The 61,306-nt window shown below is 47.6% G+C and overlaps 2 protein-coding genes, 3 long non-coding RNA genes and 1 pseudogene across 14 annotated transcripts in view; 3 read left to right on the top strand and 3 right to left on the bottom strand.

The window, feature by feature from the left end:
* Positions 1 to 639: 639 nt before the first annotated feature.
* LOC127925925 (uncharacterized) lies at positions 640 to 2,398 on the top strand. 3 transcript variants are annotated; one of them, XR_008122919.1, is made up of 3 exons: positions 640 to 738; positions 1,040 to 1,079; positions 2,353 to 2,398. It is a non-coding gene; the product is annotated as an uncharacterized LOC127925925 (long non-coding RNA). The 3 variants fall into 3 exon arrangements; XR_008122920.1 differs by lacking the exon at positions 2,353 to 2,398 and adding an exon at positions 2,157 to 2,202; XR_008122921.1 differs by lacking the exon at positions 2,353 to 2,398 and adding an exon at positions 1,928 to 1,973.
* Positions 2,399 to 6,575: 4,177 nt separating this feature from the next.
* Positions 6,576 to 23,673, bottom strand: LOC127925912 (actin-related protein 2/3 complex subunit 1B-like; annotated as a pseudogene). Its single transcript, XR_008122818.1, has 10 exons — positions 23,505 to 23,673; positions 21,398 to 21,524; positions 18,761 to 18,866; positions 17,250 to 17,472; positions 16,704 to 16,811; positions 11,430 to 11,474; positions 10,151 to 10,226; positions 9,557 to 9,756; positions 8,691 to 8,781; positions 6,576 to 7,813 (listed from the first exon to the last, which is right to left on the bottom strand). The product of XR_008122818.1 is annotated as an actin-related protein 2/3 complex subunit 1B-like (transcript).
* A 1,938-nt stretch (positions 23,674 to 25,611) lies between these two features.
* Positions 25,612 to 43,179, bottom strand: LOC127925915 (actin-related protein 2/3 complex subunit 1A-like). Its single transcript, XM_052511208.1, is given in 13 exon segments — positions 25,612 to 26,156; positions 26,517 to 27,093; positions 28,637 to 28,685; positions 28,688 to 28,727; positions 33,247 to 33,440; positions 33,984 to 34,059; positions 34,552 to 34,658; positions 34,661 to 34,763; positions 40,434 to 40,541; positions 40,830 to 41,052; positions 41,399 to 41,503; positions 42,043 to 42,145; positions 42,964 to 43,179. Coding segments are annotated over 11 exon segments (1,110 nt in total). The 5' UTR covers positions 42,107 to 42,145; positions 42,964 to 43,179; the 3' UTR covers positions 25,612 to 26,156; positions 26,517 to 27,052.
* On the top strand, positions 30,910 to 33,239 carry LOC127925916 (uncharacterized). Of its 4 annotated transcripts, XR_008122844.1 has the most exons (4): positions 30,910 to 31,227; positions 31,432 to 31,697; positions 32,122 to 32,181; positions 32,370 to 33,239. It is a non-coding gene; the product is annotated as an uncharacterized LOC127925916 (long non-coding RNA). The 4 variants fall into 4 exon arrangements; XR_008122845.1 differs by lacking the exon at positions 32,122 to 32,181 and having other exon boundaries at positions 30,910 to 31,069; positions 31,380 to 31,861; positions 32,474 to 33,239; XR_008122843.1 differs by lacking the exon at positions 32,122 to 32,181 and having other exon boundaries at positions 30,910 to 31,329; positions 31,590 to 31,861; positions 32,474 to 33,239.
* LOC127925917 (uncharacterized) lies at positions 34,965 to 36,031 on the bottom strand. 3 transcript variants are annotated; one of them, XR_008122848.1, is made up of 4 exons: positions 35,896 to 36,031; positions 35,464 to 35,835; positions 35,340 to 35,432; positions 34,965 to 35,215 (listed from the first exon to the last, which is right to left on the bottom strand). It is a non-coding gene; the product is annotated as an uncharacterized LOC127925917 (long non-coding RNA). The 3 variants fall into 3 exon arrangements; XR_008122846.1 differs by lacking the exon at positions 35,340 to 35,432; XR_008122847.1 differs by lacking the exon at positions 35,340 to 35,432 and having other exon boundaries at positions 35,927 to 36,031.
* An 11,325-nt stretch (positions 43,180 to 54,504) lies between the features above and the next one.
* The window catches only part of LOC127925924 (lipopolysaccharide-induced tumor necrosis factor-alpha factor homolog), an 11,747-nt gene continuing 4,945 nt past the window's right edge, over positions 54,505 to 61,306 (top strand). The window contains exons 1-3 of one of the 2 annotated variants that reach the window (XM_052511212.1): positions 54,505 to 54,574; positions 54,679 to 54,755; positions 55,119 to 55,214. In XM_052511212.1, the coding sequence (XP_052367172.1) occupies positions 54,695 to 54,755; positions 55,119 to 55,214 (157 nt within the window). In that variant the 5' untranslated portion in view covers positions 54,505 to 54,574; positions 54,679 to 54,694. Of the gene's footprint in view, positions 54,575 to 54,597; positions 54,756 to 55,118; positions 55,215 to 61,306 lie in introns of those variants that run through there. The other variant, XM_052511211.1, reaches the window with a different exon arrangement.

Raw genomic sequence — 61,306 nt, 5'->3', positions numbered from 1 at the left:
TTGAGGTTGTCCCTCTCTAGTCTCTAAACACTATACAGTAGGTTGAGGTTGTCCCTCTCTAAACACTATAAAGTAGGTTGAGGTTGTCTCTCTCTAAACACTATAAAGTAGGTTGAGGTTGTCCCTCTCTAAACACTATACAGTAGGTTGAGGTTGTCCCTCTCTAGTCTCTAAACACTATACAGTAGGTTGAGGTTGTCCCTCTCTAGTCTCTAAACACTATACAGTAGGTTGAGGTTGTCCCTCTCTAGTCTCTAAACACTATACAGTAGGTTGAGGTTGTCCCTCTCTAAACACTATACAGTAGGTTGAGGTTGTCCCTCTAGTCTCTAAACACTATACAGTAGGTTGAGGTTGTCCCTCTCTAGTCTCTAAACACTATACAGTAGGTTGAGGTTGTCCCTCTCTAGTCTCTAAACACTATACAGTAGGTTGAGGTTGTCCCTCTCTAAACACTATACAGTAGGTTGAGGTTGTCTCTCTCTAAACACTATACAGTAGGTTGAGGTTGTCCCTCTCTAGTCTCTAAACACTATACAGTAGGTTGAGGTTGTCCCTCTCTAAACACTATACAGTAGGTTGAGGTTGTCCCTCTCTAGTCTCTAAACACTATACAGTAGGTTGAGGTTGTCTCTCTCTAAACACTATACAGTAGGTTGAGGTTGTCCCTCTCTAGTCTCTAAACACTATACAGTAGGTTGAGGTTGTCCCTCTCTAAACACTATAAAGTAGGTTGAGGTTGTCTCTCTCTAAACACTATACAGTAGGTTGAGGTTGTCCCTCTCTAAACACTATACAGTAGGTTGAGGTTGTCCCTCTCTAAACACTATACAGTAGGTTGAGGTTGTCCCTCTCTAAACACTATACAGTAGGTTGAGGTTGTCCCTCTCTAGTCTCTAAACACTATACAGTAGGTTGAGGTTGTCCCTCTCTAGTCTCTAAACACTATACAGTAGGTTGAGGTTGTCCCTCTCTAGTCTCTAAACACTATACAGTAGGTTGAGGTTGTCCCTCTCTAAACACTATACAGTAGGTTGAGGTTGTCCCTCTAGTCTCTAAACACTATACAGTAGGTTGAGGTTGTCCCTCTCTAAACACTATACAGTAGGTTGAGGTTGTCCCTCTAGTCTCTAAACACTATACAGTAGGTTGAGGTTGTCCCTCTCTAGTCTCTAAACACTATACAGTAGGTTGAGGTTGTCCCTCTCTAAACACTATACAGTAGGTTGAGGTTGTCCCTCTCTAAACACTATACAGTAGGTTGAGGTTGTCTCTCTCTAGTCTCTAAACACTATACAGTAGGTTGAGGTTGTCTCTCTCTAAACACTATACAGTAGGTTGAGGTTGTCCCTCTCTAGTCTCTAAACACTATACAGTAGGTTGAGGTTGTCCCTCTAGTCTCTAAACACTATACAGTAGGTTGAGGTTGTCCCTCTCTAGTCTCTAAACACTATACAGTAGGTTGAGGTTGTCCCTCTCTAGTCTCTAAACACTATACAGTAGGTTGAGGTTGTCCCTCTCTAGTCTCTAAACACTATACAGTAGGTTGAGGTTGTCTCTCTCTAGTCTCTAAACACTATACAGTAGGTTGAGGTTGTCTCTCTCTAAACACTATACAGTAGGCTGAGGTTGTCTCTCTCTAAACACTATACAGTAGGTTGAGGTTGTCTCTCTCTAGTCTCTAAACACTATACAGTAGGTTGAGGTTGTCTCTCTCTAGTCTCTAAACACTATAAAGTAGGTTGAGGTTGTCTCTCTCTAAACACTATACAGTAGGTTGAGGTTGTCCCTCTAGTCTCTAAACACTATACAGTAGGTTGAGGTTGTCTCTCTCTAAACACTATACAGTAGGTTGAGGTTGTCTCTCTCTAAACACTATACAGTAGGTTGAGGTTGTCCCTCTCTAAACACTATACAGTAGGTTGAGGTTGTCCCTCTCTAGTCTCTAAACACTATACAGTAGGTTGAGGTTGTCTCTCTCTAAACACTATACAGTAGGTTGAGGTTGTCTCTCTAGTCTCTAAACACTATACAGTAGGTTGAGGTTGTCCCTCTCTAGTCTCTAAACACTATACAGTAGGTTGAGGTTGTCCCTCTCTAAACACTATACAGTAGCTTGAGGTTGTCTCTCTCTAAACACTATACAGTAGGTTGAGGTTGTCCCTCTCTAGTCTCTAAACACTATACAGTAGGTTGAGGTTGTCTCTCTCTAGTCTCTAAACACTATACAGTAGGTTGAGGTTGTCTCTCTCTAAACACTATACAGTAGGTTGAGGTTGTCCCTCTCTAGTCTCTAAACACTATACAGTAGGTTGAGGTTGTCCCTCTCTAAACACTATACAGTAGGTTGAGGTTGTCCCTCTCTAGTCTCTAAACACTATACAGTAGGTTGAGGTTGTCTCTCTCTAAACACTATACAGTAGGTTGAGGTTGTCTCTCTAGTCTCTAAACACTATACAGTAGGTTGAGGTTGTCCCTCTCTAGTCTCTAAACACTATACAGTAGGTTGAGGTTGTCTCTCTCTAGTCTCTAAACACTATACAGTAGGTTGAGGTTGTCTCTCTCTAGTCTCTAAACACTATAAAGTAGGTTGAGGTTGTCTCTCTCTAAACACTATACAGTAGGTTGAGGTTGTCCCTCTCTAAACACTATACAGTAGGTTGAGGTTGTCTCTCTAGTCTCTAAACACTATACAGTAGGTTGAGGTTGTCCCTCTCTAGTCTCTAAACACTATACAGTAGGTTGAGGTTGTCCCTCTCTAAACACTATACAGTAGGTTGAGGTTGTCTCTCTCTAAACACTATACAGTAGGTTGAGGTTGTCCCTCTCTAAACACTATACAGTAGGTTGAGGTTGTCTCTCTCTAGTCTCTAAACACTATAAAGTAGGTTGAGGTTGTCTCTCTCTAAACACTATACAGTAGGTTGAGGTTGTCCTCTCTAGTCTCTAAACACTATACAGTAGGTTGAGGTTGTCCCTCTCTAAACACTATACAGTAGGTTGAGGTTGTCTCTCTCTAGTCTCTAAACACACAGCAACTGGCCTGAATACAGGGACGTCCTCCTTCTCCTCTCTTTCCACCCCTCTTTCCATCTCTACCCTCTCTCCCCACCTCTCTCTCTTTCCATCTCTCTCTCCATCTCTACCCTCTCTCTCTTTCTCTCCATCTCTACCCTCTCTCTCTTTCCACCTCTTTCTCTCCATCTCTACCCTCTCTCTCTTTCCACGTCTCTCGCTCTTTCCACCTCCCTCTTTCTCTCCACCTCTCTTTCTCTCCACCTCTCTTTCTCTGCATCTCTACCCTCTCTCTCTCTTTCCACCTCTCTACCCTCTCTTTTCATCTCGCTCTACCCCCTCTTTCCATCCCTCCCTCCCCTCCATCAATCCCCCCTCCCCTCCATCAATACCTCCCTCCCCTACCATCCCTCCCCCCTCCTCCTCCATCCCTCCCTCCATATACAGACAGCTGGCAGTTCTGTTAATTAGGTTATCAAGCTGTCTGTTAATGACCTGAGCCCCAGGCCACACACACATGGCCAGGCCAGACAAACAGATCACAGAGCCAAAGCCCAGCAGGGCTACCCCTAGTCCAGACTCTGTGTGTGACACTCTCTCTTTCTGACTGCAGTGTCCTGTCTGCCTGTCTGTGGTCAGTGTGTCCAGACCTGTCTGTCTGTAGTCAGTGTGTCCAGACCTGTCTGTCTGTCTGTAGTCAGTGTGTCCAGACCTGTCTGTCTGTCTGTAGTCAGTGTGTCCAGACCTGTCTGTCTGTCTGTAGTCAGTGTGTCCAGACCTGTCTGTCTGTAGTCAGTGTGTCCAGACCTGTCTGTCTGTAGTCAGTGTGTCCAGACCTGTCTGTCTGTAGTCAGTGTGTCCAGACCTGTCTGTCTGTAGTCAATGTGTCCAGACCTGTCTGTCTGTCTGTAGTCAGTGTGTCCAGACCTGTCTGTCTGTCGTCAGTGTGTCCAGACCTGTCTGTCTGTCTGTAGTCAGTGTGTCCAGACCTGTCTGTCTGTCTGTAGTCAGTGTGTCTCAGACCTGTCAGACCTGTCTGTCTGTCTGTAGTCAGTGTGTCCAGACCTGTCTGTCTGTCTGTAGTCAGTGTGTCCAGACCTGTCTGTCTGTCTGTAGTCAGTGTGTCCAGACCTGTCTATCTGTCTGTAGTCAGTGTGTCCAGACCTGTCTGTCTGTAGTCAGTGTGTCCAGACCTGTCTGTCTGTAGTCAGTGTGTCCAGACCTGTCTACCTGTCTGTCTGTAGTCAGTGTGTCCAGACCTGTCTATCTTCTTCAAGACAAAGTGTTGTTGTCGTACAGCAGGACAGTAACAATACAACTACCTATCTGTCATCTCCTGTCACCGATTACACCCCCCAGTAAAGGTCTACTGGTGTAAATGCTTACTGACAACCCCCCTAGTAAAGGTCTACTGGTGTAAATGCTTACTGACAACCCCCTCCCCCTAGTAAAGGTCTACTGGTGTAGATGCTAACTGACAACCCCCCTAGTAAAAGTCTACTGGTGTAAATGCTTACTGACAACCCCCCCCTAGTAAAGGTCTACTGGTGTAAATGCTTACTGACAACCCCCCTAGTAAAGGTCTACTGGTGGAAATGCTTACTGACAACCCCCCTAGTAAAGGTCTACTGGTGTAAATGCTTACTGACAACCCCCCTAGTAAAGGTCTACTGGTGTAAATGCTTACTGACAACCCCCCTAGTAAAAGTCTACTGGTGTAAATGCTTACTGACAACCCCCCTAGTAAAGGTCTACTGGTGGAAATGCTTACTGACAACCCCCCTAGTAAAGGTCTACTGGTGTAAATGCTTACTGACAACCCCCTCCCCCTAGTAAAGGTCTACTGGGGGAAATGCTTACTGACAACCCCCCTAGTAAAGGTCTACTGGTGTAAATGCTTACTGACACCCCCCCTAGTAAAGGTCTACTGGTGGAAATGCATCAGTCTTTAAATCAGAAACCCATGGAAACAGGGGTCCGGTATTAGTCATGGTAGTGCAGCCTATACAAGGAAACTGGTATAAAATAAGAGTAGTAGAAGTCACACGTCCCTGCGCGGTCCTGTCGGTTTCCCGCGGTCCAGTAGAGGGGGTCCGGTATTATCGATAAGGACCATAATCGGTATTCATTATTCTACTGTAAAACAGATGAGCTCCTGAGCGACGTCGACATAACTCAGACATTCAACCACTCCAACGGTGTATTAGCATTGTATTATTATAATATATCATATTGTAATGAAACGGCGGGGAGCAGGACTCGAACCCTCGACCTTCTAGCCCGAAGTCCAGCAGGCACAGTCGATATCGGCGCTTATAAACCCAGGGTCGTTACACTATTGTACCTAAATAATAGCGTTACATAAAACCCAACTAATATAGGACAGCAGTCACAGGGAGTCACAAATAGGTTAGAAACATCACAGCTGGGTTATTGGAGCGATATCGGTCTGTTCGGTTTATCAAACCAACACATTCAAAACGTTGGTACAACGTCTACTAACTGGGAGTCGCGATGTTTTACACATTTAAGGTGCAATTTATTTTAAAAAAATTAAAAAATAATAAACCACATACCTTACAAGATTCATTTAAAATGTGAAGGGGGGGGGGGTGAAAAAAAATCAACAGTAGAGAGACGTGGGTGTAACGATAGAAAATATGTCTTCAGAGTTGTGTGTTTCACAGCAGCGGCTTTTATTCTCGACCGTCCCGTCTTGATTGCTACTAGATCTCTAAAAGACATCTAAACCCGGTGCTGCTGGTGGGTATCCGGGATGCCGACGGTGCTGCTGGTGGGTATCCGGGATGCCGACGGTGCTGCTGGTGGGTATCCGGGATGCCGACGGTGCTGCTGGTGGGTATCCGGGATGCCGACGGTGCTGCTGGTGGGTATCCGGGATGCCGACGGTGCTGCTGGTGGGTATCCGGGATGCCGACGGTGCTGCTGGTGGGTATCCGGGATGCCGAAGGTGCTGCTGCAGCGGCGATAAAATGCGCGTGAGTCAGAGCAGGCAACACCCGGAAGTGCGAACGATGTAAACGGTTTCTAGGGAAACAGTCTTCCTGCGTCGCGGAAGAAAAAAATAAAAATATATTTTTTTTAACTTTTTTTTTTTTTCTTTCATCATTATTATTATTATTTTCATTATTATTATTATTATTAATATGTTTTTTTTTTTACCGGATTCGGTAACGGTTCAATCTGGACCCAAGTCATGTTGTTTTTAAGCTGCCAGAGATACCGGGTTGGAGAACAGTTGAATCTTTCTCTTTATTTTCTAGAACAAAACGGCTTCAGCAGCAAGTCGGAATTTCTGTCAACATCATCATGTGTCGTAATATTTAACATAAAAAAAACCCACACGTCCAGCACAGCTTGAACCCAACATCTTTAACCAAGACTTTTGTTCGTTTTAATCTACGTGAATAATAATAATATAATAATAATATAAAAACTGCGGTCTGAAACTCGGCGTGTCTCGACCACATTTTCATAAGTTACTAGTTGACGTCAGATCAGTCTTATCAAAACACTTGGACAGACACACACACACCGTCTATGATAGTAAATCATTTATTAAAATGCAATATTATGACCAGCATAAGCATTTTAACAGGTACCGCTGCTTGGCTTTTCTTCATGATTATATATACCTGCTGTAGCCTTCCACTCCTACTATAATAAGTCCTTTGGCGAACAGTTGCGCTCTAATATATCGACAACTTGATAACGGAGTTCATCGGAGCAGAATGTCCTGTTTCCACTTTTCAAAACTGGTTTGAATGGCTTTTTGTTTTGTTTTTTTAACCCTGTAGGCACCTGCAACTTACCACAGATATAATACATCACACAGTAAACTAAATCACCTGCCTCCAACCAAATTAAATTACAATTCGGAATCATTTCCGTTATGAAAATTAATTATGCGGTCAGCGTGCAGTTTAACTGCAGTTATTCTGAAATTACTACGTCCAAAATACCACAGTCGACTGACTGCACTTACTGCAGTATCAAAAACTGTCATCTTTTTATTAGTCCATTCGATTTTATTTTTTAAAAATTTGATGTGAAAAATCTCAAGTTTAGATATTATTTTCTTCTTGGTCCTGTGCTGTAAATCCAACAAATTCATGTGTGAACATCAAAACTTAAAATCCAAGTAAACTAATTCCAGTAGCCAAAGTGAATCGTGCCGTATATATTAAGAACACAGCTGTATGTCCAGGTACAACTATCAGTATAGAACACCTGACAGAACAGAACAAAGCATTTCCTGGATTCTAAAACAAAGAAGATAAGAAGATTGAGACACATCTTGGTTTTTGTTCTAATGGTGTCCTATGGGTCCTGGTCTACCAATATAAAATAACTATCAGTATAGAACACCTGACAGAACAGAACAACATCGCTCACAAAGCATTTCCTGGATTCTGGATTCTAAAACAAAGATGATAAGAAGATCTGCTAAATGACTTAAATGTAAATGTAAATGTAAGATAGAACAAAACAAACAAGATGTGTCTCACATGGTGTCCTATGGGTCCTGGTCTACTATATAAAAGAACAGGGTGCCATGTGGAACGCAGACGTCGTTGTCATGGCTGCCGTGCTTCGAGCAGATGCTCAACAGAGACAGACAGAAAGGAGATGTCTCCAGCAGCAGCTGAGACAGACAGACGCAGAGAAGCAGAAAGGCAAAAGAGGTGAGATTTCTTCATATCCCGGCTGGTCGGCTGGTCGGCTGAGGGTCATGGTATCAGACTATCTTGAGATCCTTCAGGGCAGACTCCAGACTCTGGGAACAGAAGAAGAGGGTCATGGTATCAGACTCTGGGAACAGAAGAAGAGGGTCATGGTATCAGACTCTGGGAACAGAAGAAGAGGGTCATGGTATCAGACTCCAGACTCTGGGAACAGAAGAAGAGGGTCATGGTATCAGACTCCAGACTCTGGGAACAGAAGAAGAGGGTCATGGTATCAGACTCCAGACTCTGGGAACAGAAGAAGAGGGTCATGGTATCAGACTCCAGACTCTGGGAACAGAAGAAGAGGGTCATGGTATCAGACTCCAGACTCTGGGAACAGAAGAAGAGGGTCATGGTATCAGACTCCAGACTCTGGGAACAGAAGAAGAGGGTCATGGTATCAGACTCCAGACTCTGGGAACAGAAGAAGAGGGTCATGGTATCAGACTCCAGACTCTGGGAACAGAAGAAGAGGGTCATGGTATCAGACTCCAGACTCTGGGAACAGAAGAAGAGGGTCATGGTATCAGAGTCTGGGAACAGAAGAAGAGGGTCATGGTATCAGACTAGTGTGTGTGTGTGTAGTGTGTGTGTAGTGTAGTGTGTAGTGTGTGTGTGTGTAGTGTAGTGTGTAGTGTGTGTAGTGTAGTGTGTGTATAGTGTAGTGTGTGTGTGTAGTGTGTGTGTAGTGTGTGTAGTGTGTAGTGTAGTGTGTAGTGTAGTGTGTAGTGTAGTGTAGTGTGTGTGTAGTGTGTGTGTGTGTAGTGTAGTGTGTAGTGTAGTGTGTAGTGTAGTGTGTAGTGTAGTGTGTAGTGTAGTGTGTAGTGTAGTGTAGTGTGTAGTGTAGTGTAGTGTGTAGTGTGTGTAGTGTGTGTGTAGTGTAGTGTGTAGTGTATAGTGTGTAGTGTAGTGTAGTGTAGTGTGTACCTTGACGTCCCAGGTGACCATACCTCCGTCCATCCCAGTTGTACAGAACGTGGAACATTTACTCTTCCCTCCTTCCAGCACAGAGATCTGACTGAAATACAAAGAGACAGTTAGCACACACACACTACGACCCCAGACACACACACACACTACGACCCCAGACACACACACACACTACGACCCCAGACACACACACACTCGACCCCAGACACACACACACACACACACACACACACACACTACGACTCCAGACACACACACACACTACGACCCCAGACACACACACACACTACGACCCCAGACACACACACTACGATCCCAGACACACACACACACACACACTACGATCCCAGACACACACACACACACACACACTACGACCCCAGACACACACACACACACTACGACCCCAGACACACACACTACGACCCCAGACACACACACTACGACCCCAGACACACACACACACACACACACACACACTACGACCCCAGACACACACACACACTACGACCCCAGACACACACACACACTACGACCCCAGACACACACACACACACACACACTACGACCCCAGACACACACACTACGACCCCAGACACACACACACACTACGACCCCAGACACACACACACACTACGACCCCAGACACACACTACGACCCCCACACACACACACACACACTACTACCCCACACACACACACACACACACACACACACACACACACACTACGACCCCAGACACACACTACGACCCCAGACACACACACACACACACACACACACACTACGACCCCAGACACACACAACGGCCCCAGACACACACACAGTCATTACGACCCCAGAAATACACCCCCCACCCCACCTGATGCTGTTCTTGTGCAGACTCTCCAGGCCCTGCTCGGTGGTCTCAGACGAGGTGGCTCGGCGGTCCAGGTTCTGGAAGCGTTCCCTGGCGCTGATCCCTCTCTGAGACGTCTGCTTGGGAACGTCCAGCTTCCCTCCGAACGTTACTGAGCCCTTAGTACCGTCATACACAAACAGCACTGGGTAGCAGTCATGACCCTAGAGAGGAGAGACACAGTGAGACAGACACAGGAGAGAGAGGAGAGACACAGTGAGACAGACACAGGAGAGAGAGAGAGGAGAGACACAGTGAGACAGACACAGGAGAGAGAGGAGAGAGGAGAGACACAGTGAGACAGACACAGGAGAGAGACAGTGAGACAGACACAGGAGAGAGAGGAGACACAGTGAGACAGACACAGGAGAGAGAGGAGACACAGTGAGACAGACACAGGAGAGAGGAGACACAGTGAGACAGACACAGGAGAGAGACACAGGAGAGAGAGAGACAGTGAGACAGACACAGGAGAGAGAGAGGGGAAGGGTGTGTGTGTGTGTGTGTGTGTGTGTGTGTGTGTGTGTGTGTGTGTGTGTGTGGTGTGTGTGTACTCACAGCGGCCACCAGGCTGTTCTCAGTGATAAAGCTGACACACAGCAGAGGAAGGGTCTCAGAGCTCAGACTGCTGATCCTAGAATACACACAGAGAGATCAGACTGCTGATCCTAGAATACACACAGAGAGATCAGACTGCTGATCCTAGAATACACACAGAGAGATCAGACTGCTGAGAATACACAGAGAGAGATCAGACTGCTGATCCTAGAATACACACAGAGAGATCAGACTGCTGATCCTAGAATACACAGAGAGATCAGACTGCTGATCCTAGAATACACACAGAGAGAGACTGCTGATCCTAGAATACACACAGAGAGATCAGACTGCTGATCCTAGAATACACACAGAGAGATCAGACTGCTGATCCTAGAATACACAGAGAGATCAGACTGCTGATCCTAGAATACACACAGAGAGATCAGACTGCTGATCCTAGAATACACAGAGAGATCAGACTGCTGATCCTAGAATACACACAGAGAGATCAGACTGCTGATCCTAGAATACACACAGAGAGATCAGACTGCTGATCCTAGAATACACACAGAGATCAGACTGCTGATACCAGAATACACACAGAGAGATCAGACTGCTGATCCTAGAATACACAGAGATCAGACTGCTGATACCAGAATACACACAGAGAGATCAGACTGCTGATACCAGAATACACACAGAGAGATCAGACTGCTGATACCAGAATACACACAGAGAGATCAGACTGCTGATACCAGAATACACACAGAGAGTCAGACTGCTGATACCAGAATACACACAGAGAGATCAGACTGCTGATACCAGAATACACACAGAGATCAGGTTCCTCCTTACTGATACCAGAACTGACACAGAGAGATCAGTGTCCTCTCTCCTTACGTGCTGGTCTTGCCTCCCTCTACTGATACCAGAATACACACAGATCAGTGTCCTCTCTCTCCTTACGTGCTGGTCTTGCCTCCCTCTACTGATACCAGAATACACACAGATCAGTGTCCTCTCTCTCCTTACGTGCTGGTCTTGCCTCCCTCTACTGATACCAGAATACACAGATCAGTGTCCTCTCTCTCCTTACGTGCTGGTCTTGCCTCCCTCTACTGATACCAGAATACACACAGATCAGTGTCCTCTCTCTCCTTACGTGCTGGTCTTGCCTCCCTCTACTGATACCAGAATACACAGAGATCAGTGTGACACCTCTCTCCCTTACGTGCTGGTCTTGCCTCCCTCTACTGATACCAGAATACACACAGATCAGTGTCCTCTCTCTCCTTACGTGCTGGTCTTGCCTCCCTCTACTGATACCAGAATACACACAGATCAGTGTCCTCTCTCTCCTTACGTGCTGGTCTTGCCTCCTACTGATACCAGAATACACACAGATCAGTGTCCTCTCTCCTGCTGCTGGTCTTGCCTCCCTCTACTGATGAGGCTGAATACATGGTCACAGATCAGTGTCCTCTGTCTACTGATCCCCTCCCTGGCTGAATATGACACCCCTGCTGAGGCCCAGACTCAAACAGCACCTCTACTGATGAGGCGAAACACACTGTGGTCTCTGGGTCTTCTCCTCCACCTCTACTGATGAGGCCGAAACAAAACCCTGGGAGAGAGAGAGGGGGTACATGGTCTCTATTGGGGAGACTGATGAGAATACTGAAACATGGTCTCTGACGGCTCCTCTCTCTACTGATGAGGCTGAAACATGGTCTCTGGGCGGTCTCTCTCTACTGATACTGAAACATGGTCTCTGATCAGGTCTCTCTCTACTGATGAGGCTGAAACATGGTCTTGCCGGTCTCTCTACTGATGAGGCTGAAACATGGTCTCTGATCAGTGTCTCTCTCTCTACTGATGAGGCTGAAACATGGTCTCTGGCAGTCTCTCTCTACTGATGAGGCTGAAACATGGTCTCTGATGGTCTCTCTCTACTGATGAGGCTGAAACATGGTCTCTGAGGTCTCTCTCTCTCTACTGATGAGGCTGAAACATGGTCGCTGAAACATGGTCTCTGATGGTGATGAGGCTGAAACGGTCTCCTGTCTCTACTGATGAGGCTGAAACATGGTCTCTGATGGTCTCTCTACTGATGAGGCTGAAACATGGTCTCTGCCTCCCTCTACTGATGAGGCTGAAACATGGTCTCTGTGTCTACTGATCTGAAACTCTCGGTCTCTACTGATGAGGCTGAAACATGGTCTTGCCTCTCTCTACTGATGAGGCTCTACTGATGAGGCTGAAACATGGTCTCTGATCGGTCTCTCTCTGATGAGGCTGAAACATGGTCTCTCTGTCTCTCTACTGATGAGGCTGAAACATGGTCTCTGCTCTGGTCTCTCTCTCTACTGATGAGGCTGAAACATGATCTGACGGTCTGTCTCTCTGATGAGGCTGAAACATGGTCTCTGACGGTCTGTCTCTCTACTGATGAGGCTGAAACATGGTCTCTGACGGTCTGTCTCTACTGATGAGGCTGAAACATGGTCTCTGACGGTCTGTCTCTCTACTGATGAGGCTGAAACATGGTCTCTGACGGTCTGTCTCTCTACTGATGAGGCTGAAACATGGTCTCTGACGGTCTCTCTCTCTACTGATGAGGCTGAAACATGGTCTCTGACAGTCTGTCTCTCTACTGATGAGGCTGAAACATGGTCTCTGACGGTCTCTCTCTCTACTGATGAGGCTGAAACATGGTCTCTGACGGTCTCTCTCTCTCTACTGATGAGGCTGAAACATGGTCTCTGAGGGTCTGTCTCTCTCTACTGATGAGGCTGAAACATGGTCTCTGACGGTCTGTCTCTCTCTCTACTGATGAGGCTGAAACATGGTCTCTGACGGTCTGTCTCTCTACTGATGAGGCTGAAACATGGTCTCTGACGGTCTGTCTCTCTACTGATGAGGCTGAAACATGGTCTCTGAGACTCTCTCTACTGATGAGGCTGAAACATGGTCTCTGACGGTCTCTCTCTACTGATGAGGCTGAAACATGGTCTCTGACGGTCTGTCTCTCTACTGATGAGGCTGAAACATGGTCTCTGACAGTCTCCTCTCTACTGATGAGGCTGAAACATGGTCTCTGAGGGTCTGTCCCTCTACTGATGAGGCTGAAACATGGTCTCTGACGGTCTGTCTCTCTCTACTGATGAGGCTGAAACATGGTCTCTGACGGTCTGTCTCTCTGGAAACATGGTCTCTGACAGTCTGACTGATGAGGCTGAAACATGGTCTCTGACGGTCTCTCTCTCTCTACTGATGAGGCTGAAACATGGTCTCTGGCGGTCTCTCTCTACTGATGAGGCTGAAACATGGTCTCTGACGGTCTGTCTCTCTCTACTACTGATGAGGTTGAAACATGGTCTATGACGGTCTCTCTACTGATGAGGGCTGAAACATGGTCTCTGACAGCTGTCTCTCTACTGATGAGGCTGAAACATGGTCTCTGACAGTCTGTCTCTCTACTGATGAGGTTGAAACATGGTCTCCCTCTGTCTCTCTACTGATGAGGCTGAAACATGGTCTCTGACGGTCTGTCTCTCTCTACTGATGAGGACATGGAAACATGGTCATGGTCTCTGACGGTCTCTCTCTACTGATGAGGCTGAAACATGGTCTCTGACGGTCTGTCTCTCTACTGATGAGGCTGAAACATGGTCTCTGACGTCTGTCTCTCTCTCTCTACTGATGAGGCTGAAACATGGTCTCTGACGGTCTGAGGATGAAACTGGTCTCTGACTACTGATGAGGCTGAAACATGGTCTCTGACGGTCTCTCTCTACTGATGAGGCTGAAACATGGTCTCTGGACGGTCTCTCTCTCTACTGATGAGGCTGAAACATGGTCTCTGACGGTCTCTCTACTGATGAGGCTGAAACATGGTCTCTGACGGTCTGTCTCTCTGATGAGGCTGACTGATGAGGAGGCTGAAACATGGTCTCTGACAGTCTCTGTCTCTACTGATGAGGCTGAAACATGGTCTCTGACGGTCTGTCTCTCTCTCTACTGATGAGGCTGAAACATGGTCTCTGACGGTCTGTCTCTCTCTACTGATGAGGCTGAAACATGGTCTCTGACGGTCTGTCTCTCTCTACTGATGAGGCTGAAACATGGTCTCTGACGGTCTGTCTCTCTCTCTACTGATGAGGCTGAAACATGGTCTCTGACGGTCTGTCTCTCTCTCTACTGATGAGGCTGAAACATGGTCTCTGACTGGTCTGACGGTCTCTCTACTGATGAGGCTGAAACATGGTCTCTGGGTCTCTCTCTACTGATGTCTGTCTCTCTCTACTGATGAGGCTGAAACATGGTCTCTGACGGTCTGTCTCTCTCTACTGATGAGGCTGAAACATGGTCTCTGACAGTCTGTCTCTACTGATGAGGCTGAAACATGGTCTCTGACGGTCTGTCTCTCTACTGATGAGGCTGAAACATGGTCTCTGACGGTCTGTCTCTCTCTCTCTACTGATGAGGCTGAAACATGGTCTCTGACGGTCTGTCTCTCTCTACTGATGAGGCTGAAACATGGTCTCTGATGAGGCTGAAACATGTCTGTCTCTCTCTACTGATGAGGCTGAAACATGGTCTCTGACGGTCTCTACTGACTGAAACATGAGGCTGAAACATGGTCTCTGACGGTCTCTCTCTACTGATGAGGCTGATGAGGCTGAAACATGGTCTCTGACGGTCTGTCTCTACTGATGAGGCTGAAACATGGTCTCTGACGGTCTGTCTCTCTCTACTGATGAGGCTGAAACATGGTCTCTGACGGTCTCTCTCTACTGATGAGGCTGAAACATGGTCTCTGACGGTCTCTCTCTCTGATGAGGCTGAAACATGGTCTCTGACGGTCTGTCTCTCTCTACTGATGAGGCTGAAACATGGTCTCTGACGGTCTCTCTACTGATGAGGCTGAAACATGGTCTCTGGACGGTCTCTCTCTCTCTACTGATGAGGCTGAAACATGGTGAAACTCTGACGGTCTGTCTCTCTACTGATGAGGCTGAAACATGGTCTCTGACGGTCTCTCTACTGATGAGGCTGAAACATGGTCTCTGACGGTCTCTCTCTCTACTGATGAGGCTGAAACATGGTCTCTGACGGTCTGTCTCTCTACTGATGAGGCTGAAACATGGTCTCTGACGGTCTGTCTCTCTCTACTGATGAGGCTGAAACTGGTCTGATGAGGCTGAAACATGGTCTCTGAGGTCTGTCTCTCTACTGATGAGGCTGAAACATGGTCTCTGAGCACGTCTGTCTACTGATGAGGCTGAAACATGGTCTCTGACGGTCTGTCTCTCTCTACTGATGAGGCTGAAACATGGTCTCTGGACGGTCTGTCTCTCTCTCTACTGAATGAGGGGTCTGAAACATGGTCTCTGAACTCTGTCTCTCTCTCTCTACTGATGAGGCTGAAACATGGTCTCTGACGGTCTCTCTCTACTGATGAGGCTGAAACATGGTCTCTGACGGTCTGACTGATGAGGCTGAAACATGGTCTCTGAAACTGATGAGGCTGGGTCTCTCTACTGATGAGGCTGAAACATGGTCTCTGGAACTGGACAAACATGGTCTCTCTCTACTGATGAGGCTGAAACAACATGGTGAAACATTGACGGTCTGTCTCTCTACTGATGAGGCTGAAACATGGTCTCTGGATCTGACTGATGAGGCTGAAACATGGTCTCTGACGGTCTCTCTCTCTACTGATGAGGCTGAAACATGGTCTCTGGGACGGTCTGTCTCTCTACTGATGAGGCTGAAACATGGTCTCTGACGGTCTGTCTCTCTACTGATGAGGCTGAAACATGGTCTCTGACGGTCTGTCTCTCTCTCTACTGATGAGGCTGAAACATGGTCTCTGACGGTCTGTCTCTACTGATGAGGCTGAAACATGGTCTCTGAGGGTCTCTCTACTGATGAGGCTGAAACATGGTCTCTGACGGTCTGTCTCTCTCTACTGATGAGGCTGAAACATGGTCTCTGACGGTCTGTCTCTACTGATGAGGCTGAAACATGGTCTCTGGACGGTCTCTCTACTGATGAGGCTGAAACATGGTCTCTGACGGTCTGTCTCTCTCTACTGATGAGGCTGAAACATGGTCTCTGAGGTCTCTCTACTGATGAGGCTGAAACATGGTCTCTGGAGGCTGAAACATTGAGGACTGATGAGGACTAGGATGATGAGGCTGAAACATGGTCTCTGAGATGACAAACATGGTCTCTGAAACATGGTCTCTCTCTCTACTGATGAGGCTGAAACATGGACTGGATGAAACAGGTCTCTCTCTACTGATGAGGCTGAAACATGGTCTCTGACACTCTGAGACAGAGGTCTACTGATGAGGCTGAAACATGGTCTCTGTTACTGATGAGGCTGAAACATGGTCTCTGAAACAGTCTATCTACTGATGAGGCTGAAACATGGTCTCTGGCGGTCGGTCTGTCTCTACTGATGAGGCTGAAACATCTCTGACCTGTCTCTCTCTACTGATGAGGCTCAACCCATGTCTCTGTCTACTGATGAGGCTGAAACTCACTCTGAGTCATTCTCTACCTGCATTTGAAGTCACAGGATCCAGCCGCCAGCAGCACGTTGTTAGGATGCCAGTCCAGACTGAGGACGGTGGAACGGATCGGCTTCTTGATGTGCTTACAGACCCACCTGGGAATAACAGGGTTGAAATGTGGTTGAGATATGGTCGAAACCTGGTTGAGATGGTATTGAGGACAGAGCCTAGGATGGTATTGAGGACAGACACTAGGATGGTATTGAGGACAGAGCCTAGGATGGTATTGAGGACAGAGCCTGATAAAACTGACAAAACTGAAACAGTTATATAGTTAAACCCAGTCCTGTCTCGTCCTCACCAGTCATTCTCCTGTTCTCTATAACAGATATAGTTCAACCCAGTCCTGTCTAGTCCTCACCAGTCATTCTCTATAACAGATATAGTTCAACCCAGTCCTGTCTAGTCCTCACCAGTCATTCTCCTGTTCTCTATAACAGATATAGTTCAACCCAGTCCTGTCTAGTCCTCACCAGTCATTCTCCTGTTCTCTATAACAGATATAGTTCAACCCAGTCCTGTCTAGTCCTCACCAGTCATTCTCCTGTTCAAAGTAGCAGATGGATATGAGGCGTGACCCGCTACCCACAGCGAACTTGTTCTCCTTGGGAGACCAGCTGACACAGCGAGCAGCCCGGTTGATACGGAGGATGACCAGGGTGGGCTTCCACACCTCCCCCTTCAGAGACCAGACATACGCGTTACGATCCGTCCCACAGGTCACGATACGGTTACTCTCTGGAGCCCAGTCTATACCTGGAGAGATGGGAGGGGGGGCATAGAATTACCGTCTGGAGCCCAGTCTATACCTGGAGAGATGGGAGGGGGGCATAGAGTTACTGTCTGGAGCCCAGTCTATACCTGGAGAGATGGGAGGGGGCATAGAGTTACTGTCTGGAGCCCAGTCTATACCTGGAGAGATGGGAGGGGGCATAGAGATTACTGTCTGGATCCCAGCCCAGTCTATACCTGGAGAGATGGGAGGGGGGCATTGAGTTACTGTCTGGAGCCCAGTCTATACCTGGAGAGATGGGAGGGGGCTTAGAGTTACTGGGAGTCTATACCTGGAGAGATGGGAGGGTGGAATAGAGTTACTGTCTGGAGCCCAGTCTATACCTGGAGAGATGGGAGGGGGAATAGAGTTACTGTCTGGAGCCCAGTCTATACCTGGAGAGATGGGAGGGGGGGCATAGAGTTACTGGAGAGATCTGGTTAGCCCAGTCTATACCTGGAGAGATGGGAGGGGGAATAGAGTTACTGTCTGGAGCCCAGTCTATACCTGGAGAGGGAGGGTGGGAGCCCAGTCTATACCTGGAGGATGGGAGGGTGGAATAGAGTTACTGTCTGGAGCCCAGTCTATACCTGGAGAGATGGGGGGGCATAGGGGGTCTGGAGCCCATCTATACCTGGAGTGGGAGGGGGAATAGAGTTACTGTCTGGAGCCCAGTCTATACCTGGAGAGATGGGAAGAGGTTACTGTCTGGAGCCCAGTCTATACCTAGAGAGATACTGTCTGGAGCCCAGTCTATACCTGGAGAGATGGGAGGGGGGCATAGAGTTACTGTCTGGAGCCCAGTCTATACCTGGAGAGATGGGAGGGGGCATAGAGTTACTGTCTGGAGCCCAGTCTATACCTGGAGAGATGGGAGGGGGCATAGAGTTACTGTCTGGAGCCCAGTCTATACCTGGAGAGATGGGAGGGGGGCATAGAGTTACTGTCTGGAGCCCAGTCTATACCTGGAGAGATGGGAGGGGGCATAGAGTTACTGTCTGGAGCCCAGTCTATACCTGGAGAGATGGGAGGGGGGGCCAATAGAGTTACTGTCTGGAGCCCAGTCTATACCTGGAGAGATGGGAGGGGGCATAGAGTTACTGTCTGGAGCCCAGTCTATACCTGGAGAGATGGGAGGGGGAATCATAAAGTTACTGTCTGGGCCCAGTCTATACCTGGAGAGATGGGAGGGGGGCAAGAACTCTCCCAGTCTATACCTGGAGAGATGGGAGGGAGGGGGCCAGAAACAAGAACTCTCTTATAAACTATCACCTGTGACCTGTCCGTCAATGCTCCTTCAGTTCATGAATCTTGGTCCACTTGGTCCCGTCCTTCTTATAGATGTGGACATCATGGTTGTTGGGACACAGAGCAATCTCTATATAGAGAGATCACACTTATATATAATCATAGGGAGCAATCACTATATAGAGAGATCACACTATATATATCAGAGCAATCTCTATATAGAGAGATCACACTATATATATCAGATCAATCTCTATAGGGAGAGATCACACTATCATCAGATCAATCTCTATAGGGAGAGATCACACTATATCATCAGATCAATCTCTATAGGGAGAGATCACACTATATACACATCAGATCAATCTCTATATAGAGAGATCACATTATATATATCAGATCAATCTCTATAGGGAGAGATCACACTATATATATATCAGATCAATCTCTATAGGGAGAGATCACACTATATACACATCAGATCAATCTCTATAGGGAGAGATCACACTATATATATCAGATCAATCTCTATAGGGAGAGATCACACTATATATATATCAGATCAATCTCTATAGGGAGAGATCACACTATATATATCAGATCAATCTCTATAGGGAGAGATCACACTATATATATCAGATCAATCTCTATAGGGAGAGATCACACTATATATATATCAGATCAATCTCTATAGGGAGAGATCACACTATATCATCAGATCAATCTCTATAGGGAGAGATCATACTATATATATATCAGATCAATCTCTATAGGGAGAGATCACACTATATATATCATCAGATCAATCTCTATAGGGAGAGATCACACTATATATATCAGATCAATCTCTATAGGGAGAGATCACACTATATATATCAGATCAATCTCTATAGGGAGAGATCACACTATATATATCAGATCAATCTCTATAGGGAGAGATCACACTATATATATCAGATCAATCTCTATAGGGAGAGATCACACTATATCATCAGATCAATCTCTATAGGGAGAGATCACACTATATACATCAGATCAATCTCTATAGGGAGAGATCACACTATATACATCAGATCAATCTCTATAGGGAGAGATCACACTATATATATCATCAGATCAATCTCTATAGGGAGAGATCACACTATATATATCATCAGATCAATCTCTATAGGGAGAGATCACACTATATCATCAGATCAATCTCTATATAGAGAGATCACACTATATATATCATCAGATCAATCTCTATAGGGAGAGATCACACTATATACATCAGATCAATCTCTATAGGGAGAGATCACACTATATATATCAGATCAATCTCTATAGGGAGAGATCACACTATATCATCAGATCAATCTCTATAGGGAGAGATCACACTATATATATCAGATCAATCTCTATATAGAGAGATCACACTATATATATCAGATCAATCTCTATAGGGAGAGATCACACTATATCATCAGATCAATCTCTATAGGGAGAGATCACACTATCATCAGATCAATCTCTATAGGGAGAGATCACATTATATTCAGAGGGCTGTTGTTTCGTGTGAGTGAGTGTGTTTCAACAGTATAGCGTGGGAAGCAAGGTCACACTCCTCTCACATCTATGTGTGTGTCTGTCTGCCTCTCAGCGTGTCTGTCTGCCTCTCAGCGTGTCTGTCTGCCTCTCAGCGCGTCTGTCTGCCTCTCAGCGTGTCTGTCTGCCTCTCAGCGTGTCTGTCTGCCTCTCAGCGTGTCTGTCTGCCTCTCAGCGTGTCTGTCTGCCTCTCAGCGTGTCTGTCTGCCTCTCAGCGTGTCTGTCTGCCTCTCAGCGTGTCTGTCTGCCTCTCAGCGTGTCTGTCTGCCTCTCAGCGTGTCTGTCTCGTGTCAGAATTGAAAACCGCCAGTTCACCTCCTGTTCCTGTTTGTATGACTCACACACTGTGGTTGTGCGCGTGGTGTGTGTGTCTGTGTGTGTGTCTGTGTGCTCTGCCCAGACCCACCGTCCATTTTGAGCAGAAACCGAAGACTCAGATCGAAACAACCCAAATATGGAGTTGTAGAACACAGACGTCTCTGAGAGACCCAGAACACCACCCCTCTCGCTACAACAGGAAATACCTCCAGCCACATGGGAGCCAACAGGAGATCACAGCCCCTCTCAACAGGAAATACCTCCAGCCACATGGAAATCACAGCCCTCTCAGGAAATACCAGCCACATGGGAGCCAATCACAGCCCCTCTCGCTACAACAGGAAATACCTCCAGCCACATGGGAGTCAATCACAGCCCTCTCGCTACAACAGGAAATACCTCCAGCCACATGGGAGCCAATCACAGCCCTCTCAACAGGAAATACCTCCAGCCACATGGGAGCCAATCACAGCCCTCTCAACAGGAAATACCTCCAACCACATGGGAGCCAATCACAGCCCCCCGTCAGACTCACTCAACATAAGCCTGTTTTTTTTGGGTTTTTTTAAACTTTGATTAATTTCAGTTATCTTGGTGTTTCAATACTACCTGTAATGAATATCAAATTAACTTTACTACAACTCAGCTTTGTGAGTTCTTGTTCAACACCATCTGAGTTGGGTTTCCTCTAGTGATTCTACTTCTGTTGTAGGCGAGGAAGTCCAATTGACCAATCAGAGAGAGTGTCCTACTCACGGGTCCGGTCCTTGTTCCAGGAGTGGCAGCTGATTGGCTCGAGCAAGAAGCTGTGGTAAGACATAACCAAATCGGGACAATGCAGAAACAGGAAGTGAGATGAGCCAATGAGAGGCCTCTGTAGTTCCTGTTGAATAAAAAAAAAAAAAAAAAAACGTCACACACTTTAAATTGGTCATAAAATCACCATCTAACTGAAAACTTCAGAGAAAGAGAAGATGTCTTTATTGTTTTGAAACTTCTATGTGTAATGTTTACTGTTAATTTGTATAGTTTATTTCACTTTATATATTCACTTTATATATTATCTACCTCACTTGCTTTGACAATGTTAACACATGTTTCCCATGTCAATAAAGCCCTTGAATTGAATTGAGAGACCGACAGAGATACAGTCAGGTCTAGGTTGTGTTAGACTGAGCCCCTGTGGCATGAAATGAATGCTACAAGTCAAACAGACACACTGTATATAACACATCAACACCACGTAGCCTTGGAATAACAGGAAACGGTCTGTTTAAAGTTGTCCGCTACGTCTTCAAATAAGGCGTGTTGCTAACCAACTGTCATTGCCATGGTTCCCGGACTAACGTAAAGCTGGCGTGTCTGACTCCAAACAGAACAGCGGCGACACGCGAGCTAACCAACTAACATTGCCATGGTTCCCGGACTAACGTAAAGCTGGCGTGTCTGACTCCACACAGAACAGCGGCGACACGCGAGCTAACCAACTGTCATTGCCATGGTTCCCGGACTAACGTAAAGCTGGCGTGGTCTGACTCCACACAGAACAGCGGCGACACGCGAGCTAACCAACTGTCGTTGCCATGGTTCCCGGACTAACGTAAAGCTGGTGTGTCTGACTCCAAACAGAACAGCGGCGACACGCGAGCTAACCAACTGTCGTTGCCATGGTTCCCGGACTAACGTAAAGCTGGCGTGTCTGACTCCACACAGAACAGCCGCGACACGCGAGCTAACCAACTGTCGTTGCCATGGTTCCCGGACTAACGTAAAGCTGGCTTGTCTGACTCCACAAAGAACAGCGGCGACACACGAGCTAACCAACTGTCATTGCCATGGTTCCCGGACTAACGTAAAGCTGGCGTGTCTGACTCCAAACAGAACAGCGGCGACACGCGAGCTAACCAACTAACATTGCCATGGTTCCCGGACTAAGGTAAAGCTGGCGTGTCTGACTCCACACAGAACAGCGGCGACACGCGAGCTAACCAACTGTCATTGCCATGGTTCCCGGACTAACGTAAAGCTAGCGTGTCTGACTCCAAACAGAACAGTGGTGTCACTGCAGCTCTACAGCTGGAACAACGTCCCTCTATCTGCTGCTGGCCTCTCAATTCAATTCAATTCAAGGGCTTTATTGACATGGGAAACATGTGTTAACATTGCCAAAGCAAGTGAGGTAGATAATATATAAAGTGAGTATACAAAGTGAAATAAACAATACAAATTAACAGTAAACATTACACATACAGAAGTTTCAAAACAATAAATACATTACAAATGTCATATTATATATATATACAGTGTTGTAACAATGTACAAATGGTTAAAGGACACAAGATAAAATAAATAAACATAAATATGGGTTGTATTTAGAATGGTGCGTGTTCTTCACTGGTTGCCCTTTTCTCGTGGCAACAGGTCACAAATCTTGCTGCTGTGATCTCTCTCTCTCTCACCCCGGGGGGGGTTTATTAAGAGCGGATATCGACTGTGCCGCTTATAGCGCGCGCTGGACTTTCGGGCTAGAAAGGTCGAGGGTTCGAGTCCTGCTTCCCTGCCTGTTTCATTACACTGGTGTCAGAAGTGGGATCGGAACCTTGCAGCCACGACAGTGCGCGTGCTTGGCCGGTGAGAGTGTGTGTGCGCGCGCTCGGGCGAGAAAGGTCGAGGGTTCGAGTCCTGCCTCCCTCATTACACAACGTTGAAAACGTGTCATCTTGGTAACTTTTCCTCGTTTCCTTCCTTTTCATTGTTTTGCGTTGAGTAAAAAAAAAAAGTTTCTGCCTGGTTGTCTGTTTATTAGTAGAACCAACCAGACATGTCTGGACATGACCGGTCAACCGAGAGAACTTGTACTTACCCTGAGATGGAGGGATGATACGGAAGGAGAGATGACTGGAGAGAACAGCTCGCGGACTCTGGCCAGTCGACGCGAAAGCTACCGACAGAGTGACGGAGAGAGAACAGACACTTCTGTAGACGAGAAGGAGGTAGAAAAAGTTGCTTCCGCAAAAAGAGGAACAGAGGGAGGGGTGAGGCCGGGGTGAGCGGGCAGGAAGGGAGGGAGGGGTGAGGGAAAACAAACTTCTGCAAAAAAAAAAAAAAGAGACGGGGCTGAAGGGAGCGGTAGAGGCAGAACTTGCTTCTGCAAAAAAAAAAGCGGGGGAGGGAGAAAATAGAAACTTCCGCAAAAAGAGAAGAAGTAGAAAAGACTTGGCTTCTACAGAGAGGAAGGAGTTAAAGTAGAACATTCACATCTGCAACAGAAAAGGAAGGGAGGGTGGGGTCGACTAGGGTGGGAGGAGAGAGAGAGGGTAGACTAGGGTGAGAGGGAGAGAGAGGGTAGACTAGGGTGGGAGAGAGAGAGAGGGGTAGACTAGGGTGGGAGAGAGAGAGAGAGGGTAGACTAGGGTGGGAGAGAGAGAGAGAGAGTAGACTAGGGTGGGAGAGAGAGGGTAGACTAGGGTGGGAGAGAGAGAGAGAGAGAGAGGGGGAGACTAGGGTGGGAGAGAGAGAGAGAGAGAGTAGACTAGGGTGGGAGAGAGAGAGAGAGGGGTAGACTAGGATGGGAGAGAGAGAGAGAGAGGGTAGACTAGGGTGGGAGAGAGAGAGAAGGGGTAGACTAGGGTGGGAGAGAGAGAGAGAGAGAAGGGGTAGACTAGAGAGAGAGAGGGGGTAGACTAGGGTGAGAGGGAGAGAGAGAGTAGACTAGGGTGGGAGAGAGAGAGAGGGTAGACTAGGGTGGGAGAGAGAGAAGGGGTAGACTAGGGTGAGAGGGAGAGAGAGAGGGTAGACTAGGGTGAGAGGGAGAGAGAGAAGGGGTAGACTAGGGTGAGAGGGAGAGAGAGAGGGGGTAGACTAGGGTGAGAGGGAGGTAGATGAGACTCCCCTCTTCATTATCCACCTTCCCTGTTTCTTGTTCTGTTCCACCAGATCATTTCCTTCTGTTGGAAGGGCTTAGTCTGGCTCCTCCACACAAAGTAACAGAGACAGAAAACAGACAGGCGAATCGGCAGAGCAACAGACAGACAGGCGACTCGGCAGAGCAACAGACAGACAGGCGACTCGGCAGAGCGACAGACAGGCGACTGGGCAGAGCGACAGACAGGCGACTTCGGCAGAGCGACAGACAGGCGACTAGGGTGGCAGAGCGACAGACAGGCGACTAGGCAGAGCGACAGACAGGCGACTCGGCAGAGCGACAGACAGGCGACTGGGCAGAGCGACAGACAGGCGACTAGGGCAGAGCGACAGACAGGCCACTTCCCTGCAGAGCGACAGACAGGCGACTTCGGCAGAGCGACAGACAGGCGACTCGGCAGAGCGACAGACAGGCGACTCGGCAGAGCGACAGACAGGCGACTCGGCAGAGCGACAGACAGGCGACTCGGCAGAGCGACAGACAGGCGACTCGGCAGAGCGACAGACAGGCGACTCGGCAGAGCGACAGACAGGCGACTCGGTAGAGCAAGAGACAGACAGGCGACTCGGCAGAGCAACAGACAGACAGGCGACTCGGCAGAGCAACAGACAGGCGACTCGGCAGAGCAACAGACAGACAGGCGACTCGGCAGAGCAACAGACAGACAGGTGACTCGGCAGAGCAACAGACAGACAGGCGACTCGGCAGAGCAACAGACAGACGGGCGACTCGGCAGAGCGACAGACAGACGGGCGACTCGGCAGAGCGACAGACAGACGGGCGACTCGGCAGAGCGACAGACAGACGGGCGACTCGGCAGAGCGACAGACAGACGGGCGACTCGGCAGAGCAACAGACAGACAGGCGACTCGGTAGGGCAGAGTAAGACAGACAGACGACTCGTTAGGGCGACAGACAGACAGGCGACTCGGCAGAGTAAGACAGACAGACAGGCGACTCGGCAGAGCGACAGACAGGCGACTCGGCAGAGTAACAGACAGGCGACTCGGTAGGGCAGAGTAAGACAGACAGACAGGCGACTCGGTAGTGTCAATTGATTCTTTATTTCTCCTGCAGCTGAATTAGACACATCATAGGTACATCCTCCATCTAATGACATAGGAACCATCCCAAATAGCACCCTAGTTCCTTGACAGTGAACTATTTCTGACCATGGGCCCATAGGGACACAACACAGAGGATATAGCCGCTATAGGACTCTGGTCTAAAGTAGTGCACTATATAGGGAATAGGGTTCTATAGGACTCTGGTCTAAAGTAGTGCACTATATAGGGAATAGGGTTCTATAGGACTCTGGTCTAAAGTAGTGCACTATATAGGGAATAGGGTTCTATAGGACTCTGGTCTAAAGTAGTGCACTATATAGGGAATAGTGTGCCATCTGGTCACATTGGCTTCACAGCACATCCTTCAATGGTAACTTAGTGTTGTAGTGCCGAAGTCGTTTCAGAGACAAAACACCTGTTGTTATTATTACTACATTTAAATAAAAAAACACACACTGATGTGGTCGTCAAGTTGACCTATGACCCTTCGTTTACATAAACATCCCGGGGTCGTCAAGTTGACCTATGACCCTTCGTTTACATAAACATCCCGGGTCGTCAAGTTGACCTATGACCCTTGGTTTACATAAACATCCCGGGTCGTCAAGTTGACCTATGACCCTTGGTTTACATAAACATCCCGGGTCGTCAAGTTGACCTATGACCCTTCGTTTACATAAACATCCCGGGTCGTCAAGTTGACCTATGACCCTTCGTTTACATAAACATCCCGGGTCGTCAAGTTGACCTATGACCCTTGGTTTACATAAACATCCCGGGTCGTCAAGTTGACCTATGACCCTTGGTTTACATAAACATCCCGGGTCGTCAAGTTGACCTATGACCCTTGGTTTACATAAACATCCCGGGTCGTCAAGTTGACCTATGACCCTTGGTTTACATAAACAAACAATCAGTGGTAATGTCAGCTCAGAGAGGGTGTGTGTGTGTGTGTGTGTGTGTGTGTGTGCGGTGTGCGTCGGTGTGCGTGTGTGTGTGTCGGTGCGTGTGTGTGTCGGTGCGTGTGTGTGTCGGTGCGTGTGTGTGTGTGTGTGTGTGTCGGTGTGTGTATGTGGTGCGGTGTGTGTGTGTGCGTGTGTGTCGGTGTGTGTATGTGTCGGTGTGTGTGTGTGCGTGTGTGTGTGTGTGTCGGTGTGTGTATGTGTCGGTGTGTGTGTGTGTGTCTGTGTGTGTGTGTGTGTCTGTGTGTGTGTGTCGGTGTGCATGTGTGTGTCGGTGTGCGTGTGTGTGTCGGTGTGCGTGTGTGTGTCGGTGTGCGTGTTCGTGTGTGTGTCGGTGTGCGTGTGTGTGAGTGTGTGTAGTCAGTGCTTTTTAATCAGATACTTCTTAGCGTGGTCAGACTGTTACTGGCCGCTTGGAGGGGGGTGTCAGGGAAAGGGGGGTTGTTTAGCTGGTCCTTCACATGATCCTCAGCCCCTGGATGGACGCCTCCAGACTCTGAGGAGACAACAACACATTGGTCAATAACAGAGTCCTCTGTCCATAACAGTCTACTGACTAAGTCTGGTCTTCAGCTGGGGGCCATGTTGTCCTCTGTCCATAACAGTCTACTGACTAAGTCTGGTCTTCAGCTGGGGGCCATGTTGTCCTCTGTCCATAACAGTCTACTGACTAAGTCTGGTCTTCAGCTGGGGGCCACGTTGTCCTCTGTCCATAACAGTCTACTGACTAAGTCTGGTCTTCAGCTGGGGGCCACGTTGTCCTCTGTCCATAACAGTCTACTGACTAAGTCTGGTCTTCAGCTGGGGGCCATGTTGTCCTCTGTCCATAACAGTCTACTGACTAAGTCTGGTCTTCAGCTGGGGGCCATGTTGTCCTCTGTCCATAACAGTCTACTGACTAAGTCTGGTCTACAGCTGGGGGCCATGTTGTCCTCTGTCCATAACAGTCTACTGACTAAGTCTGGTCTACAGCTGGGGGCCATGTTGTCCTCTGTCCATAACAGTCTACTGACTAAGCCTGGTCTACAGCTGGGGGCCATGTTGTCCTCTGTCCATAACAGTCTACTGACTAAGTCTGGTCTTCAGCCCCCCATGTTGTCCTCTGTCCATAACAGTCTACTGACTAAGTCTGGTCTTCAGCTGGGGGCCATGTTGTCCTCTGTCAACATTCTACTTTAAGGATTGAAAAATCACAATGTGATGACAACTAATTAATGAGCCTGACCAGGAATGTGTCTCTGTGTGTGTGGCTGTGTGTGTCCAACTGTGTGTGTGTGTGTGTGTCTCTGTGTGTGTGTGTGTGTGTGTGTGTGTGTGTGTCTGTGTGTGTGTCTCCGTGTGGGTGTGTGTGTCTCTGTGTGTGTCTGTGTGTGTGTGTGTGTGTCTCTCTGTGTGTCTGTGTGTGTGTGTGTGTGTGTCTCTCTGTGTGTCTGTGTGTGTGTGTGTGTGTGTCTCTCTGTGTGTCTGTGTGTGTGTGTGTGTGTGTCTCTCTGTGTGTCTGTGTGTGTGTGTGTGTGTGTGTGTGTGTGTGTGTGTGTGTGTGTGTGTGTGTGTGTGTGTCTCTCTGTGTGTCTGTGTGTGTGTGTGTGTGTGTGTGTGTGTGTGTGTGTGTGTGTGTGTGTGTGTCTGTCTGTGTGTGTGTCTCTGTGTGTGTGTCTCTCTGTGTGTGTGTCTCTCTGTGTGTGTGTCTCTCTGTGTGTGTGTCTCTCTGTGTGTCTGTGTGTGTGTGTGTGTCTGTGTGTGTGTCTCTCTGTGTGTCTGTGTGTGTGTGTGTGTCTGTGTGTGTCTCTCTGTGTGTCTGTGTGTGTGTGTGTGTCTGTGTGTGTGTCTCCTGACTCTATAACAGTGTCTGTGTGTCTGTGTGTGTGTGTGTGTCTGTGTGTGTGTGTGTGTCTCTCTGTGTGTCTGTGTGTGTGTGTGTGTGTGTGTGTGTGTGTGTCTCTCTAGTGTGTCTGTGTGTGTGTGTGTGTGTGTGTGTGTCTCTCTGTGTGTGTGTGTGTGTGTCTCTCTGTGTGTGTGTGTGTGTAGATAGTTACCTGACTGAAGTCCCAGATGGTCATGGCTCCATCGATGCCCGTGGTGCAGAACTTGACTGACAGTCAGACTGGTCTCCCTCATAGATGGAGACCTGACTGGAGATACAATATAACAGGGTCAGACAGTCCCTCTGGTCTCCCTCATAGATAGAGACCTGACTGGAGAGACAATATAACAGGGTCAGACAGTCCCTCTGGTCTCCCTCATAGATGGAGACCTGACTGGAGAGACAATATAACAGGGTCAGACTGGTCTCCCTCATAGATAGAGACCTGACTGGAGAGACAATATAACAGGGTCAGACTGGTCTCCCTCATAGATAGAGACCTGACTGGAGGAGAGACAATATAACAGGGTCAGACTGGTCTCCCTCATAGATAGAGACCTGACTGGAGAGACAATATAACAGGGTCAGACTGGTCTCCCTCATAGATAGAGACCTGACTGGAGAGACAATATAACAGGGTCAGACAGTCCCTCTGGTCTCCCTCAGAGATAAACACTACAGTCGTGGCCAAAAGTTGAGAATGACACAAATATTCATTTTCACAAAGTCTGCTGCCTCAGTTTGTATGATGGCAATTTGCATATACTCCAGAATGTTATGAAGGGTGATCAGATTAATTGCAAAGTCCCTAATCACCATGCAAATGAACTGAATCCCCCCCCCAAAAGACATTTCCATTGCATTTCAGCCCTGCCACAAAAGGACCAGCTGACATCATGTCAGTGATTCTCTCGTTAACACAGGTGTGAGTGTTGACGAGGACAAGGCTGGAGATCACTCTGTCATGCTGATTGAGTTCGAATAACAGACTGGAAGCTTCAAAAGGAGGGTGGTGCTTGGAATCATTGTTCTTCCTCTGTCAACCATGGTTACCTGCAAGGAAACACATACCGTCATAATTTCTTTGCAATAAAAGGGTTTCACAGGCCAGGATATTGCTGCCAGTTTGATTGTACCTAAATCAACCATTAATCGGATCATCAAGAACTTCAAGGAGAGCGGTTCAATTGTTGTGAAGAAGGCTTCAGGGCACCCAAGAAAGTCCAGCAAGCGCCAGGACCGTCTCCTAAAGTTGATTCAGCTGCGGGATCGGCGCACCACCAGTACAGAGCTTGCTCAGGAATGGCAGCAGGCAGGTGTGAGTGCATCTGTGAGGCAAATACTTTTGGAGGATGGCCTGGTGTCAAGGGCAGCAAAGAAGCCACTTCTATACAGGAAAACGTCAGGGACAGACTGATATTCTGCAAAAGGTACAGGGACTGGACTGCTGAGGACTGGACTGCTGATGACTGACTGCTGACTGATGACTGGACTGCTGAGGACTGGGGTAAAGTCATTTTCTCTGATGAATCACCTTTCCGATTGTTTGGGGCATCGGGGAAAAAGCTTGTCTGGAGAAGACAAGGTGAGCGCTACCATCAGTCCTGTGTCATGCCAACAGTAAAGCATCCTGAGACCATACATGTGTGGGGTTGCTTCTCAGCCAAGGGAGTGGGCTCACTCACAATGTTGCCCAAGAATACAGCCATGAATAAAGAATGGTACCAACACATCCTCCGAGAACAACTTCTCCCAACCATCCAGGAACAGTTTGGTGATGAACAATGCCTTCTCCAGCATGATGGAGCACCTTGCCATAAGGCAAAGTGATAACTAAGTGGCTCAGGGAACAAACATCGATATTTTGGGTCCATGGTCATGAAACTCCCCAGACCTTAATCCCATTGAGAACTTGTGGTCAATCCTCAAGAGGCGGGTGGACAAACAAAAACCCAACAAATTCTGACAAACTCCAAGCATTGATTATGCGAGAATGAGCTGCCATCAGTCAGGATGTGGCCCAGAAGTTAATTGAATGGGCTGCCATCAGTCAGGATGTGGCCCAGAAGTTAATTGAATGGGCTGCCATCAGTCAGGATGTGGCCCAGAAGTTAATTGAATGGGCTGCCATCAGTCAGGATGTGGCCCAGAAGTTAATTGAATGGGCTGCCACCAGTCAGGATGTGGCCCAGAAGTTAATTGAATGGGCTGCCATCAGTCAGGATGTGGCCCAGAAGTTAATTGAATGGGCTGCCATCAGTCAGGATGTGGCCCAGAAGTTAATTGAATGGGCTGCCATCAGTCAGGATGTGGCCCAGAAGTTAATTGACAGCATGTCAGGGTGGATTGCAGAGGTCTTGAAAAAGAAGGGTCAACACTGCAAATATTGACTCTTTGCATCAACTTCATGTAATTGTCAATAAAAGCCTTTGACACTTATGAAATGCTTGTAATTATATTTCAGTATTCCACAGTAACATCTGACAAAAATATCTAAAGACACTGAAGCAACAAACTTTGTGGAAATTAATATTTGTGTCATTCTCAAAACTTTTGGCCATGACTAGAGACAATATAACAGGGCGTGTGTGTGTGTGTGTGTGTGTGTGTGTGTGTGTGTCCTACGTGATGGAGTTCTGGTGCAGTGTCTCCAGGGCTGTGTGTGTGTGTGTGTCCTACGTGATGGAGTTCTGGTGCAGTGTCTCCAGGGCTGTGTGTGTGTGTGTGTGTCCTACATGATGGAGTTCTGGTGCAGTGTCTCCAGGGCTGTGTGTGTGTGTGTGTCCTACATGATGGAGTTCTGGTGCAGTGTCTCCAGGGCTGTGTGTGTGTCCTACGTGATGGAGTTCTGGTGCAGTGTCTCCAGGGCTGTGTGTGTGTGTGTGTCCTACGTGATGGAGTTCTGGTGCAGTGTCTCCAGGGCTGTGTGTGTGTGTGTCCTACGTGATGGAGTTCTGGTGCAGTGTCTCCAGGGCTGTGTGTGTGTGTGTGTCCTACGTGATGGAGTTCTGGTGCAGTGTCTCCAGGGCTGTGTGTGTGTGTCCTACGTGATGGAGTTCTGGTGCAGTGTCTCCAGGGCTGTGTGTGTGTGTGTGTCCTACGTGATGGAGTTCTGGTGCAGTGTCTCCAGGGCTGTGTGTGTGTGTCCTACGTGATGGAGTTCTGGTGCAGTGTCTCCAGGGCTGTGTGTGTGTGTGTGTCCTACGTGATGGAGTTCTGGTGCAGTGTCTCCAGGGCTGTGTGTGTGTGTGTGTGTGTCCTACGTGATGGAGTTCTGGTGCAGTGTCTCCAGGGCTGTGTGTGTGTGTGTCCTACGTGATGGAGTTCTGGTGCAGTGTCTCCAGGGCTGTGTGTGTGTGTGTGTCCTACGTGATGGAGTTCTGGTGCAGTGTCTCCAGGGCTGTGTGTGTGTGTTGTGTCCTACGTGATGGAGTTCTGGTGCAGTGTCTCCAGGGCTGTGTGTGTTGTGTCCTACGTGATGGAGTTCTGGTGCAGTGTCTCCAGGGCTGTGTGTGTGTGTTGTGTCCTACGTGATGGAGTTCTGGTGCAGTGTCTCCAGGGCTGTGTGTGTTGTGTCCTACGTGATGGAGTTCTGGTGCAGTGTCTCCAGGGCTGTGTGTGTGTGTGTCCTACGTGATGGAGTTCTGGTGCAGTGTCTCCAGGGCTGTGTGTGTGTGTGTGTCCTACGTGATGGAGTTCTGGTGCAGTGTCTCCAGGGCTGTGTGTGTGTGTCCTACGTGATGGAGTTCTGGTGCAGTGTCTCCAGGGCTGTGTGTGTGTGTGTGTCCTACGTGATGGAGTTCTGGTGCAGTGTCTCCAGGGCTGTGTGTGTGTGTGTGTGTGTGTCTCCAGGGCTGTGTGTGGTGTGTGTGTGTGTCTACGTGATGGAGTTCTGGTGCAGTGTCTCCAGGGCTGTGTGTGTGTGTCCTACGTGATGGAGTTCTGGTGCAGTGTCTCCAGGGCTGTGTGTGTGTGTGTGTCCTACGTGATGGAGTTCTGGTGCAGTGTCTCCAGGGCTGTGTGTGTGTGTGTCCTACGTGATGGAGTTCTGGTGCAGTGTCTCCAGGGCTGTGTGTGTGTGTGTCCTACGTGATGGAGTTCTGGTGCAGTGTCTCCAGGGCTGTGTGTGTGTGTGTGTCCTACGTGATGGAGTTCTGGTGCAGTGTCTCCAGGGCTGTGTGTGTGTGTCCTACGTGATGGAGTTCTGGTGCAGTGTCTCCAGGGCTGTGTGTGTGTGTGTCCTACGTGATGGAGTTCTGGTGCAGTGTCTCCAGGGCTGTGTGTGTGTGTGTGTGTGTCCTACGTGATGGAGTTCTGGTGCAGTGTCTCCAGGGCTGTGTGTGTGTGTGTCCTACGTGATGGAGTTCTGGTGCAGTGTCTCCAGGGCTGTGTGTGTGTGTGTGTCCTACGTGATGGAGTTCTGGTGCAGTGTCTCCAGGGCTGTGTGTGTGTGTGTGTGTGTCCTACGTGATGGAGTTCTGGTGCAGTGTCTCCAGGGCTGTGTGTGTGTGTGTCCTACGTGATGGAGTTCTGGTGCAGTGTCTCCAGGGCTGTGTGTGTGTGTGTGTCCTACGTGATGGAGTTCTGGAGCAGTGTCTCCAGGGCTGTGTGTGTGTGTGTTGTGTCCTACGTGATGGAGTTCTGGTGCAGTGTCTCCAGGGCTGTGTGTGTGTGTGTTGTGTCCTACGTGATGGAGTTCTGGTGCAGTGTCTCCAGGGCTGTGTGTGTGTGTCCTACGTGATGGAGTTCTGGTGCAGTGTCTCCAGGGCTGTGTGTGTGTGTCCTACGTGATGGAGTTCTGGTGCAGTGTCTCCAGGGCTGTGTTACGGTCCTCTGTAGTCGCTCTCTTGTCCATGTTTCTGAAACGCTCCATAGCGGAGATGTTTCTAGTGATGGAGGCTTTGGGAAGGTCCAGCTTAGAGACAAACGTCAGGGACCCTCCGTCATCACAACGGAACAGCATGGGACAACAGTCATGACCCTGAGGAGAGACAGACGTCAGGGACCCTCCGTCATCACAACGGAGACAGAGAGAGAGACAGAGAGAGAGAGAGACAGAGAGACAGAGAGAGAGACAGAGAGACAGAGGGAGAGACAGAGAGACAGACAGAGAGACAGAGAGACAGAGACAGAGAGACAGAGACAGAGAGACAGAGAGACAGAGAGAGAGACAGAGAGAGAGAGAGAGAGACAGAGAGAGAGACAGAGAGAGAGAGAGAGAGAGAGACAGAGAGAGAGACAGAGAGAGAGACAGAGAGAGAGACAGAGAGAGAGACAGAGAGAGAGACAGAGAGACAGACAGAGAGAGAGAGAGACAGAGAGAGACAGAGACAGAGACAGAGAGAGAGAGAGACAGAGGGAGAGACAGAGAGACAGACAGAGAGACAGAGAGACAGACAGAGAGACAGAGAGACAGACAGAGACACAGAGAGACAGACAGAGACACAGAGAGACAGACAGAGACACAGAGAGACAGACAGAGAGACAGACAGACAGACAGAGAGACAGACAGAGAGAGACTTACCGCTGCCACTACGCTGTTCTCAGAGATGAAGAGAACACTGAGCAGAGGGAGGAACTCTGTCTTCAACTGAGACGGACTGAAACACACACACACACACACAGATCATTGAACAGAACGACTTGGTACCGTCCACCACAGTAACATAAACCCCCAGAGAGACTCACGTGGATCCCTTGGTACCATCCACCACAGTAACATAAACCCCCCAGAGAGACTCACGTGGATCCCTTGGTACCATCCACCACAGTAACATAACCCCCCCAGAGAGACTCACGTGGATCCCTTGGTACCATCCACCACAGTAACATAAACCCCCCAGAGAGACTCACGTGGATCCCTTGGTACCATCCACCACAGTAACATAAACCCCCAGAGAGACTCACGTGGATCCCTTGGTAACCCCCCAGAGAGACTCACGTGGATCCCTTGGTACCATCCACCACAGTAACATAAACACCCCCCAGAGAGACTCCCTTGTGGATCCCTTGGTAACCCCCCAGAGAGACTCACGTGGATCCCTTGGTACCATCCACCACAGTAACATAAACCCCCCCCCAGAGAGACTCACGTGGATCCCTTGGTACCATCCACCACAGTGACAGTGGAGTCGTGTGAGACCCAGGCCAGTCTGTTACCAGATGAGGAGAAGGACACAGAGTGGACCCATCCTCCCCCCCGGCACCCCCAAACTCAGCCAGCACCGCCCCAAACGGCATCTTGGACCCCCAGGGGGTGGGGCCCGGCTTCTCCTCCACCTCCTTGATGTAGGCCGAGAACACCCTGGGGGAGAGAGAGAGGGGAGGGGGGGGTTAATATATTTACACCCTGGGGGAGAAAGAGAGGGGGGTAATATATTATAACTATTGATCAGGGGTCCGTACGTATCAATACCTACTGATCAGGGGTCCGTACGTATCAATACCTACTGATCAGGGGTCCGTACGTATCAATACCTACTGATCAGGGGTCCGTGCGTATCAATACCTACTGATCAGGGGTCCGTACGTATCAATACCTACTGATCAGGGGTCCGTACGTATCAATACCTACTGATCAGGGGTCCGTACGTATCAATACCTACTGATCAGGGGTCCGTACGTATCAATACCTACTGATCAGGGGTCCGTACGTATCAATACCTACTGATCAGGGGTCCGTACGTATCAATACCTACTGATCAGGGGTCCGTACGTATCAATACCTACTGATCAGGGGTCCGTACGTATCAATACCTACTGATCAGGGGTCCGTACGTCAATACCTACTGATCAGGGGTCCGTGCGTATCAATACCTACTGATCAGGGGTCCGTACGTATCAATACCTACTGATCAGGGGGCCGTACGTGGATCAATACCTACTGATCAGGGGTCCGTACGTATCAATACCTACTGATCAGGGGTCCGTACGTATCAATACCTACTGATCAGGGGTCCGTACGTATCAATACCTACTGATCAGGAGGCCGTACGTATCAATACCTACTGATCAGGGGTCCGTACGTATCAATACCTACTGATCAGGGGTCCGTACGTATCAATACCTACTGATCAGGGGTCCGTACGTATCAATACCTACTGATCAGGGGTCCGTACGTATCAATACCTACTGATCAGGGGTCCGTACGTATCAATACCTACTGATCAGGGGTCCGTACGTATCAATACCTACTGATCAGGGGTCCGTACGTATCAATACCTACTGATCAGGGGTCCGTACGTATCAATACCTACTGATCAGGGGTCCGTACGTATCAATACCTACTGATCAGGGGTCCGTACGTATCAATACCTACTGATCAGGGGTCCGTACGTATCAATACCTACTGATCAGGGGTCCGTACGTATCAATACCTACTGATCAGGAGTCCGTGTATCAATACCTACTGATCAGGGGTCCGTACGTATCAATACCTACTGATCAGGGGTCCGTACGTATCAATACCTACTGATCAGGGGTCCGTACGTATCAATACCTACTGATCAGGGGTCCGTACGTATCAATACCTACTGATCAGGGGTCCGTACGTATCAATACCTACTGATCAGGGGCCGTGCGTATCAATACCTACTGATCAGGGGCCGTACGTATCAATACCTACTGATCAGGGGCCGTACGTATCAATACCTACTGATCAGGGGCCGTACGTATCAATACCTACTGATCAGGGGTCCGTACGTATCAATACCTACTGATCAGGGGTCTGTACGTATCAATACCTACACTCCTACTGAGAGACGCTGTGTGAATAGACCCTGATCCTAAACATGGTCTCTGACGGTCTCTATCTCTCTACTGATGAGGCTGAAACATGGTCTCTGACGGTCTGTCTCTCTCTCTACTGATGAGGCTGAAACATGGTCTCTGACGGTCTGTCTCTCTCTACTGATGAGGCTGAAACATGGTCTCTGACGGTCTGTCTCTCTCTACTGATGAGGCTGAAACATGGTCTCTGACGGTCTCTCTCTACTGATGAGGCTGAAACATGGTCTCTGACGGTCTCTCTCTACTGATGAGGCTGAAACATGGTCTCTGGGTCGGTCTGTCTCTCTCTACTGATGAGGCTGAAACATGGTCTCTGACGGTCTCTCTCTCTACTGATGAGGCTGAAACATGGTCTCCGATGGTCTCTCTACTGATGAGGCTGAAACATGGTCTCTGACGGTCTCTCTCTCTACTGATGAGGCTGAAACATGGTCTCTGATGGTCTCTCTACTGATGAGGCTGAAACATGGTCTCTGATGGTCTCTCTCTCTACTGATGAGGCTGAAACATGGTCTCTGATGGTCTCTCTACTGATGAGGCTGAAACATGGTCTCTGACGGTCTCTCTACTGATGAGGCTGAAACATGGTCTCTGACGGTCTCTCTCTCTACTGATGAGGCTGAAACATGGTCTCTGACGGTCTCTCTCTCTCTACTGATGAGGCTGAAACATGGTCTCTGACGGTCTCTCTCTCTACTGATGAGGCTGAAACATGGTCTCTGACGGTCTCTCTCTACTGATGAGGCTGAAACATGGTCTCTGACGGTCTCTCTCTCTCTACTGATGAGGCTGAAACATGGTCTCTGACGGTCTGTCTCTCTCTCTACTGATGAGGCTGAAACATGGTCTCTGACGGTCTGTCTCTCTCTCTACTGATGAGGCTGAAACATGGTCTCTGACGGTCTCTCTGTCTCTCTACTGATGAGGCTGAAACATGGTCTCTGACGGTCTGTCTCTCTACTGATGAGGCTGAAACATGGTCTCTGACGGTCTCTCTACTGATGAGGCTGAAACATGGTCTCTGACGGTCTCTCTACTGATGAGGCTGAAACATGGTCTCTGACGGTCTCTCTCTCTACTGATGAGGCTGAAACATGGTCTCTGGGACGGTCTGTCTCTACTGATGAGGCTGAAACATGGTCTCTGACGGTCTCTCTACTGATGAGGCTGAAACATGGTCTCTGACGGTCTCTCTCTCTACTGATGAGGCTGAAACATGGTCTCTGGGACGGTCTCTATCTCTACTGATGAGGCTGAAACATGGTCTCTGACGGTCTGTCTACTGATGATGAGGCTGAAACATGGTCTCTGACGGTCTGTCTCTACTGATGAGGCTGAAACATGGTCTCTGGCGGTCTCTCTCTACTGATGAGGCTGAAACATGGTCTCTGACGGTCTCTCTCTCTACTGATGAGGCTGAAACATGGTCTCTGACGGTCTGTCTCTACTGATGAGGCTGAAACATGGTCTCTGACGGTCTCTCTCTACTGATGAGGCTGAAACATGGTCTCTGACGGTCTGTCTCTCTCTACTGATGAGGCTGAAACAAAACATGGTCTCTGACGGTCTCTCTCTACTGATGAGGCTGAAACATGGTCTCTGACGGTCTGTCTCTCTACTGATGAGGCTGAAACATGGTCTCTGACGGTCTCTCTACTGATGAGGCTGAAACATGGTCTCTGACGGTCTCTCTCTACTGATGAGGCTGAAACATGGTCTCTGACGGTCTGTCTCTCTACTGATGAGGCTGAAACATGGTCTCTGACGGTCTCTCTACTGATGAGGCTGAAACATGGTCTCTGACGGTCTCTCTCTCTACTGATGAGGCTGAAACATGGTCTCTGACGGTCTCTCTCTACTGATGAGGCTGAAACATGGTCTCTGACGGTCTCTCTACTGATGAGGCTGAAACATGGTCTCTGACGGTCTCTCTCTACTGATGAGGCTGAAACATGGTCTCTGACGGTCTGTCTCTCTCTACTGATGAGGCTGAAACATGGTCTCTGACGGTCTCTCTACTGATGAGGCTGAAACATGGTCTCTGACGGTCTCTCTCTCTACTGATGAGGCTGAAACATGGTCTCTGACGGTCTCTCTCTGATGAGGCTGAAACATGGTCTCTGATGGTCTGTCTCTCTCTCTACTGATGAGGCTGAAACATGGTCTCTGACGGTCTCTCTCTACTGATGAGGCTGAAACATGGTCTCTGACGGTCTGTCTCTCTCTACTGATGAGGCTGAAACATGGTCTCTGACAGTCTGTCTCTACTGATGAGGCTGAAACATGGTCTCTGACAGTCTGTCTCTACTGATGAGGCTGAAACATGGTCTCTGAACTGATGAGGCTGAAACATGGTCTCTGACGGTCTCTCTCTCTACTGATGAGGCTGAAACATGGTCTCTGACGGTCTCTCTCTCTAGACTGATGAGGCTGAAACATGGTCTCTGACGGTCTCTCTCTCTCTACTGATGAGGCTGAAACATGGTCTCTGACGGTCTCTCTCTACTGATGAGGCTGAAACATGGTCTCTGACGGTCTGTCTCTCTACTGATGAGGCTGAAACATGGTCTCTGACGGTCTCTCTCTCTACTGATGAGGCTGAAACATGGTCTCTGACGGTCTCTCTACTGATGAGGCTGAAACATGGTCTCTGATGAGGCGGTCTGACTCTACTGATGAGGCTGAAACATGGTCTCTGCCGGTCTCTCTACTGATGAGGCTGAAACATGGTCTCTGACGGTCTCTCTACTGATGAGGCTGAAACATGGTCTCTGACGGTCTCTCTACTGATGAGGCTGAAACATGGTCTCTGATGGTCTCTCTACTGATGAGGCTGAAACATGGTCTCTGATGGTCTCTCTACTGATGAGGCTGAAACATGGTCTCTGACGGTCTCTCTACTGATGAGGCTGAAACATGGTCTCTGACGGTCTCTCTACTGATGAGGCTGAAACATGGTCTCTGACGGTCTCTCTACTGATGAGGCTGAAACATGGTCTCTGACGGTCTCTCTACTGATGAGGCTGAAACATGGTCTCTGACGGTCTCTCTCTCTACTGATGAGGCTGAAACATGGTCTCTGACGGTCTCTCTCTACTGATGAGGCTGAAACATGGTCTCTGACGGTCTCTCTACTGATGAGGCTGAAACATGGTCTCTGACGGTCTCTCTACTGATGAGGCTGAAACATGGTCTCTGACGGTCTCTCTCTCTACTGATGAGGCTGAAACATGGTCTCTGACGGTCTCTCTCTACTGATGAGGCTGAAACATGGTCTCTGACGGTCTCTCTCTACTGATGAGGCTGAAACATGGTCTCTGACGGTCTCTGACGGTCTCTCTACTGATGAGGCTGAAACATGGTCTCTGACGGTCTGTCTCTCTACTGATGAGGCTGAAACATGGTCTCTGGCGGTCTCTCTCTACTGATGAGGCTGAAACATGGTCTCTGACGGTCTCTCTCTGATGAGGCTGAAACATGGTCTCTGACGGTCTCTCTCTACTGATGAGGCTGAAACATGGTCTCTGACGGTCTCTCTCTACTGATGAGGCTGAAACATGGTCTCTGACGGTCTCTCTCTACTGATGAGGCTGAAACATGGTCTCTGACGGTCTCTCTCTCTACTGATGAGGCTGAAACATGGTCTCTGACGGTCTCTCTACTGATGAGGCTGAAACATGGTCTCTGACGGTCTGTCTCTCTACTGATGAGGCTGAAACATGGTCTCTGACGGTCTCTCTACTGATGAGGCTGAAACATGGTCTCTGACGGTCTCTCTACTGATGAGGCTGAAACATGGTCTCTGACGGTCTCTCTACTGATGAGGCTGAAACATGGTCTCTGACGGTCTGTCTCTCTACTGATGAGGCTGAAACATGGTCTCTGACGGTCTCTCTCTACTGATGAGGCTGAAACATGGTCTCTGACGGTCTCTCTCTCTACTGATGAGGCTGAAACATGGTCTCTGACGGTCTCTCTCTACTGATGAGGCTGAAACATGGTCTCTGACGGTCTCTCTCTCTACTGATGAGGCTGAAACATGGTCTCTGACGGTCTCTCTCTACTGATGAGGCTGAAACATGGTCTCTGACGGTCTCTCTCTACTGATGAGGCTGAAACATGGTCTCTGACGGTCTCTCTCTACTGATGAGGCTGAAACATGGTCTCTGACGGTCTCTCTCTCTACCTGCATTTGAAGTCACAGGATCCAGCCGCCAGCAGCACGTTGTTAGGATGCCAGTCCAGACTGAGGACGGTGGAACGGATCGGCTTCTTGATGTGCTTACTCACCCACCTGACACACACACACACACACACACACATTTAAAGAGTACAAAACTATTCAGCCTGCTTCTCCCTCTCTCACAACCCCTCCTCCCGCCCTCACTGATACACACACACACACACACACACACACACATTTAAAGAGTACAAAACTATTCAGCCTGCTTCTCCCTCTCTCACAACCCCTCCTCCCGCCCTCACTGATACACACACACACTTAAAGAGTACTAAACTATCTAGCCTGCTTCTCCCTCAACCCCTCCTCCCCCTCCCCCTCCCCCTCCCTCCTCCTCCTCACCAGTCGTTATCAGACTCGAAGTAACAGACTGATATGAGTCTGGCTCCGCTGCCCACAGCGAACTTGTTCTCCAGAGGAGACCACTTGACGAAGGTCGCAGCTCTGTTGATCCTCAGGATGACCAGCGTGGGCTTCCAGACGCCGTCCTTCAGAGACCAGACGTAGGCGTTACGATCCGCCCCACACGTCACGATACGGTCGGACTTAGGAGCCCAGTCGATACCTGGAGAGGGAGGGGGGTCAATGTAAACCTCTGAAAAACATCATCAATGTCCTGACTTAAGCCCAGTCGATACCTGGAGAGGGAGGGAGGGGGGTCAATGTAAACCTCTGAAAAACATAATCAATGTCCTGACGTTGTTAAATCAAAAATGTGTTTTAATCTATTCCTGTGTTGTCATTTCCTGTGCCTAGTCTACCTGTGATGTCATTTCCTGTGCCTAGTCTACCTGTGATGTCATTTCCTGTGCCTAGTCTACCTGTGATGTCATTTCCTGTGCCTAGTCTACCTGTGATGTCATTTCCTGTGCCTAGTCTACCTGTGATGTCATTTCCTGTGCCTAGTCTACCTGTGATGTGTCCATTGTGCTCCTTCAGCTCATGACTCTTCACCCACTGGTTACCGCTCTTCTGATAGATGTGAACCTCATGGTTGTTGGGACTGATGGCGATCTCTACAGGGAGAGAAGAAGAAGAAGAAGGAGGAGGAAGAAGAAGAGGAAGAAGAAGAAGAAATCACAATAGAGTCAGTGGATAAACATTTTGATGAACTGTGGACGTTTCTCGATACGTTTTGACATTCAGTGTATATTTAATAATAATAATATTTAGTATGTATATTATATCAGTGTGGGTATATTTACTATAATAATAATATTTAGTATGTATATTATATCAGTGTGGGTATATTTACTATAATAATAATATTTAGTATGTATATTATATCAGTGTGGGTATATTTACTATAATAATAATATTTAGTATGTATATTATATCAGTGTGGGTATATTTACTATAATAATAATATATAATAATAATATTTAGTATGTATATTATATCAGTGTGGGTATATTTACTATAATAATAATATTTAGTATGTATATTATATCAGTGTGGGTATATTTAATATAATAATAATATTTAGTATGTATATTATATCAGTGTGGGTATATTTAAAGTGATTTTTCATATAATAAAAAGTGTTGGTCCGTACGGGTTCTGTCCCGGTTCCAGGCGTGACAGGTGATGGGCTCAAGCAGAAACTGGTGCAGTGACATGTTGATGGGAGTTGGGTGGTCAGTCTCACTGGTCACCGGCTACACAGAGACACAGACAAAGAGAGAGAGACAGAGACACAGACAAAGAGAGAGAGAGACAGACAAAGAGAGAGAGACACAGACAAAGAGAGAGAGACACAGACAAAGAGAGAGAGACACAGACAAAGAGAGAGACACAGACAAAGAGAGGAGAGACACAGACAAAGAGAGAGAGACAGACAAAGAGAGACAAAAGAGACAAGAGAGAGAGAGAGAGAAGACAAAGAGAGAGAAAGAGACAAAGACAAAGAGAGAGACAAAGACAAAGAGAGAGAGAAAGACAAAGAGAGAGACAAAGACAAAGAGAAAACCCCCCATTGAAATTCAACAACATGACTCAGCTCGTTATTAACCTGAATCAATTCGGCTGCTAGTAATGCTACCCGTTTGGTAGAATAATATTTATCTTACATTTCACAAAACTGTTAGACGTGAATGAGCAAATGTTTTATCCAATATAACAGGACATACTCGTGATATTAAAGATGAGTTAGTTCTGTATTTAGGAGCAAAGGTGTGATAGACAGTTTTACAGACAATACCACCCCGTAATGTTCCCTAAATAACTCCTCCAAATTTTCGCATGTAACATTACGATAGCCTAAACTAGTTAGCAAAACAATATATTATCTAGTCATTTATTTATACTTCGATGTACATAAGAAAAAAAAAATGAACAAAATTACGAACGATAAAAAATTTGCTACGAAAATAACATTTCATCTCGCCGTATAAATAACGAGGCCTCCTCTCTTGCCCCAAACTTTCCTCCGAGCCTTTCCCCGCTTCCCCAGTCCGCATGCCGACTGATATCTTACCTTGGTTTTAACTGAGCTTCTGGCTTCGTCCTCTTGTTGTTATTATTATTATTATTCGGAAAACGATAGATTTGCTGATAACGGGAGACAGCGGACTTGAATTCGCGGACTCTGGGCAGTCGACACGAATCCGTCCAGGGTTGTCAGGAGCGGAACCGGGAAGCTTCCAGCTACATTCAGATGGATGTCAGACGAAACCCGGAGACACAAAGAGGAATCTTTTTTTGTTTGCTGTTTGTTGAAGGCTGCCCCCTAGCGGCTAATGAACCGAGTCTAGGAGATTTTATTTTACCTTTATTTAACAAGGCAAGTCCGTTCAGAACAAATTCTTAGTAACAATGACGCCTAACGCCGTCCTATGGGACTCCCAATCACGGCCGGTTGTGATACAGCCTGGAATCGAACCAGGGTCTGTAGTTCCTCAGATCCGCTGTGATACAGCCTGGAATAGATCTAGGGTCTGTAGTGACTCCTCTAGCACTGAGATGCAGTGCCTTAGACCGCTGTGATACAGCCTGGAATCGAACCAGGGTCTGTAGTGACTCAGACCGCTGTGATACAGCCTGGAATGGATCTAGGGTCTGTAGTGACTCCTCTAGCACTGAGATGCAGTGCCTTAGACCGCTGTGATACAGCCTGGAATCGAACCAGGGTCTGTAGTTCCTCAGACCGCTGTGATACAGCCTGGAATGGATCTAGGGTCTGTAGTGACTCCTCTAGCACTGAGATGCAGTGCCTTAGACCGCTGTGATACAGCCTGGAATCGAACCAGGGTCTGTAGTTCCTCAGACCGCTGTGATACAGCCTGGAATGGATCTAGGGTCTGTAGTGACTCCTCTAGCACTGAGATGCAGTGCCTTAGACCGCTGTGATACAGCCTGGAATCGAACCATGGTCTGTAGTTCCTCAGACCGCTGTGATACAGCCTGGAATGGATCTAGGGTCTGTAGTGACTCCTCTAGCACTGAGATGCAGTGCCTTAGACCGCTGTGATACAGCCTGGAATCGAACCAGGGTCTGTAGTTCCTCAGACCGCTGTGATACAGCCTGGAATGGATCTAGAGTCTGTAGTGACTCCTCTAGCACTGAGATGCAGTGCCCTAGACCGCTGTGATACAGCCTGGAATCGAACCAGGGTCTGTAGTTCCTCAGACCGCTGTGATACAGCCTGGAATGGATCTAGGGTCTGTAGTGACTCCTCTAGCACTGAGAGGCAGTGCCTTAGACCGCTGTGAGACAGCCTGGAATCGAACCAGGGTCTGTAGTTCCTCAGACCGCTGTGATACAGCCTGGAATGGATCTAGAGTCTGTAGTGACTCCTTTAGCACTGAGATGCAGTGCCTTAGACCGCTGTGATACAGCCTGGAATCGAACCAGGGTCTGTAGTTCCTCAGACCGCTGTGATACAGCCTGGAATGGATCTAGGGTCTGTAGTGACTCCTCTAGCACTGAGATGCAGTGCCCTAGACCGCTGTGATACAGCCTGGAATCGAACCAGGGTCTGTAGTTCCTCAGACCGCTGTGATACAGCCTGGAATGGATCTAGGGTCTGTAGTGACTCCTCTAGCACTGAGATGCAGTGCCTTAGACCGCTGTGAGACAGCCTGGAATCGAACCAGGGTCTGTAGTTCCTCAGACCGCTGTGATACAGCCTGGAATGGATCTAGAGTCTGTAGTGACTCCTCTAGAACTGAGATGCAGTGCCCTAGACCGCTGTGATACAGCCTGGAATCGAACCAGGGTCTGTAGTTCCTCAGACCGCTGTGATACAGCCTGGAATGGATCTAGGGTCTGTAGTGACTCCTCTAGCACTGAGATGCAGTGCCTTAGACCGCTGTGATACAGCCTGGAATCGAACCAGGGTCTGTAGTTCCTCAGACCACTGTGATACAGCCTGGAATGGATCTAGGGTCTGTAGTGACTCCTCTAGCACTGAGATGCAGTGCCTTAGACCGCTGTGATACAGCCTGGAATCGAACCAGGGTCTGTAGTTCCTCAGACCGCTGTGATACAGCCTGGAATGGATCTAGGGTCTGTAGTGACTCCTCTAGCACTGAGAAGCAGTGCCCTAGACCGCTGTGATACAGCCTGGAATCAAACCAGGGTCTGTAGTTCCTCAGACCGCTGCGCCACTCGGGAGCCCTTGAAGATCTTGATATTGAATATTGATACCTTTGAAGTGAAATAAACTGTCAAGACTACAACACTCATTTTGAATTGTGACTATTGTATTGATTACACTAATCAAATCAAATCAAATGTATTTATATAGCCCTTCGTACATCAGCTGATATCTCAAAGTGCTGTACAGAAACCCAGCCTAAAACCCCGAAACAGCAAGCAATGCAGGTGTAGAAGCACGTTGGCTAGGAAAAAACTCCCTAGAAAGGCCAAAACCTAGGAAGAAACCTACCACTAAAGTGGTTTAAAGCATAAACAATGTGTTGAAATATCTATTCTGTTTTTTTTTCAGAGTGGAGGAGTCATCATCTGCTATTGAACTGCTACTGTGTTCAAAATGGATGTATTGTTGTCTGACTAGAACCCGGATCTGGCGGGACTCTGAGCGGAACTCTCTCTCTCTCTCCTTCCGCGTCGTTTCAGATGTTTAGTTTTGGACAGATTTACTTCCGGCTTCACAATCAAGGACTCGCCAGACTATTTCATCGATGTGTCCTCGCGTTGGGAAACACGTCGACGGACTCTCACAACAGTTTCTGCATAGGAGATTGTGCTGAGATTATACTAATTCAATTCAATTGCCTGACGATATGAAATAATGCACAATGTGTCTGTTTTGATGATACTTCTAACGGTGTCTTTTAGCCCCTTTAGACAGAACATATCTGATTTGAAAAGATCTGTGATTGGTCGAAATACTAATTAGTGGAAAACATTAATTATATATTATATACAAATTATATATTTTTTTATTCACCTAACAATGCAAGTCAGTTAAGAACAAATTCTTATTTACAATGAAGGTCTACCCCGGCCAAACCCGGGCGACGATTGGCTGGGCCAATTGTGCACCGCCCTATGGGACTCCCAATCACAGCCGTAATGTGATACAGCCTGGATACATCCAGCTCAGAGTTACATCCAGCTCAGAGTTACATCCAGCATCCAGCTCAGAGTTACATCCAGCTCAGAGTTACATCCAGCATCCAGCTCAGTTACATCCAGCATTTACAGCATCAGCTCAGTTACATCCAGCATCCAGCTCAGAGTTACATCAGCATCCAGCTCAGAGTTACATCCAGCATCATCAGCATCAGAGTTACATCCAGCATCAGCATCCAGCATCCAGCTCATAGCATCCAGCTCAGAGTTACATCCAGCATCCAGCTCATAGTTACATCCAGCATCAGCTCAGTTACATCCAGCATTACATCAGCTCAGAGTTACATCCAGCATCCAGCTCAGAGTTACATCCAGCATCCAGCTCAGCATCCAGCTCATAGTTACATCCAGCATCCAGCTCATAGTTACATCCAGCTCAGCTAGTTACATCCAGCATCCAGCTCAGCATCCAGCTCATAGTTACATCCAGCATCCAGCTCAGAGTTACATCCAGCTCATCATCAGCTCAGAGTTACATCCAGCATCCAGCTCATAGTTACATCCAGCATCCAGCTCAGAGTTACATCCAGCATCCAGCTCATAGTTACATCCAGCTCAGAGTTACCAGCTCAGAGTTACATCCAGCATCCAGCTCAGAGTTACATCCAGCATCCAGCTCAGAGTTACATCCAGCATCCAGCTCATCCAGCTCAGAGTTACATCCAGCATCCAGCTCAGAGTTACATCAGCATCCAGCTCATCATCAGCTCAGAGTTACATCCAGCATCCAGCTCATAGTTACATCCAGCTCAGAGTTACATCCAGCATCCAGCTCAGAGTTACATCCAGCATCCAGCTCATAGTTACATCCAGCATCCAGCTCAGAGTTACATCCAGCATCCAGCTCATAGTTACATCCAGCATCCAGCTCAGAGTTACATCCAGCATCCAGCTCAGAGTTACATCCAGCATCCAGCTCAGAGTTACATCCAGCATCCAGCTCAGAGTTACATCCAGCATCCAGCTCAGAGTTACATCCAGCATTCAGCTCAGAGTTACATCCAGCATCCAGCTCAGAGTTACATCCAGCTCAGAGTTACATCCAGCATCCAGCTCAGAGTTACATCCAGCATCCAGCTCAGAGTTACATCCAGCATCCAGCTCATAGTTACATCCAGCTCAGAGTTACATCCAGCATCCAGCTCATAGTTACATCCAGCTCAGAGTTACATCCAGCATTCAGCTCAGAGTTACATCCAGCTCATAGTTACATCCAGCTCATCCATCAGCATCCAGCTCAGTTACATCCAGCTCATCATCCAGCATCCAGCTCATTTACATCCAGCTCATCCAGCCAGCAGTTACATCCAGTTACATCCAGCATCCAGCTCAGAGTTACATCCAGCATCCAGCTCAGCATCCAGCATCCAGCTCAGTTACATCCAGCATCCAGCTCATAGTTACATCCAGCATCCAGCTCAGAGTTACATCCAGCTCATTACCAGCTCAGAGTTACATCCAGCATCCAGCTCATAGTTACATCCAGCATCCAGCTCAGAGTTACATCCAGCATCCAGCTCATAGTTACATCCAGCTCAGAGTTACATCCAGCATCCAGCTCAGTTACATCCAGCATCCAGCTCAGAGTTACATCCAGCATCCAGCTCAGAGTTACATCCAGCATCCAGCTCATAGTTACATCCAGCATCCAGCTCAGAGTTACATCCAGCATCCAGCTCATAGTTACATCCAGCATCCAGCTCAGAGTTACATCCAGCATCCAGCTCAGAGTTACATCCAGCATCCAGCTCATAGTTACATCCAGCATCCAGCTCAGAGTTACATCCAGCATCCAGCTCATAGTTACATCCAGCATCAGCTCAGTTACATCCAGCATTACCCAGCTCAGCTCAGTTACATCCAGCTCAGCTCAGAGTTACATCCAGCATCCAGCTCAGAGTTACATCCAGCTCATCATCAGCATCAGCTCAGTTACATCCAGCATCCAGCTCAGAGTTACATCCAGCTCATAGTTACATCCAGCATCCAGCTCAGTTACATCCAGCATCCAGCTTTACATCCAGCATCCAGCTCAGTTACATCCAGCTCATAGTTACATCCAGCATCCAGCTCAGAGTTACATCCAGCATCCAGCTCAGAGTTACATCCAGCATCCAGCTCAGAGTTACATCCAGCTCAGAGTTACATCCAGCTCATAGTTACATCCAGCTCAGCTCAGTTACATCCAGCATCCAGCTCAGAGTTACATCCAGCATCCAGCTCATAGTTACATCCAGCTCAGCTCAGTTACATCCAGCATCCAGCTCAGAGTTACATCCAGCATCCAGCTCAGAGTTACATCCAGCTCAGAGTTACATCCAGCATCCAGCTCATAGTTACATCCAGCAGCATCCAGCATCAGCTCAGTTACATCCAGCATCCAGCTCAGAGTTACATCCAGCATCAGCTCATAGTTACATCCAGCATCCAGCTCAGAGTTACATCCAGCATCCAGCTCAGAGTTACATCCAGCATCCAGCTCAGAGTTACATCCAGCATCCAGCTCAGAGTTACATCCAGCATCCAGCTCAGAGTTACATCCAGCATCCAGCTCAGAGTTACATCCAGCATCCAGCTCAGAGTTACATCCAGCCAGCTCAGAGTTACATCCAGCATCCAGCTCATAGTTACATCCAGCATCCAGCTCAGAGTTACATCCAGCATCCAGCTCAGAGTTACATCCAGCATCCAGCTCATAGTTACATCCAGCATCCAGCTCAGAGTTACATCCAGCATCCAGCTCAGTTACATCCAGCATCCAGCTCATAGTTACATCCAGCTCAGAGTTACATCCAGCATCAGAGTTACATCCAGCTCAGAGTTACATCCAGCATCCAGCTCAGAGTTACATCCAGCTCAGAGTTACATCCAGCATTCAGCTCAGAGTTACATCCAGCATCCAGCTCAGAGTTACATCCAGCTCAGAGTTACATCCAGCATCCAGCTCAGAGTTACATCCAGCATCCAGCTCAGAGTTACATCCAGCATCCAGCTCATAGTTACATCCAGCTCAGCTCAGTTACATCCAGCATCCAGCTCAGAGTTACATCCAGCTCATCATCCAGCTCAGAGTTACATCCAGCTCAGAGTTACATCCAGCTCAGAGTTACATCCAGCATCCAGCTCATAGTTGCATCCAGCTCATAGTTACATCCAGCATCCAGCTCATAGTTACATCCAGCATCCAGCTCAGAGTTACATCCAGCATCCAGCTCAGAGTTACATCCAGCTCAGTTACATCCAGCATCCAGCTCATAGTTACATCCAGCTCAGAGTTACATCCAGCATCCAGCTCATAGTTACATCCAGCATCCAGCTCAGAGTTACATCCAGCATCCAGCTCATAGTTACATCCAGCTCATAGTTACATCCAGCTCATAGTTACATCCAGCTCATAGTTACATCCAGCATCCAGCTCATAGTTACATCCAGCTCATAGTTACATCCAGCTCAGAGTTACATCCAGCATCCAGCTCATAGTTACATCCAGCATCCAGCTCATAGTTACATCCAGCTCAGAGTTACATCCAGCATCCAGCTCAGAGTTACATCCAGCATCCAGCTCATAGTTACATCCAGCTCAGAGTTACATCCAGCTCATAGTTACATCCAGCTCATAGTTACATCCAGCATCCAGCTCAGAGTTACATCCAGCTCATAGTTACATCCAGCATCCAGCTCATAGTTACATCCAGCATCCAGCTCATAGTTACATCCAGCTCATAGTTACATCCAGCATCCAGCTCAGAGTTACATCCAGCTCAGAGTTACATCCAGCATCCAGCTCAGAGTTACATCCAGCTCATGGTTACATCCAGCATTCAGCTCAGAGTTACATCCAGCATCCAGCTCAGAGTTACATCCAGCTCAGAGTTACATCCAGCATCCAGCTCATAGTTGCATCCAGCTCAGAGTTACATCCAGCTCATAGTTACATCCAGCATCCAGCTCATAGTTGCATCCAGCTCATAGTTACATCCAGCATCCAGCTCATAGTTGCATCCAGCTCATAGTTACATCCAGCTCAGAGTTACATCCAGCTCAGAGTTACATCCAGCTCAGCTCAGTTACATCCAGCATCAGCTCATAGTTGCATCCAGCTCATAGTTACATCCAGCATCAGCTCAGAGTTACATCCAGCATCCAGCTCAGAGTTACATCCAGCATCCAGCTCAGAGTTACATCCAGCATCCAGCTCATAGTTACATCCAGCATCCAGCTCAGAGTTACATCCAGCATCCAGCTCATAGTTACATCCAGCATCCAGCTCAGAGTTACATCCAGCATCCAGCTCAGAGTTACATCCAGCATCCAGCTCAGACATCCAGCATCCAGCTCAGAGTTACATCCAGCATCAGCTCAGAGTTACATCCAGAATCCAGCTCAGAGTTACATCCAGCATCCAGCTCAGTTACATCCAGCATCCAGCTCAGAGTTACATCCAGCATCCAGCTCAGAGTTACATCCAGCATCCAGCTCATAGTTACATCCAGCATCCAGCTCAGAGTTACATCCAGCATCCAGCTCATAGTTACATCCAGCATCCAGCTCATAGTTACATCCAGCTCAGAGTTACATCCAGCATCCAGCTCAGAGTTACATCCAGCATCAGAGTTACATCCAGCATCCAGCTCAGAGTTACATCCAGCTCATAGTTACATCCAGCATCAGCTCAGAGTTACATCCAGCATCCAGCTCAGAGTTACATCCAGCTCAGAGTTACATCCAGCATCCAGCTCATAGTTGCATCCAGCTCAGAGTTACATCCAGCTCATCCAGTTACATCCAGCATCAGCTCATAGTTGCATCCAGCTCATAGTTACATCCAGCATCCAGCTCAGAGTTACATCCAGCTCATAGTTACATCCAGCTCAGAGATCCAGCTCAGAGCTGGTCCAGCTCAGAACATCCAGCTCATAGTTGCATCAGCTCATAGTTACATCCAGCATCCAGCTCAAGTTACATCCAGCATCCAGCTCAGGTTACATCCAGCATCCAGCTCAGAGTTACATCCAGCTCATAGTTACATCCAGCATCCAGCTCATAGTTACATCCAGCTCAGAGTTACATCCAGCATCCAGCTCATAGTTACATCCAGCTCAGAGTTACATCCAGCTCAGGTCCCAGCTCAGAGTTACATCCAGCATCCAGCTCATAGTTACATCCAGCTCATAGTTACATCCAGCTCATAGTTACATCCAGCTCATAGTTACATCCAGCATCCAGCTCAGTTACATCCAGCTCAGAGTTACATCCAGCTCAGAGTTACATCCAGCATCCAGCTCATAGTTGCATCCAGCTCATAGTTACATCCAGCATCCAGCTCAGCTCAGGTTACATCCAGCATCCAGCTCAGAGTTACATCCAGCATCCAGCTCATAGTTACATCCAGCTCAGTTGCATCCAGCATCCAGCTCATAGTTACATCCAGCTCATAGTTGTCCAGCATCCAGCTCATAGTTACATCAGCTCATAGTTGCATCCAGCATCCAGCTCAGAGTTACATCCAGCATCCAGCTCATAGTTACATCCAGCTCAGAGTTACATCCAGCATCCAGCTCAGAGTTACATCCAGCTCAGAGTTACATCCAGCATCCAGCTCAGAGTTACATCCAGCTCAGCTCAGTTACATCCAGCATTCAGCTCAGAGTTACATCCAGCATCCAGCTCAGAGTTACATCCAGCTCAGAGTTACATCCAGCATCCAGCTCATTTGCATCCAGCTCAGAGTTACATCCAGCTCATAGTTACATCCAGCATCCAGCTCATAGTTGCATCCAGCTCATAGTTACATCCAGCTCATAGTTACATCCAGCATCCAGCTCATAGTTGCATCCAGCTCATAGTTACATCCAGCATCCAGCTCATAGTTGCATCCAGCTCAGCATCCAGCTCAGAGTTACATCCAGCAGAGTTAAGAGCTCAGAGTTACATCCAGCATCCAGCTCAGTCATCCAGCTCATAGTTACATCCAGCATCCAGCTCATAGTTACATCCAGCATCCAGCTCAGAGTTACATCCAGCATCCAGCTCAGAGTTACATCCAGCTCATGTTACATCCAGCATCCAGCTCAGTTACATCCAGCTCAGAGTTACATCCAGCATCCAGCTCAAGTTACAGAGCTCAGGAATCCAGCTGAGTTACATCCAGCTCAGAGTTAACAGCATCCAGCTCATGGTTGCATCCAGCTCATAGTTACATCCAGCTCAAGTTACATCCAGCATCAGCTCAAGTTACATCCAGCTGGTCCATCCAGCTCAGAGTTACATCCAGCATCCAGCTCATAGTTGCATCCAGCTCATAGTTACATCCAGCTAGTTACATCCAGCTCAGAGTTACATCCAGATCAGCTCAGAGCATCCAGCATCCAGCTCATAGTTACATCCAGCTCATAGTTGCATCCAGCATCCAGCTCATAGTTACATCCAGCTCATAGTTGCATCCAGCATCCAGCTCATAGTTACATCCAGCTCATAGTTGCATCCAGCATCCAGCTCAGAGTTACATCCAGCATCCTGCTCATAGTTACATCCAGCTCATAGTTGCCCAGCATCCAGCTCAGAGTTACATCCAGCATCCAGCTCATAGTTACATCCAGCTCATAGTTGCATCCAGCTCATAGTTACATCCAGCTCAGAGTTACATCCAGCATCCAGCTCATAGTTGCATCCAGCTCATAGTTACATCCAGCTCATAGACATCCAGCTCATAGTTACATCCAGCATCCAGCTCAAGTTACATCCAGCTGGTCCCAGCTCAGAGTTACATCCAGCATCCAGCTCATAGTTACATCCAGCATCCAGCTCAGAGTTACATCCAGCTCATAGTTACATCCAGCTCAGAGACATCAGCATTCAGCTCAGAGTTACATCTCCAGCTCAGAGTTACATCCAGCATCCAGCTCAGAGTTACTTCATCCAGCATCAGCTCAGAGTTACAGCTCATAGTTACATCAGCATCCAGCTCAGAGTTACATCCAGCATCCAGTTCAGTTACAGCCAGCTCATAGTTACATCCAGCATCCAGCTCAGAGTTACATCCAGCATCCAGCTCATAGTTACATCCAGCATCCAGCTCAGAGTTACATCCAGCTCAGAGTTACATCCAGCATCCAGCTCAGAGTTACATCCAGCTCAGCTCATAGTTACATCCAGCATCCAGCTCAGAGTTACATTCAGCATCCAGCTCATAGTTACATCCAGCATCCAGCTCATAGTTACATCCAGCATCCAGCTCAGAGTTACATCCAGCTCAGAGTTACATCCAGCATCCAGCTCAGAGTTACATCCAGCATCCAGCTCAGAGTTACATCCAGCCTCCAGCTCATAGTTACATCCAGCATCCAGCTCAGAGTTACATCCAGCATCCAGCTCAGAGTTACATCCAGCATCCAGCTCAGAGTTACATCCAGCATCCAGCTCAGAGTTACATCCAGCATCCAGCTCAGAGTTACTTCCAGCATTGAGGCACAAGAATATTGGCTCGGTGTCGTCCTGGGTCAAAGTTAGCGAGAAGAGAAGAGACAGGAAGAGCTGGTCCTGGAACAGTGCTTTGGGGCTGAAGGCCCCTCAGCTGGAAGAGAAGAGACAGGAAGAGCTGGTCCTGGAACAGTGCTTTGAGGCTTCAGCCCCCTCAGCTAGAAGAGAAGAGACAGGAAGAGCTGGTCCTGGAACAGTGCTTTGGGTCTGAAGGCCCCTCAGCTGGAAGAGAAGAGACAGGAAGAGCTGGTCCTGGAACAGTGCTTTGGGGCTGAAGTCCCTCAGCTAGAAGAGAAGAGACAGGAAGAGCTGGTCCTGGAACAGTGCTTTGGGGCTGAAGCCCTCAGCTAGTTTCAGAGAAGAGACAGGAAGAGCTGGTCCTGGAACAGTGAATTATGGGGCTGAAGCCCTCAGCTAGAAGAGAAGATACAGGAAGAGCTGGTCCTGGAACAGTGCTTTGGGGCTGAAGCCCCCTCAGCTAGAAGAGAAGATACAGGAAGAGCTGGTCCTGGAACAGTGCTTTGGGGCTGAAGCCCTCAGCTAGAAGAGAAGATACAGGAAGAGCTGGTCCTGGAACAGTGTTTTGGGGCTTCAGCCCCTCAGCTAGAAGAGAAGAGACAGGAAGAGCTGGTCCTGGAACAGTGCTTTGGGGCTGAAGTCCTCAGCTAGAAGAGAAGAGACAGGAAGAGCTGGTCCTGGAACAGTGCTTTGGGGCTGAAGTCCTCAGCTAGAAGAGAAGAGACAGGAAGAGCTGGTCCTGGAACAGTGCTTTGGGGCTGAAGCCCTCAGCTGGAAGTTTCACTCAAACAGACTGATCTTAGATCAGTTAATACTTCACCCTACTCCAACCTGCTCCTGTGGGAGTGGCCAGATCCACCCTCCACACCTGTCTGTCAGCTGACGCAGTTGATGAGGTCACTGACCAATGAGGTGACAGGAGAGCCAATCAACACCTCGATACGCTCTTCAACAAGGTTTGAGACAGATATTTGACCACTGTCTCTACAAGGTCTGGGTCAGACAAATAATTGACAATCATGACCCTTGACTTATTTTATGGAGGAAAAAGCCTTGTCAATTATTGTGATCATTTTGTGGTTTCTCTCTCCTCAGCTGTTCAGCAGAGGCAATGGAGACATCATTGAAGTCAGAGGAACCATGTCCTAACCCTCCTCCCTACTTCCTACCAGGTAAGACTCTACAGTACACCCTCCTCTCTCTGTTGCTGTTTCAGTCCAGGGTGAAGGAGATGACATGAGGATCTCTCTCTCTCTCTCTCTCTCTCTCTCTCTCTCTCTCTCTCTCTTGTTGTTTCAGTCCAGGGTAAAGGAGATGACATGAGGATCTCTCTCTCTCTCTTCTCTCTCTCTCTCTCTCTCTCTCTCTTGTTGTTTCAGTCCAGGGTAAAGGAGATGACATGAGGATCTCTCTCTCTCTCTCTCTCTCTCTCTCTCTCTCTCTCTCTCTCTTGTTGTTTCAGTCCAGGGTAAAGGAGATGACATGAGGATCTCTCTCTCTCTCTCTCTCTCTCTCACTCTCTCTTGTTGTTTCAGTCCAGGGTAAAGGAGATGACATGAGCATCTCTCCCTTCACTCCTCCTCCTCCACCTGGTGCTATGGGTGGAAGCTTCATCAACCAGACCGCTACTGGTGAGTACACAAACACAGCCTTCAGACTGTAGTATAATGATGGACACAAACACAGCCTTCAGACTGTAGTATAATGATGGACACACACACAGCCTTCAGACTGTAGTATAATGATGGACACACACAGCCTTCAGACTGTAGTATAATGATGGACACACACACAGCCTTCAGACTGTAGTGATAATGATGGACATACACACAGCCTTCAGACTGTAGTATAATGATGGACACACAGCCTTCAGACTGTAGTATAATGATGGACACACACACAGCCTTCAGACTGTAGTATAATGATGGACACACACACAGCCTTCAGACTGTAGTATAATGATGGACACACACACAGCCTTCAGACTGTAGTATAATGATGGACACACAGCCTTCAGACTGTAGTATAATGATGGACACACAGCCTTCAGACTGTAGTATAATGATGGACACACAGCCTTCTGACTGTAGTATAATGATGGAGACACACACAGCCTTCAGACTGTAGTATAATGATGGAGACAATGATGGTATAATGATGGACACACACAGCCTTCAGACTGTAGTATAATGATGGACACACACACAGCCTTCAGACTGTAGTATAATGATGGACACACACAGCCTTCAGACTGTAGTATAATGATGACACACACACAGCCTTCAGACTGTAGTATAATGATGGACACACACACAGCCTTCAGACTGTAGTATAATGATGGACACACACACAGCCTTCAGACTGTAGTATAATGATGGACACACACACAGCCTTCAGACTGTAGTATAATGATGGACACACACACAGCCTTCAGACTGTAGTATAATGATGGACACACACAGCCTTCAGACTGTAGTATAATGATGGACACACAGCCTTCAGACTGTAGTATAATGATGGACACACAGCCTTCAGACTGTAGTATAATGATGGACACACAGCCTTCAGACTGTAGTATAATGATGGACACACACACAGCCTTCAGACTGTAGTATAATGATGGACACACACACAGCCTTCAGACTGTAGTATAATGATGGACACACACACAGCCTTCAGACTGTAGTATAATGATGGACACACAGCACAGCCTTCAGACTGTAGTATAATGATGGACACACACAGCCTTCAGACTGTAGTATAATGATGGACACACACACAGCCTTCAGACTGTAGTATAATGATGGACACACACACAGCCTTCAGACTGTAGTATAATGATGGACACACACACACAGCCTTCAGACTGTAGTATAATGATGGACACACACAGCCTTCAGACTGTAGTGATGGAATTCAGACTGGTATAATGATGGACACACAGCCTTCAGACTGTAGTATAATGATGGACACACACAGCCTTCAGACTGTAGTATAATGATGGACACACACAGCCTTCAGACTGTAGTATAATGATGGACACACACACAGCCTTCAGACTGTAGTATAATGATGGACACACACACAGCCTTCAGACTGTAGTATAATGATGGACACACACACAGCCTTCAGACTGTAGTATAATGATGGACACACACCTTCAGACTGTAGCCTTCAGACTGTAGTATAATGATGGACACACACACAGCCTTCAGACTGTAGTATAATGATGGACACACACACAGCCTTCAGACTGTAGTATAATGATGGACACACACAGCCTTCAGACTGTAGTATAATGATGGACACACACAGCCTTCAGACTGTAGTATAATGATGGACACAGACAGTATAATGATGGACACACAGCCTTCAGACTGTAGTATAATGATGGACACACACACAGCCTTCAGACTGTAGTATAATGATGGACACACACAGACTGTAGTATAATGATGGACACACAGCCTTCAGACTGTAGTATAATGATGGACACACACAGCCTTCAGACTGTAGTATAATGATGGACACACACACAGCCTTCAGACTGTAGTATAATGATGGACACACACACAGCCTTCAGACTGTAGTATAATGATGGATACATGGACACACACAGCCTTCAGACTGTAGTATAATGATGGACACACACAGCCTTCAGACTGTAGTATAATGATGGACACACACACAGCCTTCAGACTGTAGTATAATGACGGACACACACACAGCCTTCAGACTGTAGTATAATGATGGACACACAGCCTTCAGACTGTAGTATAATGATGGACACACAGCCTTCAGACTGTAGTATAATGATGGACACACACAGCCTTCAGACTGTAGTATAATGATGGACACACACAGCCTTCAGACTGTAGTATAATGATGGACACACACAGCCTTCAGACTGTAGTATAATGATGGACACACACACAGCCTTCAGACTGTAGTATAATGATGGACACACACACAGCCTTCAGACTGTAGTATAATGATGGACACACACACAGCCTTCAGACTGTAGTATAATGATGGACACACACACAGCCTTCAGACTGTAGTATAATGATGGACACACACACAGCCTTCAGACTGTAGTATAATGATGGACACACACACAGCCTTCAGACTGTAGTATAATGATGGACACACACAGCCTTCAGACTGTAGTATAATGATGGACACACACACTGAGCCTTCAGACTGTAGTATAATGATGGACACACACACAGCCTTCAGACTGTAGTATAATGATGGACACACACACAGCCTTCAGACTGTAGTATAATGATGGACACACACACACAGCCTTCAGACTGTAGTATAATGATGGACACACACACACAGCCTTCAGACTGTAGTATAATGATGGACACACACACACAGCCTTCAGACTGTAGTATAATGATGGACACACACACACAGCCTTCAGACTGTAGTATAATGATGGACACACACACAGCCTTCAGACTGTAGTATAATGATGGACACACACACAGCCTTCAGACTGTAGTATAATGATGGACACACACACAGCCTTCAGACTGTAGTATAATGATGGACACACACACAGCCTTCAGACTGTAGTATAATGATGGACACACACACAGCCTTCAGACTGTAGTATAATGATGGACACACAGCCTTCAGACTGTAGTATAATGATGGACACACACACAGCCTTCAGACTGTAGTATAATGATGGACACACACAGCCTTCAGACTGTAGTATAATGATGGACACACACAGCCTTCAGACTGTAGTATAATGATGGACACACACACACAGCCTTCAGACTGTAGTGTAATGATGGACACACACACACAGCCTTCAGACTGTAGTATAATGATGGACACACACACAGCCTTCAGACTGTAGTATAATGATGGACACACACACAGCCTTCAGACTGTAGTATAATGATGGACACACAGCCTTCAGACTGTAGTATAATGATGGACACACACACAGCCTTCAGACTGTAGTATAATGATGGACACACACACAGCCTTCAGACTGTAGTATAATGATGGACACACACACAGCCTTCAGACTGTAGTATAATGATGGACACACACACAGCCTTCAGACTGTAGTATAATGATGGACACACACACACCCTTCAGACTGTAGTATAATGATGGACACACACACAGCCTTCAGACTGTAGTATAATGATGGACACACACACAGCCTTCAGACTGTAGTATAATGATGGACACACAGCCTTCAGACTGTAGTATAATGATGGACACACACACAGCCTTCAGACTGTAGTATAATGATGGACACACACACAGCCTTCAGACTGTAGTATAATGATGGACACACACAGCCTTCAGACACAGCCTTCAGACTGTAGTATAATGATGGACACACACAGCCTTCAGACTGTAGTATAATGATGGACACACACAGCCTTCAGACTGTAGTATAATGATGGACACACACACAGCCTTCAGACTGTAGTATAATGATGGACACACACACAGCCTTCAGACTGTAGTATAATGATGGACACACACACAGCCTTCAGACTGTAGTATAATGATGGACACACACAGCCTTCAGACTGTAGTATAATGATGGACACACACACAGCCTTCAGACTGTAGTATAATGATGGACACACACACAGCCTTCAGACTGTAGTATAATGATGGACACACACACAGCCTTCAGACTGTAGTATAATGATGGACACACACACAGCCTTCAGACTGTAGTATAATGATGGACACACAGCCTTCAGACTGTAGTATAATGATGGACACACAGCCTTCAGACTGTAGTATAATGATGGACACACACACAGCCTTCAGACTGTAGTATAATGATGGACACACACACAGCCTTCAGACTGTAGTATAATGATGGACACACACACAGCCTTCAGACTGTAGTATAATGATGGACACACAGCCTTCAGACTGTAGTATAATGATGGACACACACAGCCTTCAGACTGTAGTATAATGATGGACACACAGCCTTCAGACTGTAGTATAATGATGGACTTCAGACTGTAGTATAATGATGGACACACACCTTCAGACTGTAGTATAATGATGGACACACACACAGCCTTCAGACTGTAGTATAATGATGGACACACACACAGCCTTCAGACTGTAGTATAATGATGGACACACAGCCTTCAGACTGTAGTATAATGATGGACACACACAGCCTTCAGACTGTAGTATAATGATGGACACACACACAGCCTTCAGACTGTAGTATAATGATGGACACACACACAGCCTTCAGACTGTAGTATTCAACTGTATGGATGGACACACACAGCCTTCAGACTGTAGTATAATGATGGACACACACACAGCCTTCAGACTGTAGTATAATGATGGACACACACACAGCCTTCAGACTGTAGTATAATGATGGACACACACACAGCCTTCAGACTGTAGTATAATGATGGACACACACAGCCTTCAGACTGTAGTATAATGATGGACACACACACAGCCTTCAGACTGTAGTATAATGATGGACACACACACAGCCTTCAGACTGTAGTATAATGATGGACACACACAGCCTTCAGACTGTAGTATAATGATGGACACACACACAGCCTTCAGACTGTAGTATAATGATGGACACACACACAGCCTTCAGACTGTAGTATAATGATGGACACACACACACAGCCTTCAGACTGTAGTATAATGATGGACACACACAGAGCCACACACAGCCTTCAGACTGTAGTATAATGATGGACACACACACAGCCTTCAGACTGTAGTATAATGATGGACACACACACAGCCTTCAGACTGTAGTATAATGATGGACACACACACAGCCTTCAGACTGTAGTATAATGATGGACACACACAGCCTTCAGACTGTAGTATAATGATGGACACACACACAGCCTTCAGACTGTAGTATAATGATGGACATAGACTGATATAATGATGGACACACAGCCTTCAGACTGTAGTATAATGATGGACACACACACAGCCTTCAGACTGTAGTATAATGATGGACACACACACAGCCTTCAGACTGTCAGATGGACACACAGCCTTCAGACTGTATAATGATGGACACACACACAGCCTTCAGACTGTAGTATAATGATGGACACACACACAGCCTTCAGACTGTAGTATAATGATGGACACACACACAGCCTTCCAGACTGTAGTATAATTCAGACTGTAGTATAATGATGGACACACACACAGCCTTCAGACTGTAGTATAATGATGGACACACACACAGCCTTCAGACTGTAGTATAATGATGGACACACACACAGCCTTCAGACTGTAGTATAATGATGGACACACACACAGCCTTCAGACTGTAGTATAATGATGGACACACACACAGCCTTCAGACTGTAGTATAATGATGGACACACACACAGCCTTCAGACTGTAGTATAATGATGGACACACACACAGCCTTCAGACTGTAGTATAATGATGGACACACACACAGCCTTCAGACTGTAGACTGTGTAGTATAATGATGGACACACACAGCCTTCAGACTGTAGTATAATGATGGACACACACAGCCTTCAGACTGTAGTATAATGATGGACACACACAGCCTTCAGACTGTAGTATAATGATGGACACACACACAGCCTTCAGACTGTAGTATAATGACGGACACACACACAGCCTTCAGACTGTAGTATAATGATGGACACACAGCCTTCAGACTGTAGTATAA

The sequence above is a fragment of the Oncorhynchus keta genome, unplaced genomic scaffold (assembly GCF_023373465.1).
Source record: "Oncorhynchus keta strain PuntledgeMale-10-30-2019 unplaced genomic scaffold, Oket_V2 Un_contig_6503_pilon_pilon, whole genome shotgun sequence".
NCBI lineage: Eukaryota > Metazoa > Chordata > Actinopteri > Salmoniformes > Salmonidae > Oncorhynchus > Oncorhynchus keta.
The sequence above is the reverse complement of the archived record's forward strand: the minus strand, read 5'-3'. Positions and strand labels throughout refer to the sequence as shown.